General features: G+C 43.7%; 1 protein-coding gene and 2 long non-coding RNA genes across 3 annotated transcripts; all 3 read left to right on the forward strand.

Annotated features, from left to right (window-relative positions):
• The first annotated feature begins 328 nt into the window (after positions 1–328).
• On the forward strand, positions 329–9689 carry LOC119452312 (uncharacterized). The gene is made up of 5 exons (XR_005191857.2): positions 329–624; positions 2514–2550; positions 3442–3476; positions 4339–4372; positions 9306–9689. It is a non-coding gene; the product is annotated as an uncharacterized LOC119452312 (long non-coding RNA).
• A 35463-nt stretch (positions 9690–45152) lies between these two features.
• LOC119452313 (uncharacterized) lies at positions 45153–48722 on the forward strand. Its single transcript, XR_005191858.2, has 4 exons — positions 45153–45192; positions 46445–46469; positions 47505–47554; positions 48569–48722. It is a non-coding gene; the product is annotated as an uncharacterized LOC119452313 (long non-coding RNA).
• Positions 48723–67239: 18517 nt separating this feature from the next.
• On the forward strand, positions 67240–71620 carry LOC119452314 (uncharacterized). The gene is made up of 3 exons (XM_037714540.2): positions 67240–67253; positions 70131–70913; positions 71477–71620. Exons 1-2 carry the CDS (start codon positions 67240–67242, stop codon positions 70861–70863), a joined length of 747 nt encoding a protein of 248 aa, XP_037570468.2. The 3' UTR covers positions 70864–70913; positions 71477–71620.
• The last annotated feature ends 469 nt before the right edge of the window (positions 71621–72089 follow it).

The raw sequence follows: 72089 nt of genomic DNA on the forward strand, positions 1-72089 counted from the left end.
TTGCACAGCATGCCTAAACTTACGCAATGTGCTTTATCTATGAGCGCCTACCTGTCTGGTCATTCAGGGGACCATACCTCACAGCGAAGACAGGTATCGTGTTCAGGGTTGTGCAGTAGCGAGGCCGCTCTTGAGACCTCGAAGTGAAAGGAATCTTGGTAGACAAACATTCCTCGGCCTTCTATGGGAGAGATGCGGACAACCACCGTCCATAAGTCATGCCATGTTCACTGAATACCCCACTGTGGCCCTCTTCAGCTCTTTTCCAAAAAAGAGACACCACCCTTAAGCACACTGACAGCAAAAAGACATCCGTGACTAAGCCGGATGAGATTAATAAGCAAGCGTTTTCTTTGTGAACTGGCGCGGGTGTCTAATTTACTAATGATGTCCCCGCTCATCCATCGTTCGCATTGTCGGGAGCGTCTGCCCCTGCACACATCTACACGGAAGGAGGATTATAGGCTCCGTGCGAGTTTCGGTGAAGTAGATAAAACGGCTGGTGCATAGATTTTGGTGCCAAGAGATCGCAGCGGCAGAGCAACACACGAGAGTGCTGACACAGTACAACGATGATGCTGAAGACGATGACTGTGCTGGTCAGCCTGGTGCTTGTGGTTTCAGGTAAGGCTTTGTTGTTCAATCTCTCGTTGAAGCTACTTCCTGCATTTGGTTCTTTGATCACTCTGGTGTATAAAATTTAGAAGCACAAAGCAGGTGATCGCCAGAGACACCAGATGGCGCGACGAGACGAATTAAATCTTTGATTGTAAAAATACAGTTAAGTTGGTCCAAGACACGCTAAATTAAAATTTTTGTTAGGAGAATTTCTCCGCACTGAAAACTAGCAGGCTATCAATAAGAATAATGATGTTCATGAAAACAAAAAACCGTCACGCTATGCTCTCTAAAAAACGTGATGGTATTCGTGCCGGGGTACGTTGGGAAGTGAAATCACGAAGCATCAAACTGAAAAAGTTTGCGGCTAAGTTGTGTGGCTACATAGACCTTGCCTTAATATTATTTACCTAATTATATAAAGCTATGCGGAATCGGAACTGTGCAATACGCGTTTTAAATTTCGCAAGACTGATATTTTCTTGCTTGTTAATATTGATTGCGAATGTCAGCATTGCATTGGTGCATTCTTATAAACATTTCTTGCCTTTTTAAACGCACAGTATTGCGTAAAGCTCATGCTGCCTTTTCTTTTTTTTTTTTTACTGCTTTGTCTGACGCTTCAAATGCGAGACTTCCTCTGTTTCATGCACTGAATGGCGATTACAAGTTGAACAAAATTGCTGTATGCTCGTGTTCACATTTGCTCCAAGGTCTGAACTGTGTACAAGAGTATCTAGGTCTCAGAAAGTCATCGCGGCTTTCGCGTCATATAAAACAATAGACGGCCAAGCGACCTGCTATCCTGTAATCTTGGCTCACGGGCTATATTGCTGTAGTGAAAATATTATTGAAATAGGGGAAAAAGATACCTAGTGCGAATTTATTTATAAATAACCAGGGATATACGGACACTGCTACCCGCTTTGGTTGTTTAGTGGCTGTGGCGTTCCATTACTAAGCAGGCGGCCGCGGCATCACATTCCGGCCGTGGCGGCCGCATTTAGATGGAGCCGCAATGCAAAAATGCTCGTGTAGTGCGCATTGGAAACATGTTAAAGAATTCCAGGTGGTCAATCTTAATCAGTAGACCCACACTACTGCGTTGCTCACAACCAGGTCTTGATTATGATGCGTAGAACCCCAGCATTTTATTTAAATAATACGGACACTGCTAACAGAAATAAGAATCGGGAGGTTCGACTTTACGGTAATCTCTTCAGAAGTGCTTTAACTTGCTTGCTTTTTGGTCGCCAGTGCATATGAACTGCGTTTTAATTTCTTCAAACGGTGGATTCAAAGCATGAAATTGAGAAATTATGTGTGTATTAGAAACCTCGAGTGCAGGTTGTACTGTGCATGAGCAAGTTTTTGTCTCAGTTTTGGGCGTCTGGATCCAACCTCATATATCTTATATACACAAAGCCCTTGGACAGGGGAATTCATTCTGTTAATATGAACATATCCGTTTTCTTATTGATCAAGGCTAACAATGACATAAAAATTGTGATTTCTCACCCATTTGTTATACCTGCTGCCCACTGGTTATGACGCAAGAAGCGTTGTGTGATGGAAGATTTCGGTTAACTCGAAGTTTGTAAGCACAGGAATTTTCTCCTGATTTGCACGGAAGATGTAGTCATTGTTTTTATATTACCTAGTTGCGTAGGCTGTATGAAGGGAATTTCAGTGGTATAGAAATTGAGCTTTGAAAAAGACCAAGTGAAAAGAATGGAAAACATAGCTTCGGCATACAACCGCAGTATTTTCCTGATTTACGAAGCATTCAAGAAAATATTAATTTTGCTCAACAAATTTACAAACGCGCGGCATCAGTGCCATCACGCAGCCCTTTCTTCTTCGATCGTGATATATGTCTTATGAAATGATTGCAGGAGTCGATGCTATGGATCAGACTGATATCTACAAACGGTAAGCCATGACCGTGTACACACTTTTTCACAGGCTGTAAATGTTTGGCGTCAATAAAAACTCTTGCGTTCGGCTGCACGAGTAAAACTACACTGCACATATTGTGCCCGCGTTCTGCCAATATATAAAACATAGTCAAGGTCACTTTCCACCCAGGCGTAAACTGCGAAGACCTCGCAATTGCCATTTCAGAGGCATTCCACCATTGATGGCATAAAAGATTAATGAATGTTCTATAAATGTAAACTCATGGTCTATTTTTTTTTTTTTCACTTCGAGAACAACGTCTGTCATTTTTGCAGAAGATTGAAAAAGTTGTTGCTTTGCAGAATAGACAGAGAATAATACATTTTAATGGTGGCGAGAGGCCTATGTTGGGTAGTGGGATAAATTGATGGAGACAGGCAGGTTTACACGAGCCTCCACACTCATTGGAAGCGCATTGCATTGAGCTTCATTCAGAGCTGGCGCCATTCTTTATTGCGAGAAACAACGAACTAACCCAAACCTAACTTTATGATGTTCCAAAAAAGCCATCTGACACTGCCGGATAGGTTATATATATATATATATATATATATATATATATATATCAGTATTCCGGACTGCCCAAACAAAATAATGCCTGTGTTTTGTAGGGCGAAGCGTGTGCTTAAATTATTGCACTTTCTCTAAAAATAAACACTTTACTAGGTGGCAGCAGTTTTGTCTTCGCTACTGTCGCCGTTGGCAACTGCTTGGCGAGCTCTACGTTGTGCATTAATTTATAAAAAAGTGAAAATTGCATACTCGAAGCGCTTGCGACTTGTTCATACACTTTTGCCGACCAGAAGCGTTGTTTGTGTTCATAATCTCACAAAGCATTATGGCTGTTTCATCTCTTCCACCCAGTTCTGTTTTTCAAAAGTTTCCGAAGCACCTCTACGGTAAGAATTACCTGTTTTATGCCCCATCCGTATGGTTTTCATAAGCCTAAGAGCAGTTGTTGCAAGCATAAGAATGGTTATTTAGCTTACTTTGTCGCCCAGTGTTGATATGTGCGCTGATGAGAAAGCAGAGTTAGCACATTAACTGGAAAAGGCGATGTTCTAAGGTGGTTTAATAAATCGGCACGGATCTGAAGCGTTTTGGTTAACTGCGAAGCACTATAAAAACATTAGTTCCTCGCTTCACGCTTAGCTACATCTTCACTTGTGTGGCTCTCTGGAAGCAAATTTTGTTGAGGAGGAGTTCGGGCATAATGGCGTGAGTAGTAGAAACAAGTTTTGAAAGAGACCAACCCTGCGTACAGTGAGCCCTTAAAATGTGTGTTTCCTCACTCGGTCTTTAACGAGCGTTATTATAGTGTTCATTGCCGCCAAAAGCAGCAACTTCAAAGTGCTGACGATCTGTTATATGGCTACGTTAGGTTCCAGGCTTGAAGCCTTGCGGGTGTAGGCCCTCTTTCACGTCGACAGTTTGGAAACAACTTAGCCTTAAGAACATTCACTAAGGGGGCTGGGGGCGTAACTAAAACATAGGTACAATAATATTTGAAGGAAATTAATCTTTTCCCGTAAGTCCTAATATCAGCAGAAATAACAACAGTAATCATCCAGGTCATACTCAAACACACTTTCTATTACTTCCAATTTATACCCTGATCTGAAGACAGCCGCCAATTTCCATTTTCAGAGAATATGGGCTTCAGCATGTTGGTATTCGAATAATTAAACTGGCACCTTAATTCTCAATCTTTTTTCAATCGACACTGGTTTTGTAAAACGTTTCGTCGCGTGTATTCTTCAGATATACAGCGCCCAGATTTTCAACAGCAAAGCAGGTACGTCAATTTTTCCAACTTCTTTGTGTACTGACCTGGCCCGAGTGAGCAAAAAAAAAAAAGATGCATGTATGTTCTGCCAAGTAAATCTCCAGATGAATAACCAAATAAAACGGTGCCTTATATGTTGTTAGAAAGTACGTTTGACAATAAATGTTGTAGAACGCTGATGAAGCAGGCAAGTTTGAAGTGATCCACTGTAACGTGAATTGACGACAACTAGGCAACAAAAGAGGAAGAACGCTATTGGCTGCATTTTATGCGAAAGAACGTGTGCAAATAAGGACGGCTTTCTAAAAATAATATAATTCCTTGAAGTCATGTGAACAATAATATTTAAAAATGTGAGATTTTACACACCAAAATTACGATCTCATGATCAGGCACACAATTGTGGGGGCTCCGTATTAATTCTGACCATCTGGAGTATTATATGAATATTTTGCTCACGTGACCTTAAGGAATTTGTTTTATTTGTAGGAAGGACTGTCGTATTTAACAGACTTTTGGGGAAATACTTTGGTTTAATGAACAGCGCTGGTCTTGTGTCCTTTTCTATACTCATTGGCCTTTTGCGCTCTGCTTACCGTGAATAAAATAGTGTGCAGTTCGATGGTAATAATCACGAATATCTTAAAATAAGAGTTATCATGTATAGTACGCGTAGAAATGTGCGTGCGTTTATAATTGTGGCTACCAAATGCAGGGATCATTAACAAAACAAAACGGATCCTGCGGATGCCATTATGTATAAAACGAGCCTAATGTAGTGAGATGGAAAATAAATAAAAAGCACTAAAGCGAGTAAGGAATCGAACGGCATGGGCAACGACTGCCATTAACTGGAAATTAGGGTGTCGGCAAGCTCACAGTAGTGGGCGGTTTTTTTTCGGCACTTCTAAAAAGCTACGACTCCTCATTCCTTCTGATATTCAACCATAACATAACACACCTGTGTGGGCCGCTGTGTCCGTCAACAATATTGGATGAGAGAACCAAAATTAAAACCGCTAACACGCTACATTGGTATCACTGCTCGGAAACTTCGTCGCTCAGAGGTTTCATGTATTCTCCAGCTATTGCGGTCACAGAGAAACATGATAGACCTCTCAAGCAGTGCTCATGTTCAAGTGTGAAATTGGGTACATATCCCATCAACCTACTGTGGCTTTGTGCTCCCCCCTTGTGACCCCCCCTTCCACAGTCTGTGCTACAAATGTACCAGAATGCCGAAACAAAATGAATGTGAAAGTGGGCGCTTTTCGCCTGTTTGCACCGTCGTGGGCACCCTTCTTGACGATGTGGCGATAAGGATGGAAGTTTCTTTTTTTTTTTCAGTCTCAGTTTTTCTTTTCTCACTTCGTAGCAACTTGCGATTTCAGTCAGACGATGCTGAGCAGGCTGCTAACGCCACCTGTTTCTGATGGAGAAAAGCATTCACTGGCGCCTCCGAGAAGTGCGCAAAGGAGGCGCCTTCCCAGGGATGCGTGACACACGCTTCACGCCACGCATTGCGAAGAGCCATATGAGCTTGCGCGACAGCTGAGTGATTTGTGCGTCTAGCTGTCTCAGCTCACTGGGCTCTCTCAGGCGGGGAGCGAGATCTTTTTTTCTATCCCGTCGCTTAGCTCGCCATCGGTTCGGGTGTTCTGAGGGGCCTATTGAATTCCCAGCGGCTGCGCTAAAACTGTGGACGACACTTTCGGTGTTCTAATGACTATTTATAAATTCCGAGTGTGTTTCAGTGGACTGCGAATGTGCACAACCTAAATTGCGTTATATGTGATGAAGAACCATGTCATTTTGAACTTTACTGGACAAAACAGGGAAATAACTGACTCTCCATGCAACGAATCTGTATCAATGTCATCAGTCCATATTAATTAAGCACATAATCAAGAAATGACAAAAAGCTTGTCGTGACATCAAACAATCGTTTGGCTGGTAAAGCATTTTTTTAGAAGTTTCCTGAAATGTAGCTAAGATCTCACCCTTAAGTTCCCTTTGAAGGCTATATTTTCATTGGTTCTTTGGAATATCGGTCTTGGCACCTCATATTAACATATCGTATGTCCTCGTTCCCGAATGACAGAATGCAATTAACGTTTCTGGTAAAAGATATTTAATCACTAAATTAGAGCTGATTCATTCAAACAGCCATTGTGCTTGGAACTTCGGTCTTCAGCCGAACGAACAGATCTTGATGGCTATTTCTTAACAAAAAGAAAACGATCGGTTCACATGCAATGAAAACTTGGAACCAAAATTAGTATCCTCTGGGAATTGATTTCTTTCGCGTCGGGCTCTCTGCTCCCTTAAAATCCTGCACTCAATCCTACACCACATTCCTCCTGCTCCAATTCTACTGCACTGTAATTATTTGTTGCGATGCCTTCGACATTTCAAAAAGCCCATTTTGTATTTCTTTAAGAACAATGTATGTCAAGCGTGAACAACGCTCTCGTGATCTCCCACTGTTCAACCATACTAAGAGGCCTACAATGCAACGCCAAACAATGGAAACAATACATCAGAAAGTCAAACACAAAATGTGCAATCAATGTTTAAAGCAGCCACATGCCGAGAAACACGGTACACGAGGTGCGCGAGACGCCTAGAGCCCTCTCTCGGTGGGCGTCCGCTCGGTGCGGCGTAACTGCATGAAACACGCATATAGAAAATCAAATCTCTCTAAAGAAACAGTTATGAATTAGGAGTTCACTGATATTTGAAAAAAAAAATCCCCGGACACTAAAGCACTTATTATGAGTTGTGAACGGGAATGCATTAATGTCCAATTGAACGCCACCGAGTGGTCCTTCGAACTTTGCGTTGCGACTAATGTACCATAGTGGTACGTGATGCCCGAGCCAGCAAGCAGCAGCAGCCTGCATTGCTAACGCCGTATGCCACCGACGTCCTGCACGACGACGTCCTGCGCTATCGCGGCAGCACGTGTGCCATTTCGCCCACTCTGCTCCGTCGAGGCACGCTTGTGACGTGGCGCCGCAGCCAATAGGACTTTACCTGCCGTTTCGTTGCTCCAGACGACAGACGCCGGCTTTTTCGCTCAATGGGCCATTTGATACTTTCGCATCAAAAGACCGATTTGGGAACATGTTCGGGAAGTTTGGTCACTGTGGTAGTAACGCTCTACCTTCCTCAATGGTTCGATTATTTCAATGAGGTTGCCCTGAAATTAAGCAGCTCAGCAGCCTTAGGCTTATAACCGTAGTGCTCATACTTTTGAATGTGTTCGTAAGTTAGTGTTTTTTTAAACATAACTGAAATCATAATTGATCACTGAGTTTGTTTGTTTGTTTGTTTGTTTGTTTGTTTGTTTGTTTGTTTGTTTGTTTGTTTGTTTGTTTGTTTGTTTGTTTGTTTGTTTGTTTGTTTGTTTGTTTGTTTGTTTGTTTGTTTGTTTGTTTGTTTGTTTGTTTGTTTGTTTGTTTGTTTGTTTGTTTGTTTGTTTGTTTGTTTGTTTGTTTGTTTGTTTGTTTGTTGTGAGGCGGATGTAGCACCAAAATAAATAAAGATGAATAAAGTACACAAAAAGAACGAGGACGAGAGAAAACCAAATACTGGCAGCCAACGTCGGTTCTGTTTTGAATCTGCGAGAGGGATGCTAGTGTCGTGCTTTTCTGAAAAAGCCAGCAATCGCTTTGGCTTGACGGGCACCTTTCATAACTTAGTAACAAGGCACGTGTCACTATTGGAGAAAAGGCCCATCATCAGGACTATTTGCAAATCAATTATGCCATCCTTTGATTCATGCATTCCTTGTGAGACTCCACAGATCTTTGTAAGATGAATGGGTCGCAAGAATACGGAGACGCATTGATAAAGAGCACGAGAACAATGGAAGGGCAGTTTTGATTGAGGGTCTTGTATTCATCGTGGGCGTAAAGGGGGGGGGGGGGGGGGGGGGGCTTTGCGAAGATGATGACACGTCCCCTTCACAAATTTGGCTTCCTGGTTGGGGCTTTGCATGTTCCCCAGCTCTTGATCGCAAGCCTAGGCAATGTATTAATTCTTGTTTTATACGATTCGCACCGTATACACAGTTGGTGTGCATATGGGTATAATTATCGAGGGCCCAAGCAACTGCTCTAATAAATTGAGCTCGCTTTATCTGTAGTTTAGGCACTCCTCCATCTGGTGCGTATAGTCTTACCTGAAGTAAAGTTGCGTTATTCTCACTGCAGTACTTGTACAATGAGAGCAAGATCTGGTATTTCTCTGCACCCCAGTCCGTCACTTACCATAAACCCCCACAAAGCCCAACGTATCACTTCTGATGCCTAAAAACTCTGATTAAAGTGCTGGAAACCCAGTGTGAAGCCTCCACTGGCGTTTTTCATATATTGGAGGAAGTTTTCAGTTGCGGAGAGTTCAGCAAATCAATTACTATAAGTAATTATCGTACTAAACAATCCTTACTCAATTATTAGTTTACAGTTTTTCTCGCAATGATAAACTCCCCATGGCGAGAAATAAATGTGAACAAGTTGTTTTAACTTTATGTGATGTGAAATGGTGTTCGGGCATTGTGGTGTTAGTAATTCTTTTGTCCCATACCTCCGATGAATTTGCAGGACAGTGTACAATATTTTAGCTGCTTTTCATAGTGCTGAAGAAGGCAAAAGGTTAATTTGTATGCACAATAAATGGTAAGACATATTTTAGTGCAAAGAGACTTGGCGTCTGAACTCTCCTCCTCTTACTCACACCCAAGTGGCAGTGCTTGACGCTCTCAGTAAAGCTAGAGTAGTGATTGTATTTTTGATTGTTTCTGACGACCGCTTCCTTGGACTTTGCAAGTTAATACACAGTGAGCAATATTTGTCAGGAGAGTTGTTCTTATGCGGCTATTGTCTTCGAAAAATGTAATTGTGAGAAACTCAATATTTTCTGTTTTGCTTTCTTTTAGTTCATACATGCAAGCGGAGCATGCATTCGTCCAAGAACCTGCCTTCATGCAAGGATGAGGCGGCACGCGCCTGATCATGTGGTGTCGGGCCACTTGAAAACGTTTTTTGGGGGGAAGGACAATAAAATTAATCCTCGCAGACTTGAGAGAGATTTGTGATGCAGCAATGTTGGGGATCTCTCACATTTTCACGTGTGCTTGCTAATTCACTCACGTTTCGTTGACCACCTGGGCTTATCTCTGTATATGGCGCAATTTGCGACTAGCTTTTCTTACTTTATCCGTTTTTGCTGTGCTTGCTCGCTGCGGTTTTCCTTTAAAATGTCATCCCTACCAGGCTCAAGTCTTACTTTGCTGCATTAGGAATAACCAACCCTTTTCTTGACATCACCGCTTTCTCGATAATGTCCTCTTACCCTTTTTTGCGCAACTGCATTAAATATACCTTTTCTGGGTATTGAATAATATGTCCTAGCACCAATAACTAAAACAAACTTTTAGATTAACCCCACCTAAAATGTGGTTTTGAAAGTATCAACGTTACTTTCACATAACACGCACCGTCACTAAGATGCCCGACGCTCCAAATCCATGAACATGCACAATTAAATAAAACGTTCTCGTGTTATCTGCTACAAGCGAACGTTTCTTTATAACAAGCGTAGTTGCTTTCTACTAAGGCACGTGGCAGCAATGGTAACATCAGCAAAATAACAAGCAATACAGTACAACAGGTACTGCTCCAGCACACAATGATCACTTACATTTCAACAATTCTGACGGATTTATTAGTTTCTCATTCGGTAAGCGTCGAACAATATTCGAAAGGTCAAAACGGACTCTATGGGCAATTTTTGATTCCATATGAAGGAAAGACATTTAAAAAAACATGACGCTGTCTGATGGTACCAAAGAAAGGAACACGGCCCAGAATGGCTTGTTGTCTTCAGTCTTGCATGCCATTTCATTTACGTATTCGTTGCACATTCATGAGCTGAGAGACAATGTAACGCGTACATCTTATATGACACTGCAAAGAGGTTAACTCAGACAACACTCCAAATAACGTCTCGAAGGCCCCTCGACAAAAAAAAAAAAAAACACTGTCGACGTTTGGCATCCCCAACAATTAGTCAGGCTCACTAGCGGGCATAACCTGAAGTCTTTGCAGCGTAATTGTTATAAAAAGAGCCACGTTGTGAGGCTCAGTATTCACTATGAGCACTGGTGGGCTGATTCGCGATATGCCAGGGCCTAAAAGTCATGACGGCTTTAATTCCGCTACAGAAGACAGAGCCCGGCGGTCTTGTTTTAAAGGGACGCTAAAGGAGAAAACCAGAGTTAGACCGATACATTATTCGTCTAGATGTCTATGATCATTGTGTATGTTCCAATATATGACTGTGTTGCGTGTAAAATTGCAACCAAACGTCACGGTGCTCCTTTCCGATTTAAATCACCCATGCCACATGGGACGAGTTCACTTAATCCCCAAGCGACGTTCTTCTCAGCTGCTGTCCTTGAATCGGCCAGTGATGATGTCACAGTGATGCAGGTTCTTATTTAGTCTTCGCTGCGGGTCACTGAGGCATGACCGCACAGCACCGAATCAAGGACAAAGTCGTTTGTTTACACTGGCACAGAATAAATTTAATGCACGCAAGCAACTAGAAGTAGTTAGCAGACACTTAATATAGTTAGCCGCACGATCCGTATCAAAAAGATATTAAAACAGAACTAGAATACCAAATGGTACTAAACAAAGCACTTGGAGCTTGCGGTTCAGTCTAATCAAGAGTTGCGTGACCAGCCGGGCGAGGCGATGAGGGAATAAGCGGCGACAAGCTCACCAATGCAGTAGACGTCTTGGGCGACGTATCAGAGATGGCTGGAGCGCAGTAGTTCCGGCTGGCCGAGAAGAAGCAGGTGCCACACCGGGAACCTTGGATGGAAGTGGCAGGAGACCAGAACATCCTGGCCAGGCATTTGTACGTAAACTCTGGCTCATATCCCGACTACTCACGTTCCCCCTACAGGCGCAGGCGTCCATAGGCCTCGGGGTGGGAGTCCGTGGCCAGGTGATGTCGCGAAGCGCCGGAAGGCATACGCCGGCCCGTGACTGCTTGCCCCGGATGGTCGAAGTCGTGGTAGCTCTAGTCCGGAACCCGACTTTCCGCTTTCATCGGCCGATTCGGTAGCCGACCTTCTTTCTGCGTGGCTTCCTCGAACTCCGCCACCATTCTACAACGCGCTTAGACTTTTTCGTTTCTTTGTGCCTCGTATGCCACCACAATGAGTTCTTTCGAGCTTCGTGTGTTTCCACAATTGGTTGGTTGGGGCTTCGTGGGCTCCCGCGATTGGGTCATTTTGATTTATTTTCTGTTCTTGCGGCAGAGGTCCTTGTGCTTGCTTCTTAGTTGTCCTCGTCTATTCCCGAGTACAACGCTTGCACCTGCGCTCGCACCTTTCGTTGTCCACTTCCTTTTCTTCTCTTCAAACACTGCATACATCCTCGCGCGCTTCACTCATCACAGTCCCACGAGAGGTACCATGTCAAAAATAGATGGCGCCACTCCGATTTTAAGTTGCATCATTTTGTCGCTTACAACAGTTTATTTCTCACTACTAATGGCACTTTCTTTATTACAGAAGCGTAATTCTCCAATCTAGATCAACTGAATACTTTCCTTTAGTGTCCCTTTAACATTGGGCGAACAATAAAAGCCCCTATAGTTGGAGGTGATTCGCTTTTAAGGGTTCGCTTTTAAGGGTTCGTTTTAAGTGATTCGTTTTTGCCAGCATCCTGATGGAAATAAGTCCCCTTGTCGACATGTTTGCTCCAGGTCGAAGTTTCGATGCTCAGCCAGCGTTAAACACTTCGAAACTACATCTTTTCGTCAACTATTTGTCGCCCTTGTATTTGTCATCCGGGAGGGGATATTACGGCGAGACCTGAATCTGGACAATGTATATAATAAATAAATAAATAGTTGTATTTAATCATGATCAAATAAAGCCAAGAGGCAATGAAGCCAATGAAAGCATCGAGAAAATTCACGTTGGTTGAACTTGAGATGTAGAAAGTAATGAAGAAAAGGCAAGTGAAGTTGGATGAAAAGATAACTGTCGCCGGTGGGAGTAGAACCCACAACCTCCGCATTAGGCATGCATTGCATTACCAACTGTGCTACGGCAACGGCTATCAATCCGCCCACAAACTTGGGTATTTAGGTTTACTACAGCTAGCCTGAGAGTATTAGCCAGTGCCAGTCAGAGTCATGGCGTGCGAACACTGGCGGCAACCATGCGATAAGAACAGGCAGAGCGTTATTGCTATTGCTCTTGTGTTCTTACTGCCGACTCCTATAGTCCCCGGTAAGCGACGGATGGCCCCTCGAAGCGCTGCAAATTCTGGTTTGTTCAGAAACTAGATTGTGCGCACGCAATGTTGAAACTGGGGACCGCTTTTACATTGTCTTGATAAATACGCTCTTCATCCAAGCAAGTTTGGTTCGAGCACTGTGTGGTGTTTTTCCTGTCCAGTTTCAAGTTGTTATTGGCCTTGTGCAAAACAGCGCATTTATAAAAAAAAGAACTTTGTGTAGAAGCTTGTTGAAGAGAAGGCATAAAAATTACAAAATCACAAGTGGAGAGCATTAGAAACTAGTGCACTGGGACACGCTTGAAATCCCGTGTGTTTGTGTGAATTTGCAGCACATTGCTGACAATATAGGACACAAGCACAAAGCCCTACCGATCCCACCGGCTACAACAATTCTTTGGAAGAAAAACACCCTTCCATTAGGATGGTCGTGTTCATGTTCCAGTATTGAGAGTTGTTTCTCCGAAATAAAAGAAGCCACTGGAGCATATGTGAAGTTTTTTTTTCTTTTTTATCTGTTTGTTTCTCAGAATGCCGTGAAAGCACATACCGCAAGAAAAGATGCAATAAAAAACTGAATCACGCTTCTTTAGGAGTTGACAGCTGAAACACGACGTGTCGAAACAAGAGCAACAAGAGTAGGTGAGTAAGATTAAGATTCACAGCTAGCAGCAGGCGAGCCTCATTGAAGCGTAGCGATAAAGACTTCACACCTGCGGTGTCAAGCATGCCATGACTGTTTTCTAGAACGGCTCCAACTTCCTTTGTGGCATGCGAGGACGTGTGCTGCTTCTGCGAATGGCATATCTCGAAACTTCCCGTGGGCCGTAATACACTAATATTCTTATATATTTTGCTGAAATAGTACAGGTTTCAGTGGCTTAGCACAACGTTTAGTAAATTCCTATCATCTTGCGTTCCTCTAAGGACTAATTTATGTCCACAATCAAAATTTTCACGCGCCTTTTGTTTCTGCAGTAACAGTGAAGCATTATTTTGGTATTTAGCAGAAGTACTACAAGTGAAACGTTGGCTATGTTTTATTGGCAAGTATCGTCAAGACATCGATACTCTACGAGTAGAAATCACACGACTTGCAAGCCACTAAAAAGCTAAAATGTCCCCATACACACACACACACAAACACACACGGACACACCTTTTCGTCTGAAACGAGTTTGAAATCACTTAGTGTAAAGGCGCCCTGAACCACCCCTTGGGCTTTGTGAAATAACACAGTCCGCGGGTAGCATGCGCTGCTGTGAACTATTTCAGCCAAGTTTTGCGGTCGTACGCGGTGCGTAGAGCTCGCAAGCGGACCGCGAAGTCACCTTTCTCTCAAACGACAGAAGTCATGATCCTCACTTTTTTCTGGACGCTTTATTTTGTATTAAAGCGCATTCCCATACCGGCTACTATTGGCGGCTGAGGTCGGACTGTACCGCGTCCGCCGCGGGGTGCCGCCACAAGTCCTCTGGCTAAGCGCACTGCGGCTCGCTGAGGACAACCCCGTTTGGCTTACGTTTAGCGCGTCGTAGGCACCAAAATCGGAAGTCGTGGCGTCTACGTTAACATCCATAATGCAATTTGAACTGCGCGCCACAGGTGACGTTTCGAAGGTGGTGCGTTGTCGCCACTCCCCACTCCGCCGTAGCCTTCGCAGTGCAATGCATTGAAGAAGGAACGGGAGCACAGCGGAGGCCGTGTTTGATTGTCAATAACTCTGCTTCTGCTTAAGGCATCGAATTACCTTTTGCGGCAAAGTATTTCTGAAATAGCCTATTTTAACTTCAAATGCCTTTCTCCACTTCGATAAAAAGTGGTCTGCGACCCCTTAAATGAAAGTTGCTTCCGTCGTACTTAGCTGTTAGTCGTATAGCGTTAGTATAGTGGCCAGTATAGTCGTATAGTATTAGTATAGCGTTAGTCGTATAGTAGCTGTTAGTCGTATAGTGTTAGCTGACTGTATATTGCGGCGTGTTATGCTACTAACTTCAGCACTTTTATATTCTAGTCGCTTGTTCAAGCAATTCACTGGACTGCATGTCTCATATTGAAGTCAATTTCACGGAATTATGTGTCAAGATTTATGGGCATTTTGAAGAATTCCTCCCAAAAACAAAGATATCGACGTTCAAGGCCTAAATTACAGTTCTCCTTGTAGCTCTCGGCCATCGCATAAATCTACGACGTGAATTGCTTCCATTTGCCGTTTAGTACCGATCCTGTTCACTCGACATGTTTTTGAAGAGAGGAGTTGGAGATTACCATTTGACGATGTCAAATAGAAAGTCTCATTTGTGAATTGCTACATACATGCTGAAACATCTGTGCTTCCTGACAACCTGCTCTAGATCGCTTTAGGCCAAATTAGTGTGCTCGTCGCTGTAATTTTAGGCTCTTCACGAAGTTTTAAGAAGCTTCACTTTGCCTGCATCAATATGCGTTATTGCGAAGTCCGAAAGAAACAACGAGGGAACAGTTTTAGAGACTTAAGAAAAAATTGTGGACAATTGTTGTTTGTTACCATAATAAATAAAGAAGTATATGTTAATTCGTTGCGTTTAAAGTGCGATAGGATTAAAGAAAACATTTGCGGATAATTAGCGCCTTCAAAAAATTACTTATATTCGACCCACTGCTCATTGTCGCCGCTAGGATTGCATAAAAACTGTAGTAGACAAAATTGTAGGTACCCTCTAGAAATATGAGAGTCACAGCAAATGCAACATATTACAAATAACAGCACGGACCCTTGAAAGCGCAATAAGAAAAAAAAGGGCCTGTGCTAGCCCTTGCTAATAACTGAAAGAACATTTAAAAAAAAACAATATCAGAGCAATGGCGCACGCCCATATGGACACACAAACTACATAGCTTTCAAAGCTGTTTGTACATTTGCGTGCTAAAAAAGCAATAGTGAAGTCGCAACGGGAAATACAAACTGTCAACTACATATTTCGAGTACCCAAAAATGCTTGTTTTCTTCGATGAGGTGCAAGAGTCACTGGCCAATGCACAAGCAATTTGCTTTTTCTATATTGTAGGTCTATAGGACTTTCCGTGTTGCCTTGACAGAGTGGCGAAGTTCCATATCGGTGCTCTCAAACAAAGGCCCACATCTAAGGCAGTGAGCCAGTAAATCCTCATCATCGCTTCGCTGGAGACAATTAAAAAAATTACCGGGTTTAAATGTCCCTAAACTTCACAGTCCCTTTTGACGGATGCCGTAGTGCAAGGCGTTGTCTCGGTTTTGACCACCTGTGTTTGTTTAACGTGAACCTAAATTTAGGCACACGAGACTATTTTTTTTTTTTTTTTTGCATTTCGCCCCCATCGAAGTGCGGCGAACCGCGGCTGCGTACCGAACCCACGACCTCGCGCTGAGAAACACAATGCAATAGCCACTGAACCTCCCCGGTGGCTCCGGGAATTTCAACGGTCCTTTGTTATGGCTTTGTACACCTGCCAGTTAGGCTAATATAAACACCCTATCAACTGGAGACTTACAACGCGAAAACGGGGCACCAAGCTGCGTCTCTTGAAAAAGGTGCTAAGACAAAAAGAAAACAAAAAAGCAGAACAACAAACGAAAATAAAAAATGGTGCGTCACTGACCACATGCGACGCGGTACAGTGAAGGCAAACTTCGGGTGCATCGCAAGCGGTGTGTCGATGTTGACGCAGGCGCATCGGCTTAAACAGCGGTGGCTATCGCGGCGTGTAGGCGCCGAGAGCTCGACCATGACAACGTTGGTTGCTCGGTGCCACAAAAGCGTGGTCCGGACCGCGGAACTACAGCACGTGCGTGGCTGTGCCTCGGTCAGAGTGCGCTTGCGCAAGTTCGTGTACAAGTGCACATACTCTGCAAAGCCGGCCAGAATACGACAGAGCCACAGCAACCGATGGCTACACTTCGAAGAACCCATGGAGCATAAACAGTCGCGTCGATCCTGAGCTTGTGTCCGCTCCACGTTTGCGTTTGCCGGAGTACACGCCATTGCTCCAAGATTGTCTCACGGTAAACATATCCGACTATACAAAGTCGTTAGTAGTTTACCGTGCTGTTTCATTCGCTCCGTGGTGTGTCGTTTCCCCAAGCTGTCTTTTTTTTTTTCTGAATTGTCATTTTTGTATGACAAGATTGCGCCAGTGCTTTTTTTTTATGTTCCACTGAGCAAATTTCCATCAATATTGCCAGAAATGCCTCCAGCGTTGCTTTATGTGAAATATATATTTTTGCCTAACTCATGACATCTGTGCAAACAATGTTTTCAGCGACCAATGCTGCATGGTGTAGAAATCATTTTATTGATGATCGATAACCGCATTTGATATGCATAAAACATGATTATCTTTTAGAAGTCCCCTGACTCTCAGAACAGCCCTCAGCTGGGGATAGCAATATTGCAACAAGGACATGTGTGCACTTATATGCTTATATGTATGCTTCTTCTTGAAGCACGCTCGTTTTCTAGTCAGCTGCGTATTCATAGGTGGTTTGCGGAGGACACAGATGTTGCCCACGTCTTTAAAAAAGACTGGATTTTTTCCTTCGAGCAGGTTGATTGCTGATATTCCGTCCCGAACGGGTGCCGTGGATGAAGCAGCCCTGGACTAGAGTAAGTCGTCAAATCAATAAGACACCTACCCGCCCTTTTTATCAGTAATTACGCCATTATCACAATCCTATCGTCCGACAAAAAGGAATGGTATCCTCATTGTTCTGCCTGTTATTCGGATAGTGTCCCTGTCACACAAGAGAAGTCATCGAAAATGTTCTGCAATAAAGCTGTGGGTATTATTTGTACACTGGGAAAACGGTTTTAAAGAAACATGAATTTTCTCCGCCCACATAAGGCGCTGATGATTTCAACAAGTGAGCTGCTGTAGAACAAATTTTACGGATGCAGCAAGCGTGCATGACCAGTATTTAAAAAAAACAAATGCGGAATAATGCACCTTGCTCATTTTCCCTCACTTTATTTCACGTGTAAAACGAGACAAAAAGCAAAGTACTTCGACGCATTAAAGCCAAGCAATTTCTCAAAATACATTCACAGATGTAAGGAGTTAACTAAATGCCTGCACAAGCACGCGTGTCCCGTGAATGATATCTCTAAATTAAAAAATTAAATTATGGGGTTTTACGTGCCGAAACCACGCTCTGATTATGAGGCACGCCGTAGTGGGGGACTCCGGAAATTTGGACCACCTGGGGTTCTTTAACGTGCACCCAAATCTAGTGAATGATATCTCTATCCCTGTTTCATAGCATGTGAAATAAATATTGAGCTACTGTGCAAAATCTTGAACACCGTCTTTATTCACTAGCTGCCTGCAATCCTGACTCTTCAGTCCTTCTTCGTTAATTACGAATAAGCCATCTCGATCAATCTGAAAGAAAAGGCGCACAAAATCCAGCTGTATGAAGAGAAAATGATATCATTTGGTAACAGAATATCTGTTAACGAATGGTTATACATTACCTTAGTCGTCATCAGATCTTGGACCCGCTGTTGTGCTCATGCGGCGACGGCGCCTTTAGAAAAAAAAGAAGGCCGTAGACTATAAGTGATACAATACATTGCTTACAATGTCAACATCGCCACTGATTTACTCGTGGACCACTTTCTGTGGCAATCGAGGGAAGGTTGCGGAGGCGCTCTTGGAAATAGTCCCGCACTTTCATCCGCGTTATCTATAGTTTCGGCGGGGAAAGAGAAAACATATACATCGTATTTACAACAGCCATATAAAACAGAATTCACCACTGAGTCTCAAATTCCACTTATTTTGCTGCTTTTCTCCCTCGCGTTTGCGCAAGTGCGAAGCTGTCGCCCGTGGAAGCCACACTGGCTATCTGATCGAAGAAACCAAAAGCGCAGTGAAGCTCTGCCGGACTACTTGGCGCTGTAATACATGAGCAGATGTTAGGCCAATACAGCTACCCTTTCATTGCCTCAGAAAGCTTTCCGCGAGTATGCATAATTAACAATGATAACCTCTCTTACGGGGATGCCTATTTACTACAAGCGCAGGGGGGAGGGGGAGAAAGGAGGTTGGTTGACCACCTCTCATCGCCCTCTGCATCACACCGACTCATCGAATCTTCACGGCAGGATTTGCAGCGCACAATGGGCGATCACTCCTCCTTCCTCGACATTACGCACTCGGCTGTGGTTGGTTATTGGCTTTCGCCAGGCCTAGCCTTCGCATCGCTACACGAAGTTGTTGAGACGAAGAAGAGATGAATTGTCATTGTAATGAACTCGGAGAACGTTCAAATTTCCATTCTTCAAAACGCAGTATGACCAAGAACAATAAAGATTAGACCGTCTTTTGCATGTTATCTTTATCTCCTATGCCGGGGTGCTTAAACTCGTTAGCTTTGTCCACGGAATATGATGACACTAATCTACCTAAAGCAATCTATAATAGCTAAGCCATACATGTTTTCGACGTAGATTGTTTTTTAACAATGTGGGTATTTTACCCTATATTTGTTTATTAGCTTATTGATAATGCAATCCCCATTCCACAATTGTGGGAGACGATGCCTAAAAACACCTCACAAACTTTCAGCAGCAGGAGGGAGAGAAATCGAATGTGTGCGGACGCACGTGACGGGAAATCATTGGTACATGACCGCAACTGGCAAGCGCACTTATTATAACATATTTAACTTCAATATCAATTTAATTCCGCTAATAGTATTCGGGCAGTACCAAACATCCGAACCTGTGCTTTGTCATTTCGACAACACCGCACCCACTCTTCCACATACTGACGCCAGCGGCCATGGTATCGGCGCTGTTCTTCTGCAACGTCAGCAAACTTCCGAAGAACGTGTGGTCGCATACGCAAGTTTCACGCTAACACCTGCAGAGAAAAATTATACGATTACCGAGCAAGAGTGTCTTGCCGTTGTTTGGTCCGTCCAAAAATTCCGGCCTTATCTGCACGGCCGCCACTTTACGGTCGTTACTGATCACCACGCCTTGTGCTGGTTGGCGACGGTAAAAAATTTAACGGGACGTCTCGGCCGTTGGATACTTCGTTTACAAGAATACGACTTCGACGTCACCTACAAGTCTGGACAGAAACACCAGGATGCCGATGCTCTCTCTCGTTGTCCCCTACCACCGCCTTCAAACACTGCCTGCTTACCGCCTTCCATGAGCAACCCGCCGGACGTCTCTCCTGCATTTCCTTCACTCGCAGCTCTCGACCGGCTCCCACCTAGCCATTCTCATACGTTTGCAACTTGCCAACGTAGTGACTCCTACTGCCACTCCGTTATGGAACGTATTCGGGGATCCTCTCGCACACCTAACGCTCGACTCCGTCGGCAGTTGAAGAACCACAAGATTGAAAATTCGGTGCTATACCGGTACGTGTTTCATCCCGAAGGACACCGTTGGGTCCCTGTAGTTCCCCGATCACTTCGGACCCAGATACTGGAGACCTTTCATGACGATCCCACTGCTGGTCACTTTGGTTTTCATAAAACCTATGAGCGAATTCGCAGCCGCTTCTCTTGGCCTGGACTTGCAACAAGCGTAGCAAAATACGTGGCTTCCTGTTCGATCTGCCAACACCGCAAACGACTGACCTCACCTCCGGCTGGACTGCTACAACCTGTCCCGTGTCCTGAAGCTCCTTTCGCAGTAGTTGGTATCGACTTGTATGGACCACTACCCTTATCGGCTGGCGGTAAACGATGGATTGTCACAGCTGTAGACCACTTGACACGGTACGCTGAAACAGCCGCACTACCTTCCGGTTCCGCAGCGGAGGTTGCATCCTTTTTCTTGGAAACCATCTTTTTACGACACGGAGCCCCACGTATTCATTTGAGTGACCGCGGCAGGACCTTTCTGTCTAAACTTCTCGACGATGTTCTCCGTGCGTCCAATACCATCCATAAAACGACTTCCAGCTACCACCCTCAAACTAATGGCCTCACAGAGCGCTTTCATCGTACGCTGTCCGACATGATTTCAATGTACATCAACCCTGATCACACCAATTGGGATGTTATTCTCCCATTCGTCACCTTCGCTTACAACACGGCCGTCCAACGCACAACGGGGTACTCGCCCTTTTTCCTTGTGTATGGTCGTCAACCAATCACTGTCCTCGACGTCTCTTTCTTTGACGTCCCCGTGCCCTCGTCCACATCAACGTGTGAGCAATTTGTTTCGCGAATTACCCAGTGTCGCCAACACGCCCGCCTCAACACCGACGCCAGTCAACAAGACCGCAAAACTCGCTATGATGCATCCCACCGTGTCGTTTCCTTCCAGCCTGGAGACGAAGTGTTGCTGTGGACTCCAGTTCGCGTTCCTGGTTTATGCGAGAAATTTCAGTCCCGTTTTGTCGGACCTTACACAGTTCAGGAGCAGACTTCGCCAGTTAACTATCGTGTCGCGCCCGTTGTTACGCCTTTGGACGGCCGCTGCCGTACCACAGAGATTGTGCATGTTTCACGTTTAAAGTCTTTCATACGGCGTTCGCCGCCATAGCCAGCGTCCAGGTTGGCCGCTTCCATGCGCGGGGGTAATTGTGTGAGCATTATATTACCCCTTCATCTTCTTCATCTGTATATACTCATCATCATGGCCAGCGTCATTCGTTTGAGCGCGCGGCCTGCATAATAAACCGTCGAGGTTGAACAGCTGCCTCGCAATATCAATTACTCGATCTGGTACTTAGAAATAACTGTTTTGTGTATACGGGCTATGATGTTTGAAAGGAGCACAAACACCCATGGCTTTACTACAGGCTGCATCTCAATACTTGTCATCCGTCCTCGCTTCAGTTCCCAGAGGTTGCCTTTGTTTCTGGGCCTAAGGTAAAGTTAGCCTTTGCAGGCAACCGCGTACGGTCAAATGGTTAAGGTACATGCACGATACAATAAACGAAGTTGAGGAGAGCAAGGACATTGAATACAAGACCTCAGTCAATGCTAGCCGCGACGCCTGTTTGCCGAGGTTATTTTCTCCAAGTGGGCCTTGTTATTGTTTTTCAACCAAATTGTGCCTCTATACTATAAAGCCATGTCGGTACGTATTAACCTCGGGTGCTACTTCTCTCTCGTAGCTTTGGTACCTTCTGTAAAAAAGAAATCTGCTTCCATTCCACCCTGTGAAAATGAATGTAAAGCGAAGCTGGTGCCGACGTTAGACAAGCACAACCGACGTTATAGAAGTACCACCACCCCAACTGACGTTAGACGACGCTTCACGAGCACCACCACCACGAGCGACGTACTACGTCAGGCGCGCACGCACGTGTGTGGAAGTGCAGCATACATCCTCATTTTTCTAAGCCCTCCGCCAAGCGCAAGTGCATTATCGAACGAATTGAATTCCTCAAATTAAAATGCGTCAGAACGTTTCTAAAGTACGACATACATACATAACCTACAGACATGATAGCATCAGATGGTAATTTGAATATACGAGAAAACATAGTTCTGTTACGCGGAAACTCAAACACAAACCCCTTTTTGAGCTGCCGTTTGAGCTCTGTCTGAGTGGCCGCGGCCGGTACCGTTTTTTTTTTTTTTTGCGTAAGCACCCCACGAAAAATCCCTACCAACTAGAGGCTAACAGCTTTGCTTTAAAAAAATGACTAAAAAACGAACAGTTGCAAGAAAACGTTCTTTAATGACTACAAAGACTTCGCACTTCTCAGGACTACCGAATGAATATTTTGAGAAATGCCGAACTGGAACCTAGAGCGACTACAGGTGTGCAAAAAAGCGTGAGGAACGTTTTTCGGGACGGCTATATTTGTAAATGAGCATGTAATCATTCGTTGCCTCGCATATTGTGGATATTTGTGTTGTGGCGAACTTGTTCTAGAAGACCGACTACCCTACGTGTTTTGTATTTCCATAGCAGGTTCTTAAAGGGAAGCTGAAGAGGTTTTAGAATTCGAAGATTTATGTGGGTTTGGAAGGCTGTCACAGTATAATTAAACTCCTGCAGCTATCTTTCTTGAATATGCGCGTAGCAGCGCCGCAATCGCGGTTTAAATTTTCGTTGAAGCTCCGCCCCCTACTCGTGCGGAGCGTTGCGGCGAAAGACCGGGCGCGATGATGACGTCAATACAGGGGTCACGTGCGAACATTATTCGAATCACGCTCCTCGCGGATACCTAAGATGACGTCCCGATCGTGTTCGCCATCAGAGCCCGATAAACGACCCGCTGCGACTCCCGCAGACGCTGCGGCTTGTTTTTGTTCAATTAAAGCAACTAGCGCTGACTTCTGGCCGGTTAAACTAACATTTTCGTATTCAGGGGGTGAAAAACTTTAACAATTTATTAAAAGCTCAGTTTTTTTTTTTATATAAGTGCTTCAGCTGCCCTTTAAAGGGCTGCTTTCGTTATTCTAGAGAGTGTTCAATGAAGAAGGGTCGACATATGACTCATCTCAGACAGAATGTTGTAAGGGAAATTTTTTTTTTCGAAGTGATCTACAATACGGAGACACTTGTATTCATATGGTACTTGGGCGCACTCATGACAGTATGCCACCTGATGTTCCTGTACATGTAAAATGATCGCCGCATGCACAGCATCAGGTAAGTATTACCATAGGCACATTACCGCGATGCTGAGTCGTATCATGCGAGGTTTTGGTACAAGAGGAGTAGGTAACTGAGGATCCCACGGGAACTCTCACAGTGTCCTTTAGCAGGCACAGATCTGTGGCTGTGAATATAAGAAGCTCCTGATTTTAAAAGTCTGGGGAGAGAGGCACTTACCACGCAGCGGTTGTCTTCGCTGTGGAATATGCAGAGAAAAGAACACAAAACATTGTACTGTGAAATTTTTTACGAAACCAAAACTACATATGAATTATTCCTTTGGGGATGCTGGATACTTCACTTAAGTACCTCTGCTTACGTGCACGCATGTCATGCTCTCAGATGCTGCCCAGTACACTACGGCAGGTCAAAGTAGTGTCGCACTCCGAACTGTTTATTGGCAAGTGAAATGAAAAATGCCACACGCATGCGTGCATGTGGTATCAAGGTAGTTTGTCGTTTATAGCGTTGCGGCTTTGATTAAGAACCTGCCAACAACTTTCAGGTTTATCCCCTGTTCATGCATCGTCATACTGAATTGGGTGTTTATTTTATGACGTACCATCTTGCTTTGTGGACGTCGGACAAAGTAGTGGCTATTACGCTCAAAATCTCGTTCTAATTATGTTGCACTAAGTAAAACATATTTTCAAAATGGTCGCCTCGCTTAGATGAACTTGTGCGAAAAGAATGTTTTCCCTTCGGGAAAAAAATATCGTTTCGAAGACATAAATGTTGTTCTTTCGGCTTCTTTTCACTGCTACTATATATATATATATTACTGCCCATCTCACTACACGTAAGTTTCATTAGGTGAAACATCCTAATCTCGTTCCGCATGTGTTAAACCGTGTAGGTGGAACATATCTGTATAAAATGTACTCGTTCCTAAGAGGAACCTGTGCGGAATGTGATCAAGAGTGTAATTGAGAACACGGCGGAATAGAATACCTGATTTCTAGCTCTTTGGAGCATAAGAAGCATGCCTGACCTTAGATACATTATTTATCACTGCCACAGGAAATATCTTAGTTCGTATTCACATATTAAATTTCAGTGAGGACCATACTTCACAGGGAAAGACTGTCAGAGAAAAAAAATGTAGCTGCGCACATCTCAGATTTCTACTTCCGTGCTATTTGAAGAAGCAGGTATGCATGAACAACGTACCTATTTGTTTTACGTTCACAGAGCCGTTGCGCCTAATATTATAACAAAATTAGGCCATATTTGCTTATGTGATTACCTACAATACTTGCTATCCGTCAGCACGACTATGTTGACCCGGAAAAAAGAGTCTCTTCCCCATCAAAAGAGCTCTTTTTCTGCGCTGTTTTTAGGATTACCTACGCCATTTGCAGAAACGTTCAGTATACACTGACATCAGTAATGAATGTCATGATGCACTGCATTTGAGCGCGTCCAATTCATGGTGCATAATGTTTTTATTATTAGTTTGTCGGATGCAATCACAAGAACTAGACGGACTTGCCAGCCTAAGTATTTGCCATTGGACTCTTTCATGGTTGTTTTATTTTTAATCTTTATTGTCATTGCGGCTATCGGCGCCAGATTTAGAACATGACATCTCGTATGTACCGCCCAGCGTTTAAAACATGACTGCTGTGAGCACCAATAATGGCGCCAAATTTCCAGCCAATCGCGTGTCGCATTACCTCTTACTCTGCGCTTGTTTCTTGATATTTTATAGTGGAAGATGGCGGTGAATGCAGTCCTTTCAAAAAAGTCAATGACCGGGCAGATAGTGACTCTCTCATGCAATAAAATCTATAGTTGGAGTCCATGTGGGGTCAGGTAGTTCTGGTAGTAAGTAGAACAAATAATTTTGTGTCTGTAACATAACATAATGGGCGTTAAGGAAAAACACCCACAGTCCCTGGTTGCACAGAATGAGATGGTGCAGCGAGACCGAAAATGTTTCTTGCTAGTTTAAGAACACGCACGCACGCACACACGTGAGTGCGCATGTGTAGTTAATTAGGATGCAAGCTCCCGAAGAAGCAGCTATTGCTCACACTTACCTTTACTACGCGTATAACGCTTCCTACGCGTCGTCGCCAATCTGTGCAAACGTAGTAAAGAGAACAAGTTACTCGGTAGATGTTGAAAATACTCGCAGCAGCACTAGTTTCAACAGCTGTATTTGTTACAACCTCCTCACTAGCCTAAATAAAGCCAAACTCTTTGCAGTTGTCTGTCGTAACACGCTGCATAAGGTTTAAACTGAAGCAGCACCGTGCCCGCAAGCAAATTTGTATAGGTTTTCAAAGACGTATAGAAGGGCTTTTTTTTTTCAGGAACATTTTGAAGTTCACCAACGATTTTTTAAGCCGAATCTTTTGTTGTTACTGAAGCTTAGTTAGGTTAGGCAATGTCATCTAATGACAGCTCATCTCAACAGGAGGCTAGCTGATGATATAAGGAGAACTATTCAATCTTGAGGTACCGGCAGCACAGTAATTAAAATGTCTGCCGCAGTGGGGATTTTAGCACTAATCAAGTGCTTCCGAAAAACCTTATTTCCCTAGTTACGACTCAATCACAGAGATAAATGAATTGAATAAAAGTAAGGGTTATAACTTCCCTAAACTTTATGGTGGGTAGTAGGAACACTGTACTGCTCAGCTGCGGATGAATTTTCACCACCCTGAGTTCTTAACCAATACATGAATTTAGCGCCTATCTTTAGGCATACGAAGTTTTCGTTTTGTAGTTTAGTCCAGTTTACCTAGAGCTCGAACGAGACAGACTGCACACGAAGGAAACATGACACCACAGGATCGCTGACTCGCAACTGAAAGTTTGTGGGTGATGTCATCCTTCCTCTTCTATTCAGTCTGATATGTTCGCTTTGTGGCTAAATATGCAATTGTGCCACCCCGCTCGACTTGCTTCGGTACTTCAGTTTGACTGCCATGTAATGTGACAGCCGCGAGTGGTAAGAAAACCCGTGACGTGGTCCTTAGCAGCAGTACGCCATGGACACTGAACCACCACTGCCGGTGCTCGTGCAATAAAATACTAAAATATTGTTTAATTATGTTTAGCTAAATAACGAACATTTAGAGTAAACAATTGTTGATTACAACGGTAGAAACTGGTGGAAACGTCGAAGTACTTTATTTATGGCACTGCTTTGCAATATGCATTGAAACTTAAGCAATAAAGAAAAAGGAGCGCCACTGTCTTTCAGACTCTCCATTGTGTCGTGTAGTTTAGGAAAGACATGGTATGGGCTTGCGCAAGCGCACCACAGCTCACACCCGTAACGCACCCACCACACGCCAATGGGAAGCAGCGCTGTCCAGCTCTCACTCGACAGACCAGCTTAGCCGATACACTTGGCGACTAGTTTCTCTGCGTGTGCAAAGAAGGTTCAGCAAACCCGGCGAAACTTGACGGAACAAACATACGCATTGCGATCATGGCCACCCTACTGTGAAACATGAGATAACCATTATTGCGTGCTGCTGTAAACATCAAGCGTAATACTAATGGGCTATGGCAGCAAAATAGAAACTTCTCCTACGTACCTTAAGCCGCCGCGTCCAAGACCTGTGCATGAAACCAAAGAACAAGTTCTACTTACTTTACGATGGAGTTATAAAGTACAAAGAAAGCTAAAGGCTAAAACATATTGGTGGCAGACGAAAAATATTTTAAACTTAGGGGATTTTACACATGCCAAAAGGGCCATGAGATTATGAAGCGGGCCATAGTGGGAGGCTCCCGAGTAATGTTCACCGCCTGGAGTCCTTTAATATGCACCTAATGCACGGCGGTATACGAGCGTTTGTGCATTCCCCCGCGGCTTTGATGAAACCCCCAACCTCGAACTCTGCAGCGGAACGCCTTGGTAAAGGGGCTACCGTGGCGCTATAAATTCTGCGTGTGACAAAACAGCAGTCAATATGGTGATGATATAAAGATCCCATTGAAGGACTACGATGTAAGGTTGAATTGCCATTGAATGAAGCGATAAAATGGTAGCAATTCGACACAGATTTTACAATCACAGATGTCCTTCATGCTCACAGTGCTATTATACCAACCGCGCCATTGGTACGAAAAAAACAACTATGGGATATCACTTTTGACCACTTGTCAGGGACAAGCACGAAATACTAGTTTTTTTACCGTGCGGTTGACCCCGACGTCTTGCTGCACATGTTCATAGATTGTGGGTTAGCGTGTTCATTATCAACGAGACCTTACATCAGCAATCGGGATTTGATCCCCGCTATTATTTATGCCAAGCAAAGCCTCATTGGACTTGGACGAACGTTGAAATTCGTGATGTTTTATATCTTTACTGAATTTAATTTACTAGCACAGGCTCTCTGCGCTCGTCAAGGTTCGATAACACATAGATTAAGCCGGTCATTTCTAAAGCAATCATTGTTTTAAGAATTTTGAATAAGTTCCGTAATTATTTCCTAGTTTAATAATTATTCCTGAAAAGGCAATGTTTCGCCAAACAGTACGTTTAATATTCCCCCATGTTTGTACAAACGTTACATCAGTGTGACCGATATAGTTCTTTCGGGACACATAAAAACATTGACCATACCAGCCGCATAACGCTTTCGAGCATTTCTTAAAGCAATGTTTTTCAGAAAAGTTGTAATTGAAACACGCACGTTTAACTTAGCATACACGCTGCAATAATGTTCCCTGAAATGTCACTAAATGTTATTTTTTCTTCGGCGGCACTTACATTTCTTCAAAGAGAGCAAGCTAAATTTGGCGCCGGTAATAAATCACCCTCCAGAGTGCTTGCATATGCAATGCGCGGTAAAAAACTGCCAATTAGGCCATCCAAGTTAAACATCACATCCAGATAACCGATAGCCTCTCCTATTTAATTTCACTAAATATAAAAAAGATGCCTTGTTTAAATAACCGAGGACCGCGAGAAAGCACACATAACAAACACAGTATAGCGAGTGAAATCCTTATTTCAGTGCTTATTTCCAAAGTTCATAGTAATACAGAAAGAAGGTGAAGTAAGCAAAGTAATCCAAAAACTTTCTTCACTCATCGCCAATAGCATGACCGTATAATAATCTTCAGCTTGCTTAACACCCTCTCATCCCCCCCCCCCCCCAGCATGATCCCAGAGCAATAAATTAAGCTATGTGTCCCAGGCTGCGCAAGCCATGGGTCATAGTATACGGTAATCAGGAGGAACAGCCGCTCACACGGGTTGAAGTGGAGTTATTTCGCCACTGGTCTACTCGGTACCTAACCCTCTCTCTAGGTAGTTCTCATATGACCAAAGGTTATGTTTGCCTCGGTAAAGAATGTTTTTCCGTATGTGCAGTCTAATTGTGTTCTTCAAACGGCAGTTTCCAGCGCTCACCAAACAAGTCTTGTGTTTGTTCATTCTGCTTAGTATACCTTGTGTCTCAGCTAACGTTAGCCAAGTTGTTAAACTTTAACATGTGTTTGCAACGTTGCACCGTGTTTAAATAACACGGTGCATGACACAATTATAACACCGACGGTGTTCGGTCGTCATAGGTCTGCTGACCGAACACCGTAATTTTTAAAATCGTAACTTGCACCATGTTTATTTATTCTTTATTTTTCATTGACCAGCTTACCTAACGTCACCTGAGACACCCTATATATGAAGTGTATTGCATTGCGCACACGATAAGTTCTAATCATTGTATGGACTTCTATGAATGCATACCACAGTTGTACGCGTTTCTGTGGTTAAATAAATTTTTGTCCTGTATTTAAATATTTCCTGTCAAGATGCAGTGCAACTTTTGTGTTTTGTAATTCTTGTGAGCTGCGCTACACCAGAACGTATCTTCAGGACCACATAAATAGGGCGCTATTGAATGAATCGAACTTCTACTGGTTCTGACTCGTCACTGGAGCAATAATTTTTTTTCGTGATAGCAATTCTGTGGACTCTCGAGGTGCATTCGCGCCTTCGGCGCGGCCGTTGCCGTCATCATGCTGTCCCAGTATCGACAGTGCAAATGCTGTTTGCGGATAGAGTGCTAAAAGATCTGCAGAGACGCGAAAGACGGGGCACTGCGTTTACTTGCAGAAAAGACGAGGCCAAGGGGACTTAACCTAACCCTCTGCTTAATCGACTCTGCAGGCTAGCAAAGGCAGCCTTCTACAGCGGGCATAAGCATTGTGCGCGCAATTACAAGCATTCATGTCGTGCAGCTAAGTCCATGCATTGGTCTTAGCTGAACAGACAATAAACCTCAAGCAACAAACGCCGATGCTCTTCATTCGGTTTTATCTCATGCATCACCAAGGTGCAACGCCTGCAACGCCGCTAGCGGCACATCATCAGGGCAGCGTTTTGAGGCGCCTAGTAGCAGTTGGGGTACTGTTTCTGTCATCCAATAGCAGTTGCCTCGCGTGCTGTTTCGTGCAAACATGACACGCACGCGCATTGTTATAACACCATTTGCAAAGGTTCAGCTCAACGCAGACTCTTGCTGTCACTTTCTATGCCTCGTCTTCTGTGAATAACGCTGCAGACCACTCCAGACGTACCATAAATTGAGCTGCCATGGCTAGCCAGCCGGCTATGCTGACGTGGTTGGAATGCCGCTTCAGTGTAGAGCAATGTAATTTAAAAGAGCTATGAATTAGGCTTGTTCGCGTGTGTTCATTTTTCTTGCGCTAAGTACTCTAGGATGCAACAGGGGCGAAACGAACACTAGATATGAAGCAGACACGAAGTGACACAGGAGAGTGCTCCAGACACGTGACACAGGGTTGCGCTCCCCTTTGTCACTTCGTGTCCGCGTCATATACAGTGCTCGTTACACCCCTATTGCATCCTACAGTACTTAGCACAAGAAAAATTAATGGAGCAATGTATCAGGCCAGCCCCCTTTTTACTTTCATGTTAAAGGGAAAATACACTAAATGTATCTGGCTAGCCAGATCCTTACTTTCACAAGCACGTTAAGGGGAAAATAGACGTAAACAACTGATGGAACGCTCATTTAATATGTACGGTCATTTATGCATGATCTTGCTATACAGGATACGTATGCAGCTCTTGTAAATCTCCCTACAGGCAGTGCTGAAAGAATGACAAACCAAAAGCCAGACAGGCACAGATTGAGTCCTGGGGCGCTATAACGTAAACTGATTCCAAACTGCTTTGATTCCAAACTCTTGGCGTCAAATTTACGTAACCACCGACGCAAGCATCGGGCGGTGACCCACAGCGTTGTCTTAACAACCCAATGAAACACTCTCCTCGTTTATAGGAGGTCACATTTGTTCGCTTTCAAAAGCAATAACATTGTCTAAACTCAGCACTTTTTCTTACCTAATTGGCTGACAAGAGGCGAGGTGCACGCTCTAGTGGAGAGGGTTTCGATGGGACCGAGACAGCACAATGAAAATAGATACCCCCATGCAGAGGGTGGTGCCGGCTTCTCCGATTGGTCCGCTTCGCTTTACTTAGCTTGCGGTGGCTGGTCGAAAATCGCGGCAGCGTGCATAGGAAGGTTAAGAATGCCGCTAAACCGGATCCTCAGCAAGGAAAAGTTGGCAGAGCGATGTCGTATGCATGCCGAAAAGGCTCGATAACGTTTTACTGCCACGCAAAAAAGTTTATCATGCGCAAATAAATGCATGCTCACCGGCCGGTGCGACTAGCGAGGGCCTGAAGCGATCGGCGGGCAGCCATCTTCTATTCCTTTCGGAACGGGGTAGTCTGGCTATTCAGAAAATTTTTCAGTTTTGTTTGGCATATTACTGCATTTTTTTCGCGTACACGTCACTTTGACGCGGTGAGGTTTCACGGTTTTGTGAGGTCGCCTGACAGACAGGCGAAGTGGGCGTAGCCAGAAAACATTGGACCAATAGCAGAGGGCTATTGGTGAAAAGGCGTCGAATCAGGAATAATTATTTTTCTTTTGTGCGGTTTAATCATGCACAATCAGTGTGCACACGTTATATCAGATGGGGAGCTATCGCGGTTTTCGTGACGTCGCGTGACAGACAGGCGAAGTTGGAAGTGGCCCGAAAATGTTTTCACCAATCGTGGAGGCTGATTGCAGAAATTGGAATCAAAACAGTTTGGAATCATTTTACGTTATAGCGTTATAGTTAACTGTGCCCGACTTACCTGCAGTGGTGCTACGCATTGTCGCCGTCGTTCTGCATAATAAAAAATTTATCTATTAGCACTTTCTCAATCCTAAGAGATGTTGGTTCTTTTACGCACAAACGCCAAAGTTTTGACAGCAATTTGTGAACAAATATTTTTCCCGAATGCGACCAGCGCTATAGACCGTCCCCACCCCAGCTTTGGTGAAATAGTCGAGCAGCCGCTGCTACATTGAGAAGTAGTTGAGTGCTGCCTCCGGGTACCTCGCGGTAAATATAGGTACAAGTGCGCTCCGTGCCTGGTGCTCGGCATCTGGGGGAGTTTCACAGGCTTGGAAGGACAGCCATGCACTGTGAAGTTGGCGGCATGAGACCGCCAGACTCCTTTTTGAGAGTTGTTTGGCGTTTTCTTTGTCTTGGTTCTTGCGCAGCAAGCATAGCAGTTTTACGAACCTCTCCTAAGCACCGCACCCCTGAAAAGCCGGACGCCTGGCCGGACGCTACTTGTGGCCGTCTTATCAAACCGATGGGTGTCCGGCGGCGGGCATCGAACCACGCACCTACCGCAGCTGAGTCGGGCGTCCTACCCACTGGAACACGACATATTACTACCACATAAAGCATAGCGAACAACTATAAATAGATGCATGTGCAAATATTAAAGCGCCTCTCACAATGTTTCGGCATTGCGAACACACACGAATGGTGCGTCCATTGCACTCACAAGAAATGTGCAGTCAATGCACACGTGACGAGAAAAGAGGGGGAGGATCGACCTAGATCAAACAGTTTTTGTTTCTTTTCTTGCGCATAAAGCACGAATTCGAAAACGTACAAATTTGAAGGTTGCTACAGGAAACACATTGAATGTCGCCTAACGACACTGCCTTCTGGGTTATTCAAAGTGCAGTATGAATATACTGCTACCTTTAATTGCATGAAAGTGAACTATTGCCCAGTGACATTTCCCTAAGTATATGTCGTTCCCGCTACAATACATTCCAATTTTGCACGGGCGACAAGGTTATGTAATGTCAACTCATATATAGAGACCTCGTGAGAAACGCGACAGTGGTGCGTACGTATCTGATTTGGTTGTGAATTTATTTGTTTTAGTTTTGAACAATTCAAAAATGCGTAAAAAGTAACTGCCCTAAATTACTGAATTTTTCTGTATTTTTATAGGGTGATAAAAGCAAGGCTGCTGCCAAAATTTGAACAGTGCATGGAAAAATCACTTCATTTTGTTCATGATGGCGCAGAAAACTGCCGTGCAGGCTTCACTTCAGAATATCGGTTATCAGACGTATTTAGGAACAAGCAGCATGTTTGGACACATTCGTTAAAGGTGAGGCAAACCACTGCGATAAAAATACAATGCTGGAAATGCACAAAAGAAACTTGAACGGATATTGAAAACGCTTTATTTGGACGCAGTAAAGCGTTTTCTAGAAATGCAACCACAAACTATTACAAATATTCTATTTTTATTGACATCCGCGATCTATAACTGATGTCAGTTAGTCGATAAATGGAATTCAGTATCCCTACACACGACTGAAGTGATGAATAGTGAATAGCAAATAAATATGTGTGATGGAAAGCACGAAATGTTTGTATGCAACGGGCATGTCCTACAGCTGCCTAAATATGTTTTAATTGATGTGCTATTAACGCAAAATGGAAGAAGTCAGGTGAAATATAAGAACACTTAGCTAAGTAAAACACTCTGGCCATATGCTTCCCCTGTTTTCCACCATATTTTGGTTTTATACATCCATGGCCAGTTGCCAAAAAACCGAAGTTCTAACGCTCTCCTCTTTTAAATCTATATGATCAACTTTTGGTCAAATTTGCTTCACGAGTTCTTCAGTTGACAAGGTACTCACTTTTTCTTTTTCTTTGCATCTGCTTCAATGAACGCTGCAAAGTAAGCGATAAAAAAGTGATTTCAAGCTTGTTCTAAGACGTTCATATTATTTAGGTTACGATCGAGTTTCGATGTTATTCTGTGTAAGCTAGAATTATTGTTGTTTTTACTTTGACAAGCTAATGTCAATACCATTTCTTGGTTTTTAGGAATTCTGTCTGGATGCCTTACGCGTGTTCCTGCTCTGAATTATAAAAATAAATGCGCGTAAAACGAAGAAACTGGAAGTAAGCATAATGTACACAGCCGGTCATAACAGAGAATGAATACAACGGCCACTTCTCATCGGAAGACTGATGACATTGTAACTAGGAGAAAAGAACTTGTTGAAGCTGATAATGTTAATCAGGGCTTCACCCAGTGTCAAAAATGAGGGAAAAGCCGAATATAGAGCTTGAGAGCAACGAATTAGTCCACTCATTTTCAGACACAACACTGTAATAAGGCTGTCTATTTTATACAGAAGATGCTTGACTACTATAAGATCTTGTCAGGATGAGAGTTTTATTTGGATTTCATTTTATATATTATTATGCACCACTGGGTACGGCTGATGTTGAAGCATCAATTAAAATGAAACAGAAGAGCCGATGCTGCGCATAACATGTTCGCCACAGTTCCAGCTCTATAGTTTTAATTTCTTAACCGCCGAACCTCCGTGCATGTGTGTAATCTCTTGAAGCGTGACAAAATCCGGAGACATTGTAATTTGGTGCCTGAATTATGCGACATAGTTACCATGAAATAACTGTAAATAAGCCTTTAGCTTTCCAATCTTTATGTTTCGCCAACACAAGTACATCTATTTTATGAATCACATAACACAAACACAACGTCTTTAGCTAGCATGACTACTGTCTTTCGAACGTATGTCTGCAGAACACGCATAGATTCGGCACTCTAATGGAAAAGAGAACTAGGGTAAACAACTTATTGAATTTCAGCAGCTTATCTATAAATGTTGCTTTTGAGATATTTTGCAAAGTATATTTTTTTCTGAAGTACTATTTGTTTAGAACTTTCCCCGCAAAGTAATATAGAAGTAAATATCATTAGTACAACATAATTTAATGCAAAGTTCAATATTTTCGCTTGCATTGTGCTGCTTGACGAATGTCAGCAAAATGTGCCTGCCCTTTTTCAAAGACGAGAAACAATTACGTAGGACACAGCGCCAACTGCCACAACGTGTCAAGCTACATCCAATTTCAACCTGTCGAGATACGGATAGTTTTGATTTATGGATCGCCCTAAATTTACGTGACCGCTTCGCAGCAAAATCCCTGTGATAACCGCATCAATAATCGCTCAACGACTAAAGAGAAAAAGGCTGGAAAAAGACGAAAAAGAAACGGAGTCGTACCCAACGTGACGAGAAAAACGCAAAAGATGAGTATGATGGCCCTCATTCCTGGTATCCTGTAGTTCTCTGGGCAGCAATACGGGTGCGTCTTCCGGGAAACAAAAACGTGCACTGCGCGTGATGGAAGATGATGTTTCTCTTATAAAGGTATGCGATTGCTAACCTCTTCTCGAGGCGTCGACTCTTCCCTGCCGCAGTATCTCGACCGGAATTACAACTCTGCGCTCTGAATTACAACTCCCCTCTTTCGACGCTTGATCCTACCCACAGTACTCTTGTCACTATATAAAAACAATATAAAAGAACGACGAATATTTATGAACACGGGTATCGGCATTCCTGCTACGACAAGCAAGTGCTTATACATCGATGCGGAGGCGTTCCATCGCCACGCTGTCTAAGTTCGTGCTCCACTTTCTGTGTAGCGTGGCGACGTTGGTAGTTTTATATAATGCGCTCGAAACAAGCAATCAATGAGGAAAAGAAATTATCCACATTGATTGTGTTCGACAGCCTCCCTGTCACATTGTCGAGCCCGGTTGCTTTGCCACGTATTTCATCGCTGTTCATTTTAGCTCGGCGACAGATGCGTCACCGATGTGCTTGCTTCTCGGTACACCCGAACGCTTGTCGAGCCAAAACACGCATTGGGAGGCATAGACAGAAGCCATAAACTTTGGATCATGATAGCCAGCCATTTTTAACTAGGTCACATGATGGCAGTAGAGCCCATGAGCAGATGGCGTTGAATTTAAAGTGCATAAAGCGAGTATTTGCACAAAATTTGTGAACGCTGCAGCATTTTTACTATAGTACTTATCATACAGAATACTTATCAAACACAAAGCTGTGGTCCTACTTGGGTTTTAGTTCTTAGCAAATTTCATTTAGCTCTTTCTTCGATGAATGATTCTGTAGGCAAAGAGGAACTGCTGGTCTCATGGGCTCTGGAAATCAGTTTAAGCGAAGAGTTTATTGTTGTTTGCAGCAAACGTTGTTAACATACGGCGACCATTTGCATGTCCAACAGGGACACACTTTTCACCTGAAAACGCTTTACTCAGCGAAAACTTGTGGAGGTGAAACATTCGTCATCACCCGCCGTGGTGTTGGGTTGCTAAGCACGAGGTCGCGGGATCGAATCCCGCCCATGGCGGCCGCATTTCGATGGGGGCGAAATGCGAAAACACCCGGGTACTTCGATTTAGGTGCACGTTAAAGAACCCCATGAGGTCAAAATTGTTCCGGAGTCCCCCACTACGGCGTGCCTCATAATCAGATCGTGGTTTTGGAACCTAAAACCCCATATAATTACATTAACATTCGCATCGCCCTGCATGGCGACGACGGATTGAGGACGATGAAACGACCACGACAGCATGGCGATGACGCAATTACGACAATAAATCAATGATCAAGTAATGACAACAATGCAATGGTGACGATAGAGTTACAAGACTAGAGTGACTATACGAAAGAATTGAAACGGCGGAAAGACCTCGATGGCTCGTCGTCATTCCATCATCCAATCACGGCGATGGAGTGACGACATCTGCATGCTGATAATGAGAGACGACGCTATAATGACGATGACTGTTTGACGATGACGGCATGACAATAGGATAAGGAAGTTAAAATGACGAAGGTGGAATGATGTCACCAGAATTACCTACGACGCATTACAATGACGGTATCACCACGAATGCATGACGACGACTGCATCACAAAAGCGCAATGACGACGTAATCACAAGAACAGCACGAGGTGGGTGGAGTAACGGCGAGATGATTGAAGACGACGGCATGATGACGATCGAATGACGACGATGCAGTTTTAATGGCGGTGTTAATATACGGCGGAACACTTTTAAACAACGAAGAAATGATCACAATGTAATGAAGGCGATGAAATGATGAGAGCGAAATGACGAGAACGACGTGTTTGCGTTGGAGCTCACGTCCGTGCTTACGTACATCAACTGATACCCTTCGCTGCTGTGCTTGGCACTCTATCCCGTGCCGGTATGTGCTACATCGGGTACCAGCCAGTCGAGCCAAACAGCAGGCAGCTTCCAGCACCCGTAAAGTGGAAGGAACAGAAAGCTTTGCTTTAAAACATTCTATTGCAGATATTGCAGGCACGAGCATTTCCTCATTCCGCCCTCTCATGCTCCAGGATGGTCTCGCGTGCTTACAGTGTGCCGCTAGAGCGGGTCGTGAATGTTTCGGTAGAATGACATACTCGGCGCGTCAAAGCAGGCGCTGTACGAAAGAGCGAATGAGCCTGCACAACAGGTAGTCCTTCATTGTCTACCTTTTATTTTGGGGCATTAGACCAAATTTACTCACCACACCAATGCTAAGATGATTACCCACTTTTCTGTGAAAGGAAAAAAGAAGTTATTGCAGGATAGGGTCGCATATTTATCTTGTTGGTAAGCCATACTAGAGGGCGTTGGAGTATAGAACACGTATCTGGACGCAACAGTGACACAAACGCTCTTGTGTCTCATATCGGGTGCGCTACACCAAAGCCCTTTAGCTATACCTGCCACTATATATCGATCGATCTGGCACAAGCTGCTCAACACAACAATTTACTGTATGAAGTCTATCAACTTTCATCTGTCGACAGATCTGTTTCTCTTCTGCATTCCGAAAAGCATGCGTCTATCCATAGAGTTATTTTGCCTTTAGGCTGCACCTCTCTCTTATGGGCAAACTATAGGCGTTGACGATAGCAAATAAAACTGCATATGCTGTCTACTGCCTTTTATGCTTTCGTGGAGGGGAGAGGTTTAAATTATTTATTGTGTACTCTGGCGTGTCAAGTTAAACGAGCGCGCATATATCATTCAATCTCGAATTTTGAGGTTAATTCATACCCACACTGTCCTCAAATTTCTCTTAGTTCCTAAACTCCTCCCTCTTGCATTTACGCAAACTGTATTTCAATGTTTCAGGACTTCGGGACCTCTATACCTTTGCTGCCACTACCTTCTTTGCGTTTTCCAGATTCACCCAGGTCATGTTTTTTCTATTGAAAAGTCAGGAATCCCTTTTCATTCATTCGAAAACTATGCAAACACTTTGGTGTTTAAGAGCTGATTCCACCGATGAGCGCTGTTCACCTTTATACAGCTATGACGCGGGGATTCAAATAAATGTGAGATGATGTCGGGCATGCAGCGACGCCATCTGCCACACGCAGTCGTAGGAAGGCTTTCCGAATCTAAAGTGCGTCACGTTGAGAGGAAGAAACAAAGCAAGCAAAAATGAGACATAAAATAAAGCGTATAATATGTGAGTGCTCCCACCAAAAGAAAGTCCTGAGAGCGTTGCATAGGTTTAAGAGATAGATGTAGGGTATGGGGTGGAAGGGTCGCTGCGTCTGCACTTGGAGCCCGCCGCTTCGGCATCTCTACGCACAAAGGCTCAAAGACGCCTCGCAGTTTGGCGGCTATATTTCAATCACCCCATTCGAGTGTAGCAGAAGAAGACAGTGCTTTCGGTATAAAATATGTAGCATCTAGGGGCCTTTGCCTGCTTCGATAGGACGTGACGGGCTGTTAGGCAGATTTAATGGCTCGTCCATATAAAAGAAACACAACTCTTGCTGGCCACACCAGTACGGAGAAAAAAATGGCAATGCCCAGCTGTGGTAAAACTAGCTACTTAGGTTTCGGATTGTTCGTAGAGGTGCGATGGTGTTGTATATCTCTGGTACGCGGGCTTACTCTGTTTCCACACGTAATTTTGTAGCCACGGCGACGTCACTGTAAAGTCAAAAAGCCCTTGACGCATTGAAAGACGAACAACATTCAAGTCATCGTCGAAGTTTACTCAACGCCAAACGCCGATGCTTCATGATTGAAGGCCATAAAGAAAACAGGTCGCAAAAAAAAAGGGTGAGCCAATATCGAGTGTGACGTTCTCTTGGAAGAGAGTCATTGGTGAAGTGAGCTCTGCACTTGCAAGAGATAATATATGAACAGGTGGAAGTTGACAAGCAACCGAGCCAGCCAACTTGAGAGTAGGAAATTTTCTCGTACATAGACAATAAGATATAGGCGACGTGCGAACACACGATTGGGTTGTGCTAAACAGAAGGCCACGTAGAGACTGCCGGGTGGCTCCTGGCCCAATTCGCTAGATCGTTTGGTGGTCGTATAAAGCACGATCTTCATTTCTGCAGTGCCCTCGTTAATTTGCCCAAGCCATCGTCTGCAGACATCTCTTGTCCGGAAACAGCAACAGCTGCTGTGGAACCATGAGGACCACGGTGCTCTTCTGCTGCGCGATTGTCTTGGTCTTGGGTGAGGCCTTAGATTTGCTTTCTTTAGCGCTGATGTGCACAATAGCATCCCATTTGACGGAACACGAGTCTTCTTGGTCACGTAGGGTTTGTAATTGCGATGGCTTGCTACCAGATAGTTTGGCAAGGCAAGTTAGAGTGTTAAGCAATATACGTTAGTTCCTTTCCGAAAGGTTGTCGAGATTTGGAGAAGACAATGGTGCTACGATCCCAAGCAGTTACTGGAACTCCACGCATATATGTTCTTTGTTTCCGGAGTATTGCTACTTGGATAAACTACATAAAACAAGGAGAGCAATAGCAATCATCACTTAAAACGTAGCCTCCGAGATGCGCGGTGCGCGCTGTATATAGCACGTGCCGCCTGATCCGGAGGTCATAACCGAAGGGTCATGACCCCCGGATCATGACCGAAGCAATCATTTACCCAATGCTGCTGCATTTCACCAGTGTTTCTTCTCTATCCTACGGATGCTGCTTAAAGGGGGTGCCTTCGTCTTGTCCAGGCTTCATAGACTTGCACTGCCGCCACGAAGAGTCAATATTCTCAGTTGTGCCATGCAAGCACAAATATTTATATCACACACGCAACAATACCTGTTGATTGAATACCAGGAACGCTGCCTTCAAGAGCCATGCTTAGTGTACTATGAAAATCGTGCCACCATCTAAGCCTGCAAATTATATTCTAACAAAATATTCTGAGCGTAGAATTGTGTGTATTTAAAGAAAGGTACACATTTGTTGTTTGTGCTCTGTAGCACCAACAATGCACCTGTGGTAGGGGTACCACGATAAACTTTCAATGAGCCTTGAAGGACTAATCATTTTGCTGCTCTTCCTTGTGTTTTCTTTGTATAGAACTGTTGATTTCCACAATATGTCTTTGCCCCATTTGAACCAACTAATTTTCAGAGAGTTCTGAACATTCTTCAAGTTGGCTTCAAATCTTTCTGATCGTTTGTGCAGCGCCGTTGCGGTGTATCACAGATAATACGGTAGAGGACCCATGAACAAACCGCAACCAGAATTATACTGCACAAAAGTGTCTATAGTATGATGCGTAGTTGAGAACAGTAATGACGATATCCGTGTGGCAACCGAGGCGAATAAGAAAGAAAGCCACGTGCTAAAGCTCAACATATTGCAGCCCACACAACACAAGAGTGCCAGCCAGAGCAAATATTTCTTGTGCATATTTGAATGTACAGGACCCCGTATTGCAGTTTTTAGTTTGCTTTATTGCCATTTAGAATCAGACAATATGCGCCGGGCTCATTTATCCGTTGTCGAGGCCAACTAAAGGTTATTCAATTTTTTTTACCAACATAGATGTTCAATATCTAAAAATCTATAATGAAAGATAGCATCCTTTAGGCACCTTGACGGCCACTTATACCTTTATTATTTGAGTGCGTGTTCACAAGTTAGGAACAGTAGCCGAGCGAAGTAAGCCTGACGTGATAGCCAGCACTTTGAGAAGGGGTTTTAATTTGGTAATGACAAAGACAAGTTCCGTGTCACAAACCGTGGCCCGAGCTTTAAGCTTCCAATGCTCACTCACAGGTTATCACTTCTTATCTCGTCGTGAACCCTTTGTCTTGTTGAAGTGTCCACAAGTGAACGGTGTGCCTGATTGGCACGATGGTGCATGGGTTAGTCTGTAAGTGAGGATATGAAAAACAGTATAATATCCAAGGCGACTGTTGCCTTCAGACGGCTGTTGCTCTCGGTGCATTTTTTTTAGGCTGAGGGAGAGGAGAGATAAGTGGGGACAGAATGTATATGATAGATTATCCGTGGAAATTTACCCTCAAGGACGAAGCTCGTGCAAACGACAAAGGTCAAATGACGGACCTCTATCGTGCCATCACTGACATCAGAGCATGCCACTGGAGACAGTCAAAAGGAAAGCAAGCAGCAAAAAAGAAAACAAAAAATAACCGCTTTGGCGCCGTCTTTTACTCTTTGCAATTCCGCAATTACTCCCTGACACCTGCAATGCCATTAACCCTGTCCAACTAGTGCTCTGTAAGAACTTCTTGAAAAACATGCGAGTAAACCACGACGGCAATGACAACGGCACTTTACCCTACAGAGGAGTTGAAACGTAAGAACGAAATGAGAATGCTAGAACCAACCTGTTGTCATGGAATCAATCACCACAGTTTGCTGCCGAAATCAGACACAAATGCGCTCTAGAGGAATGTGGCAATTAAAGAGCGAAGGAAATAGAATCAAAACCTACGGGGATTGGTATAATAGTGTCTTAGCAAATGCAGTGTGATGAACAGGTGGCTGTGAACTTTGAAGGTTAATTACTGATATCCCGCCTACCCCCCTCCCCCTTTTTTTTTCCTTTTATTTGGGCGCTTTAATTAGGCGGTCTTTATACTATAAACCTGCTAACGTGTTTTAAGGTTCCTATTCTGTATATTCAAGACGTTTGCTAATTCTGCTTCTATTAAGAAAATGTATACCAATAAACACGACATCGGAAGTCTGAAAGGTTTATCCCGCCGTTGTACAAAGCCACGCAATTTCTTCGGGCATGTGCATTCTACGACTTTAGAGCAGCAAGTGACACTTCAGTCTTTGACCTTGCAGCAGCCATTGCCGACGCTGGCCCTAGAAGAAGTACGCCTAGGATGAAGCGCTCCACGACGCGAAGACCAATGTAAGTAAAACTGGACGTCACAGTTCACGTTTCCTTTGCGCATGAGCGTAAATATAAATATTTCAGAAGGCTGGTAGCATTATAAACGTTTACTAATCATACACACTGCGCGAGCTACGTGACTCCTATTTTCGGATAATTTTGAATAACTTCGGGGTTTTGACGGGCCGAAACCACAATCTCCTTACCAGACATGCCCTAGTCGGGGACTGTGGATTAACTTCGACCCCCTGAGGTTCTTTATTGGGCACCCAATTCACGGTAAACGAGTGCTTTTGCATTCCGCTCCCTTCGGAACGAGGCCGCTGCAAGAGGGGATCGAGGCCGGGGTCTCACATTCCACAGCGCAATGGCGTAGCCACTGAGCTACCGACACAGTGTGTTTTCAGATGTGTTTTATAGTCTTGTGCGGACATTATTCGCCAAAAAAGGTGCCCTTACGGCAAGTCAGTTTTGCTTAAACCCGCAAGGGGGAGGATAGATACGAAAAGCAAAATTGTCCTTCACGTGGCTGAAGCACGAAGCATTTTTTGTAGGTATTGCCATATTTTCAATTCCTGTGCTTCGAAGTTGTCCATTGATTCGCCCTCGCTCTGTGATAATCTTGCCTCTTGGCTAGCTCACGTGATCCAAAACGCGTTAGGTGCCGTTTCGATCAGCACAGCTAGACGAATTTTTTTTATTAAACTACGAGGCTATCATTCTGAGAAACTCTATGGGTTTCTCTCGCTGCTTCATGCTACAGACGAGTAAATGACAACTTTACCTTTTATAAGTGTCATTACACTGCTGAAAATTCAATAAAGATCACTAATGAACAATACATTCCAGTTAATTGGCGTACTTGTATCTGTATAGTTGATGCCAGTGATTAAGACTCCCGTGCTAATCCAGTAGAAATCTTCAGACAAGCACCAAACGTGTTGCTAAATACATGCCAGAAAACACGAGTATGGACAGTATTTGTATTCTGTACAGTGGTGTCCCCTTGTGTTAATGCCAGATCTTGTTGCAAGACTTGCCCAGATAATGTGGGCAAATATTTATTTGATATAGCTAAAGCAACGAACCATTCGTTTCCTTTAATTCGCCCTTGACGCATAAAATTTTATATAACCCCAAGAAGCTGATGCATAAATAAAGGAGGGCTTCAAATAAGAGAACTGTGCTAGCAATTGCTACAAAGTGCTTTCGCGAATGTCTCAGTCTGTTATCTGTTTTAGTGACAGCGCTAAATGTAGATCATTTAGTGGGCGCACGATCCCGCTAACCGAAGAACACTTGAGTTCACGCTTCGCTGAGGATTGTTTCTTTGTAGACGTTTTCCAGAATTTGCTAAAAACAGTATTTTTTTTTTTTTTGCTCAATGCCCGCACTTCACAGCCTACTTCTCTGCATGGCCTTCGGGCGCTTGCTTAGACAAACTGTGGTGGCCTTTGCACCCAATAAATAAATTAAGAGCATGCGAGGCTCGGACGGAAGGAAATGCTAGTATGATTATTTCAGCCGACCATCTATTAGGTCATTGATATGCTTGTTCGCGTATTACTGAAATTTGTCACTGAAAGTCCGCTGAAAATTTACTGGTGATTTTTTTTTTCTCCATGTGATCCCTCCCTTCCAGCACCCCACGATATGGTGAGCTATTCTCTGCTATGAAGTGTCCACCGTGGACACATTTTATCCAATTTCCACATTATGTTTTAGTGTCTACGATCTATATCTAAGCGGGCAAAATGGTTTTTGATTCTATGGGAGATGAGGAATAGAATTGTCTTTTACAAAATGGCCTACCTTATTGGTTTCGCGGACTTGCTCGCTTACTAGAATGGTATCTAGTTGGGCGTTGACCTCTCTAGTCAATGGTGCTTAGTTCTGACAGCCAGTTAGGCAAAGAATGTAATAAATGTGTCATAACCCTTTGCTGGGATAACATATTGATTGTTTCTACCTCGTTTTCTTGTTGACTCTTCATCGGTGTTCCAAATGGCACGTAAGCCTACTCTATCACCGATGTCCGCTGGTCCTAAGTGGTCTTCAGGCAAGCGAAATCAATGCTTCCGTTTTATCCGGCCATGATTTGCTACCATTCCTCGTGTCCTTGTTTTCTGTCTCATTAAGCGCTTCACTGGTGGATCTATTAAATGTCTAACGCGCTTTCTTCTCGTTCTTTTCGTTGCGGACAACAGACGATGACGACGACAGTGCCGCTGATGAAATGGACGAAAGGCGCGTATGAAATCCTTTATTTGGACTTTATCAAATTGCGAAGGATTCTTCACAGAGTGCGATTCAATGAGTGGCAACATTTTACATCACAGAACTTTATGCTTCGCCCAGTGAGACATAATGTAATATACGAAGCTACTATAGCGTATAAACAGACGAAGGATAAACAACAGTGACAGTAGACACAAGATTAAGGCTTAAGGCTTAGGCTTCAGAATTTTTTTTCGCAGGTACATCCACATAAATTCACGAACACAATACCGCTAATCGCATACGTGACCAACGTTGCCAACTAAGGAACAATGAGGGCGTGAATCGCACTGTTACAAAGAGCAAACAAACCTACTACATATCTACAAAGGAAGGTTGTATGCCGTATTAAACACGGATGAGCGTTCTCTAGTTACAAGTCATCATTAGTGTCTCAGTTATTTGTCATTCATCTGTTTCAGTGCTATGATCGCTTTTAGTGTGGGTCTACAATTATCCCGTTCCTATACCTGGTTGTACACTCTTAATCTCTTGCCATATAGGTTCCACTATGTAGATGAAACGCATTTGTAAAAAAATGTTCCTGTTACTATGTGGAACTATGGCGGAAGAGTTGTTCACGAGCGCCGATCCGATCTGCCTAGAAACTTCCATGGCAATCACAAACATGTGATTCGGCAAAGGAAGAATGACTGCTCTTTAGTTCATGTGTTTGAACGAAAACTGCCTTAGCGCCGGTACATGGTCAGATTTCTAAATGCTAACCTTAGTTAAACCACCGTCGTACATTGCACTAATTATTCGCGTATTGGGACAGTTTCCGTATGTCGGGAATGTTGCAAGAAATGCAACGTTTAGTCATTGCTCCCTTTGTGGTGCATGCACCTTTCTCTATACAAAAAAAAAATCCTGCAGAAAGTACTTTCGCTGCTTACGACGCCACGGATCCTCGCATTCTCGTAAGGTAGAGCAAGCACTCTTTTTCTAATATACTGTCGTTCTCGACTTGTCGCGGCTCTAGTGACCGTGGGGCTTAGCTGTATGTCATTACATAGCTCCAATCTAGCAATCTACGCTAAACAGCAAGTTACGATAATGATAGTAAAAGTACTGACGTGCATGTACTCCTGCACGCGTAGAAAGATCCCCTCATTGTAATGAATACGCTGTGAAGTTAGTGAAATTGTTACAATACTAATGATGCTCGGTTGAGTTTGATTTTTTTTTTCGTGCAGGTCGGATGAAGATGACGATGATTTAGATTCCAGGGACGGTAAGAAACTTCATCTTTTCGCCTACAACCTGTGCGCGGTTTCTTATCAAATTGTAGCTCATTGAAAATTTAAAAGAGCCATTTATACCCACAATAAATAAAATAATTCGCAGTTCCTGCAGGATGAGCCTTGCGAGTTTCTAAGATGGAAGAAGTGCTAGTACGGCTTAATTGGTTCAGTGCTTGAAGAGGTGAAAACAAGCACGCAAGACATTGCGCGTAGTGAGGAAGCGCAGAAGATTTCTCGAAACTATTCACCCTCGAGTTCGTATAAATTATATTTTCACCGAACGTTTTTTACGAGCCAATCTGTGTTGCAATTCTATATCTGAAGTTTCTCGAATGTTACCGATGGTTCTATTCGTTGTTTGTATTCACCGGACTTTGTGCAATCTGGTGGTATGGGCGAAGCGAACGGCGTAGCGATTTCTGGTCGGCACGCGAGCACCAGCGATTACGCTGAGACCTTGGACGAATTATGTACAAAAGCCGACGCGCTTGACCCGCTGTTCATATTTTCAGTGATCGACGAATGTGCTCGCCGCTATCATTTTGCTGAAAGGTACTGGGGTATAGGTGGGCACAAGTTCGCCCAATAAACGGCTAATTTCGTTACTTGCGTTGTACCACTGTGATTCTTCACCGTCACTCCAACGTGACACTACAGCAATTCACTTAAACGCTGCCGAATCCGGTTGACTAAGCACCCACGCTGTTATTCTGCGCCTTTGAGTCTCCCGCACACCCAACTCACCACTGGGGAGCACAGGCTCTTGCGCACAGCAGCTATGCTGTGTTTGTGCGCATCTGCCATAGTCTGCAAGATAGCAGGAGCAGCAGTCACGACCAGAAATGTCTGGCAGGGTTCCCGAAAATAGCTTCACTTTAAAGACGGTCTTTTTTTCCTAGGTGAAGGATATAGCCATTCGAGGAATATTGTGCAGGATCTCGAAGGACAAGAAAAGCTTAGGATGATATGAACATCGGGTGGTCAAGAACCTAGGTGATGAGAAAAAACTGTACAATGCTCACAAAATCCAGCCGTGAGCTAAGGCCGTCAATTTGCTATCTTTCGTATTGCCGACCTACGCGTCAAGATATATATGAACAGCTTTAAAATCCTTAAGATATATCAGTGGACGTAACGCAAAACCATTTTGCTATGAAAGAGACTCTGCGAACTATCAGCTACATCTTTATGTAATGCACATTCAGAACAAGTTACAAAGAAACGATAAATTATTTCTTGCAGATGAAGAAGTGGACACGGATGACATGTAAGTCTTGAAATTTATGAACTGCATTACAAAGCAATCAACTATGATGTGTGTTAACCCTGTAATGGCCAAACACAGTTAAACATCAAGGGAAATTAGAGCAGCTTGATCACCTTTATTTTAAGCCATGGATGGTAGATTTGTACAAAAATAACAATTAAGTGTTATTTCAGTTTTAATCTAATTATTGCAGTAATACGTAATTAGTAATTCGTGGTTGGTTTGCTGAACTATCGATAACCGGGGATAATCTCTGCAGCATATTGCAAACGCTGTTATAGCTTATGTGTTAAGTTTCGCGAGCTTGAATTTGAATTTTTAGGTATCAAAAGAGTATTAATATAATACGTTGGGCATTCAGGGGGTAACTAGTGAACCAGTTGGTAGCGGCCGCCCTAAGGTAACTTTCTATTTCGCTGACACTTAAAGCACTTTTTCCAAAGCGCGGGTGGAGACCGCTGTGCTCAAAATTAGGTTCCCTGTACTTTGTAGAGAGCATTTAATTCAAGCCAATGCCAAGATATATGAAATCACATCGGCAAGGAATACTATGTATTAGATGCGCTTGGCTTATAGATATGCGGCCAGAGTCACAAAGCTTTTCTTTCTCAAGTTCGCTTTGCCATTGGCTGGCCGCGTTCGCTAATGATATATTAAAAGATCAGGTCGTATCAATCTCTTCCCTTTCCTTTTCTTTTTCGGGCGACGTCTCTCATATGTCTGGCATCCGGATTGGCTAAAATTCTTTCTTAAGAAAAATTATAGCGTAAGAAGTTTTTGTGAATTCGGGCTATGAAGTTTTTGAAGAAATGAGGTCACAGTTTATAAAGCAAATACTTGAGAGGTCTTTCTCAGAAGAAAACAAAGTTTCAAAGTTCAAGAGACCTGCTTCACCTTAAAATCGACGGCAAGTTTCCAGGCATACGTAGAGAAATTATCTACACGGAAAGCGTCTTACCCCATTGTTCTTAGGACACCTTTTAGAATTTAATAGTATAAATTATATGCTATAAACTGGACTTTTGTTATTGCTAGGTTGGAGTCAGTCGAGGAGCGATCTGACGAAGCCACATCAGCAGATGAAGGTGCGATCACCTTTCGTTTTCTTTTTATTACCCATTGGGCATTAAGTAAGGGTTTGAGTTTCAAAAATGGAAGTATTTGCTGTTCACTTTGGTACTACGTGTGATGAGAGGCAACTTTTTTCTTGAATAAAAATGAACGGGTGATGGCCGCGGTACAGTTAGCAAGGTTTTTCCTGCCTCCAGCTGTTCGAGGGGAAAAAATCTGAGCTCTGACACAAAAGTTCGACTCGTTCAAAATACTCAAGATGGGCGTTTGTTTTCCTTGGAGTTTTCTTGTACAAATGTGAAGATAATTGTTTCGTACAGCTCACACAATAAATTTTATTGCAGTAAAGGCTTGCTGTGCTAAAATATACATCGAAAGAATCATTTTACATCATAAATAACATCGTAACAGTGTGATAATATGCTAAACTTCAGATTGGGTGTTATTTCCAATTCTTCTACTCGTTTTCGCGTGAAAGTTCTAAAATTTTTCGCCCGCGACTTTGCCAACCGAAGCGTCAGCTTCCAATGAAAAGTCGGCAATGTTGTTTAGTAATGTTTGCAGGTCAGACTACTTTAATACAGATTCTTCATAGCAGTGTTACAGAACACATGAAGCATAGAGAAAACAAAAGAAGACAGGATATAGGGGTGACATTCAACTCAGTTGAAAGCTGTAGCACTTCTACGAAGAATAAGTTATGTGAGACATTTTAGAGCGCTAAAGCACTGTTTTCGTGGAGTTCAAACTATCTAGAACAATGCTCAGATGACACTATATGAAATCGTGAATTTGACGAAATCCCTCAGGTGGGAAGAAACACGACGGCACGGGACAGACCAGGACCACAATTAAGCGTTTAATATAAGTAATATCTGTATAACAATACAACTAAATATATTCATGAAGAGGAGTTGCGACATCAAATTGACAACTTTTTTATCACTCTTGGAGTCTCCAGAATGCTGTAATGCTGTATATGTTTTACATCCATTATTCACATTTCTGTCTTCTGTTCTTTTTTGCAGCAGAGAGGAGGTAGAAAGAGAAGTCCGGATTATTACTGAAAATAAATAATAAACAAAAAATGATGTACTGATTTCTTTCCTATAAAACAAATTTCGTGTGTTGCGTATAATAAAAAGCAATCCCGACGATGAATTGTGTGGGCTGAGGTCGCCATAGTCGAGAGACGGCACCGCTTTCCTACGTGACAGTCAACTTTCTAGCCTATGAAACATGGCGAAACTGGTCTCTTTTATCGTATTTATTGAGGGAGCACAACAGAGCCCATATATTACGAAACTTCAGCCCATTCTTTAGAAAAACATGCGCTGCTTAGAAGCCTCAAAGTTTCCCTACGCATTCTTAAATATGATATTTTAGTTTCTTCATCCTGTAATACTGTGAGCCTTTCGTTTTTAATTGGGATAGCAGCAAGTGCAAGAGGAAGTAAATTTCACAAAGGCGGACGTTGCCAACAAATACAGAAGCACGCGCCATTTAAATACTAAAAGAAGCACGCGCTAGTTAAATACCAACACAGGCTGTGAACATCTCTTCTACAAATTCAAATGAACGATCATCGCTATAGTTTTTCTTTTTCGCTCATCTTTCGGCATGCCCATCCACAATTTTATTGCGGCTGATATTGATTCCTGTCAAGTACTGTTTCAACTAGAGAAGCTAGCGAGAATTCTCAAAATGTCGCAGCCGACATAGAAGTACTATCCTGGTTTCAGAACATCCTGTTTTCGGTTGCTCCGAACGTGGTGTATTGTTCTTTATCATTCACTGCTGGTGGAATGCTAACTACTGAATACGCATCATTATTCTGCATTTCTCCTAAGCCAGAATATTTTATAGACTACTTGAGACTTTCAAATATGTGCTAATCTCAAGCCAAGAAGAGCACAACAAAAAGAAGTAACAACCTTTTTAAGATACATTTGACAAGTTTATGCGCTATCTTGCATACTTACGCCTTGATTTCAGCGAAGAGATCCTAGGAGCACGTGAGTACTTTTGGGCGTATTCAGCTTAGGCCTAAACCCGCAGCATGAATCGGACAGCTTGAGTACAACAGGGAAGTTTGTGGTGCAACGATTTATTCAGTGTGCTTCTGTGATCAGCGAAGAGGCCAAAAGAAAAAAACCACGAGGAAAAAAAGGAAAGCATGAGACCATGTTTGAGTGAGTGAATCAACTATATCGAAGAGACCAGCGGATTGAGGCCTGGGCCTCGGCCGCGGCAGGGGCGGTAGAGAGACCCTGTCTCCCAGCCACCTCTCGAGCTCGCTGGATGGCCCATGGTTGGTCTTGCAGGTCTGAGCTGATCAGTGCTGCTTTCTACCGCGCCCCAAGCTGTTCTGAGGAGACTGCATTTTTATCCTGTACATGTGCGCATTCCTATAGAACGTATTCTAAGGTAGCGTGTTCTGTCCTGCATAATTTACGCATGTCATCTGGGTGCAGTTCGAGGTAGATGCGATGTAAGTGCCTGTGGTAAAAACTTCTGGAGGTGCGTCAAGAAAAGACATCGACACATGATCCTCATCGATGTGTATAATTTCGGTTCAAACTGCATTTTTCGTAGTCACGTGTGACAGGCCAACTGTCGATGCACCACCACATGACAGCAACAATTCTGCGGCTTAATATTGACATAAAAATTATAAAAGTGAAGGTCTTTAAAGGATAGCAAGTACAAGCAACAATAAGTTTACGACTGAGAGGTCATGCCTGCCCTCATTTCACTTCGTTAAGTCGAGTGGTCTGAAGCACCTGTGGGGACGTGATTATTCATATTGCGGAAATTTTTACTGTATAAATATATATGTGTCTTGCTCTACCTTCTTGTCTGGACGTCTCTTGTGTGATAATGCTCAACCCTTTGTTGGCAGGTTGATCTAGCAGATACTGAAGAACTGAGACACCAAGTCGAAGTAATTAATGGCTTCCTCATAAAAATCCAGTCACCCAAAGAAGAAAACAAATGGCATAGTCCGTTTAGGTATACTTCTGCCCAATTTAAGAACGAATGACGAGCGCCAAATAGGTGGGAAGCCTCCGTCCAGGTATATTGTTGCAAGAAAGGGACCGCAATAACTTAAGCGAGAAGCTCCGTGCCTTAGTGGAATGTCGACGCTTCAGTGACACAAAAGCAAGCATACAAAATTCTTAGGTTGGAATTCACGAAACTTTTCCTTTGTAACAAATACCTCTAAATCACTTGCGCTGTTGCTGTCTATAGTTCAACAGCGTTTCTGGTTCAAAGCAGCATTCAGTGAAACACCTCAAAAGAAATTGGAAAATACGTTTTACTGTAAGAAAACTCCATGGTGGTGCGGAGCGTTGTCGACGAGATATGCATCAGCGTCTCGCGCACTTATTCGTGCCTGAAATCAGGTCGGGCACGGCGGCAGCAATATCATGCAGGTATATCTTTACAGCCACAATCAGTCACCGAAATCTTTCACCATGGACGGTGGTTAGGGCAGTGTACTTTCGACTGTGCTATTGAACGTGGGAATGGGTGGTGCGCGGAGCGTTCCAGAAAACATTTGGAAGCTCTCGAAATTATCACACTTGAGAAAGAAGTTCATGTCTGAGTAAGCTACTTTATATTTTTACATTATTTATATTTTGACTGTGTCATTTGGCACAGTCTGATATCTATTATGTAGCATAGGTTCTCGGAGACTGGACTTGCTTCGGTGAAGTAGGCTTTTTTTTTTTTTTTTTTTTTGCTGCTCTATCCTCATAGGCGAAGATCAAATCCAATGTAGTCAATGCCCTGCACACCGACTTCGACATGCAACACCGCTAAGTCTATTGACGTGCTTGGCGTCAGGCGTAAATGTTAACAAACTGAATACAGCGACGTTAGTCGATCGCTTTTATTGGGCAATCAAGCTGCAAGCAGCGCTTCTGGACAGCTGTGCAATATGTTCAGTTAAATAATTTTTAGTGCATCAGGTAACCACAATAGTAGCGGCTGTTAAGCGCTCATTGAAGAGAATTGAAAACGTCATTTGGCGTGCAGAAACTTAAGTCAATGGTAACGATCCTTATAAGAAACGCAGAAGCTCTTACTTTATGCGCAGAAGCTCCTGAAAGGTGGCCGACCCACTGTAGCCGTCAGCAGTACAGTTGCGCTAGCCGAGCCTTGCTCTAAAATGAGCACACGTGAAAAGCTTCGCTTTACACATGCGCTCAGTATCACGCTTTACTTACGTATAGACAAATATAGCACATAACAAAACAACTTATCTATATGCACGATTCGTGTCTAGGTATCACGTACTTACAGAGCTTGATTTTCACGCATGCATTCTCACATCTCAAGTAGCTATTTAATATCATACGCTATAGATGTGTTCTTTACTGTGAATATTCCGTACAGTGAATACGTGCGTTCATGCAAAGCCCTGGTGTGCCAACGGGAAGCTCAGTCAGCCGCTGGCAATCCAGCAAACGCAGGTCCAACCCTCTCTGTCTAGTTTAAAACGTCAAAGGCACTCATCCAGACGAGGAAGACTTTTTACGTGGCACGTTCTACAGTGATAGATTCTAAGCTACACATTCTGTCAATCAATTTTGTGTGTTTTCCACTGTATTTTAGATATATATTGTCATCTTATCATTATCATCATCATTTATTGACCCTTAAAGGCGCCTGTTGCGGTATTACATACTGGGGGAGCATACATAAGAAAAAGGAACGTTCAAACAGTCTTGACTGTAGTAAAAACAATAAAAATAACATTTAGAAGGGTATGTGCTTTGCTTTCTGCGTTTACTCCACCGTTCTTCTAGCCAAAAAATACATAATTCTTATATGTGGTCTCGCTTTATTTTAAGTAAATTTTATATGTCCACTAGATTGCTCATGCATTTACTTGTTCACTAGACCTTGTAGTGAACCTCAGTAGTGTCCTCATTTTGTATTATCTACCTTGCCTTGCTGTTGGTTGCCCTCTACAATACGTTCGATTGAGTTGTTTAAGGATGTCGCCTTTGCCTGCTAGGTATGCATCGCCCATTGATATACTTTTATAGCAAAACTCTTTTATAGCAAAACTGGCTAGGGTTCCGTGCATTTTTCGTGTCCGTCAACATATCTGCGTGTGCAAAAACTCAGCTCCCGAATTCGATGCAAAATCGCTTCATTCTATGCAAACGCTTATACGTTTTATCACTTGGATATGCATTTTCAGTAGATTAGTTATCAATAGGCACCATTTTCAAGATCAGTAGACTCTCAGGTAGAAAATGAGGATTTCTCAAAGATTTGCCGCTCTGCGACCCGCGTAGGCCATGTGTACGCTCGCACCACCCTCTCTTTGTCGTCGTTCAAAGCGCTTGCGTGCCTAGTTTCCTTCCGCTCACCCGGCGTGGCGGTCCCGTCCCGCGTGCCTAGTTTCCTCCGGCTCCCCGAGGTGGCGGTAGTCTTCCACGCGAATTTATGCCGCCGATCAAGACCACCGATCAAAATAAAAGCGTGTGTGCGCGTGTCTTTGTTCGGGATGACCACCGTCACCACTGAAGAGAAATAAATTTGCTCATACCTTTGATCCAAATTCTGTGTCCCCCCTATGTCGTGTGCTAAACTGCTTCGCTGGTAATCCACCTTCGCAGCAGTGGAATGGCACGTGATTTCATGTTCGCTGAGATTTCCGTACGCTTTAGCGCCTCTTAGATGTATTTTGCCATGCTATGCTTTCTCATTGAACAGCTTAAAACTTTACAGCACTAAATTATGCGCTGCAATTATTCGTAGCGATTCCACAGACCACTTTTGGTGCTGCGATTGCCTCATACACCGTCTATCGTGCACAAAACAAACGCAGCGCATACGAGTCCGATGACGGAACGCACGGTGGTTGGCTCAGGGCAACCAAGTGGTTTCGTTTGGCGCGTCGTAGACGCCAAAATCGGAAGTAGTGGTGTCTACTTGAACATCCAAAATCAGATTTGAACTGCGCGCCACGGTGATGTACAGTAGGCAGAGCGTTGTGGGCAAGCCCCGCTCCGCCGTAGCCTTCGCAGCGCAAGGCATTAAACAAGGAACGGGAGCACAGCGAACGGGATCACACGCGACCTTTCATTGCCAATAACTCCGCCTCTTCTGAACGTACTGAAGTACTTTTTGCGGCAAACTATTTCTGAAATAGTCTACTTTCACATTAAATGCATTCCTCGACTTCGATAAAAAAAAGTGTTTCAGGGCCCCTGCAATGCTCAATTCCAATGGCATGAACCTAATAGCATCTCTGTTGGTATACAAAAAAGTCACAGGCCTGCGTGGCACACCCAGCACAGTCACAGCGTAAGCTGAAGGATCGGCTCCATAGGAGCTCCATTTTCGGCAGCACGCACTAGAGGGTCTTCGCGGCAAAGTCTCTGCGTCGTTTTCACGAGAACGGTCTCAACTACCCGCCCGGCGCCGGCGGGTAGTTGAGGACAGAGATCAGCTTATGCTGATCTCTGCGCAGCGGTCTGCTGCACCCGACGTTGCCTGGTCCTAACCGCGCGCGTACCTCTACGATTCGCTTCTTGAGCAGCGGTTCGTACCTTTCGAGGAGGTGCCATAAAGTGTACCGAAGAGTAAACACAGGTATGTAGACTGCGTAGTGCGCATGTCACATACCTTGACCCGTGGCACGATGCGATGCTGTTGATGATGATGATGATGATGATGATGATGATGATGATGATGATGATGATGATGATGATGATGATGATGATACATCCCCTTTGAAACGGGGCGGTGAAAAACAGTCACCTAGTCTAGTTGATTTAATCAGGTATGCCATACATGTTTTTCATTCTAGCATTTTTATACATCTTCTTAAACTTCTTTTTCCTTCCTCAAGACAATCCAACCACTTCTTGACCAATCCCCCATACTTGGTAGGAGCCTGGCGGTAGCTGCGACGGACACCAGCAGCGGTGGCGGCGGACAACATCGCCAACCGAAACGGCTATTGGAATGAGCCAATAACATCTTACGCTGTAAAAGGACCGCGGCCTTACTGGGCGACATACAGTGAAAGACCATGTAAATCAACCTTTCAAGATGGGCTTTATACCTATGAAATTTTGTCAGTGGGGTTGAGCAGAGCTCTAGTGTTTAGGTGTCCAGATGGTTGAGAACTCTAACAGCAATTAAATATGAAATGAAAGCCCCAGACAAACTTGTCAAGTGCTTTAGTAGCCTTCCCAATGAATGTGACCAGGTTGGTGATTTTATACACCACATACCTTCTAATTGCGTAGGCCCTTGCACTCTCAGCATCAGCAGGGATGCCATGCATTTAGGAGCTGCTCCTAAATACAGCTGGCCGCTATTCAAGAAGCTATATAGACACTGCGCTTCCACGAGCAGCCATTCGATCAGATGCAATGATTATTTCCTTTCTCTTCTTAAGCAGGCACGTTTTTGTCGAGAGTTGCCACGAAGCACATCTCTCGATGGGCAATCTTGCCGCTTCAAAATTGACGTCGTTAGCACGATGGAGCACACAAAGAAATGAATCGAATGATTTACGTTTCCAAATGCGCTACACGTGAAGCGCAGGTGCTCAATTTTTCAATGAACTCTGATGGGAAATCAAAGGAGCATCTGTGCTCGTGCCTGTTGCCGTGTTTATATTGGGAAGCCCTGCTGTGATGAAAAGGGCACCCAGTGCCAACAAAAACACAAGCCTTTCATTCGTGTTTGTGGAATGTAGTAGTGACGGCTTCACTGATAGAGAACAAGAAAAGCAATTAGCATATAGAGTTATAGTTTTTATGGCAAAGTTTTTGGAAATATATCACTGCAGGACTTTTGCACCGTACCAACGGAAAGGGCACAAGAACTATAACTCTTGATTTGCGAGAACTAGGGAAAGTATGAATGCGCTTTCACATGTGGGACATGTGCTTCTTGCGTTACGAGACGATTCAATCCGGTTGGGGCGGCAACTATCAAAACAGGCGATTTGTCGCGCACTCTTTAAAATGGGCAGCAGGTTGAATGGGCGATGAGTGTGTCGCAATAAAGGCGTTCAGGACCAGTTAGGTGACGAATGAGCGCCCACCGATCGACCTCATTTGTTGGCGCCGTTAGAAGACACAATTTAGAGGCCTCCTCACAATACGCACTTCGCAACCTATATAATGGTTTGCCTCCAGTGATTTGACTTGTGTGGTCGCCATGAATGGATATGTATTGCTCATATGTGCCCTGACGCTCTCTTTGGGTAAGATTCGGTGACTCATTTACCTTTAAGACGTAAGCTTTGCTTAGGGATGATAAAGTTATAGATTATACCGTATGTATTGTATTAAATCGCACATGTAAGTGTCTTGCGGCTTTATGACCAAAATTTGCTTCCACAAAGTGGGTTACTAAAGTTCTACTTAGGAGTATTTGTAAGCATAAACACATGTCTAGCTCGCACTCGGTCTATAATGCCTGCATTTTTTCTCGTACAATCTCTTTTGAATTTCGAAGCATTCCATCTCGCATCCCATGACATTTAATCAAACAACGGGTGTTGCAGAAAAACTTGTTTTCAGTCAGTTTACCTGAATAGATGAAGTAGGTTTCTTGGAGTATCGAGCCACGTTGGTATCTTTATTTGTAGATCACTGTTTTCAAATCTTAAATGTTGGGAGGCTGCCGGGCTGAGCGTCAACTACGCACAATGTCAGAATCCAGAATTGTCGTGATAAAAAGGAAACTAAAAAAGAATACCAAGTAAAGCTGTTCTTGTTAAAGAAATGTTTCTAATAAATATCAAAGCATCAAGTTTAGGTTGAGCCGATGAATGTTAAGCTATAAAACCTGTAAAATCAAAGGCGCGTGGCGACGCCGCATTGAAGCTCCCGCACCAGCTTGCATTTTGCAGAACCTAAAAGCTTCTCGTTATTATTTCAAAGTAAGTTTTGCCAACTTTAGTCAGCTAGAATCTATCTACTAGGCTCTTCTGCAGTCATGACTGTCGTGGTCATTTATTAACTGGATATATATCAGAATATGCTTGATCTGAATTATATCACATGACATCACATGGATAATCCGTTCTTTAGCGCCGCAATGTAGCCGTTGGGGCCGTTTCTTTACCGGGTTATTCCGTATATCATGATATACATGACATGCATGCTCGACATGTCATGAATGACCTGACATCACAAGAATGATATTCATGACGTGACACGAATGCCATAACATGTCATGACACGAATGGCATGATTGACATATATATGTCACGACACGAATGACGTAGTATTCTGTCATGACATATGACATGCATGATATGAATGACGCAACAAGAATTATCAGCATTTATGACATGACACGTCCAGACAACAATGACATGACGTGCATGCATGATAGGGATGGCATCACATGAATGACAAGACACAACGTTGTCGTCTTCCTTCTGACGTCACATAGATTCTGGCGTATCACACACAATTGCTCAATTTACACAAACACGTTCGCCTTTCTTGAAACCCTGATGAACCCCGAACGATGCTGTATAGCTAGCAACCTGCAAAATGCTTCGCATATCATCGATTCCTACAGTACGTGGGATCTTACAAATGTATTCTTTATCCGGGAGCCGTCCCCTTCCATAAAATCAAGGCTTCATTCATTCATCGCTAAAGAAGAGCTACATACGTACATACTAAATAAACGCTAGACCCAACCTAAAGACGCTCAAGAACCTTTAAATCCCCAAAACGAACAAAAATTCCAAATATAATTTGAAATACAAGGCATTTCACTGTCGAAGAAATATTTATGCATTTATTTAAAGCACACTGCACAAAATTATCTGGTCACCTAAGAAGACCCTCGCACACACCACGCACGCCACAATGTGTGGTTACATCAATCTTAAAATAAAGCAAACTCCACAGTGAATTTTCTTTAGTTATAATCAACGTTTTCTAGCAAACTTGAGAAAATGCTTCATCAGAACATATAGATTTAGTGCCTTTAGCGTCCCTTTTGACCATCATGAGTTCAATCTTGGAAGAGTAAGAAGTAAAAAATAAATTGTATCGCAACCCTAGTCCGACAACAATGTATGTCGATTCAACGAGCTTATAACGGTGGAGCCCTAAGAGCCTAAACTCACTGGAAGACAGTTGGGTGCGCATCCATTAGCACGTTAAATTTGCAGGACTTCGAAAACGTGCAGAAAATTTGGCCGCAGGGTTTATGGCTTGCTTATTTTTGTATTCATTTTTTCACTTTGTGTATTGCTTTTTTAGAATAAGTTTTGCATTCGAGCTAATTGGTAAGGCCAACACCTTTGATCGCAATAGCTGAAACGATGCCACACGGGGTAGGTGAAGTCGACATTCTGTGTATCTGTTTGTCATTCGGCATGTCCCGTCTTTTGCGCTGTTTAGTTCAACTTTTATTTTTTACATTTGCATACATAGACCTGAGGCCGTCAGTTTCAATCACGTGTGCCTTCAGACAAAACTAGACTTAGGGGGTCACGCTTATTTATTTTTTTTTTTTTGCTAAAGTTATCTATGATGAGGGCAATTGTCTATGTAGAAAAAAAATCGTTGTTTTGTGAGACGCACCGCGGACTTCCAGAAATAAAAATGTAATTCCCTAAAGGTGAAGAAGAGCATTTTTGCGACTTGAATATTTTACAAGTTTGCACACCTATCAGTCCAAAACTAAAATATTGTACGCCGCTACATAGCTTTGGTAATTTTACACTCTTGGAAATACTAACCCAAGAAAACGTCCCACTTACGCAGCCCACAGTATTTCATTGAAAAATTCCCAACCTTCGTTTTCTGAGCCAGTGCCTTTCAGTGACGCTTAAATCAGTGGCATTTTAGGTACATTTTAGCTAAGGTTCCGAAGCTGAAAAAGTTTCTTACAAATCTCCAAATACTATTTTCTTTCAAATGAACGCAAAAATGTTGCACCTAGATTACGTATTTATTTCATAATATAACGCGAATACGCCAAAATTGCTAGAGTATGGAAAATTGGTCAATTTTAAGGGCGTATTAAAAATAATTACCATTTTGCAGTAAATTTTTACAGAATGCGCTCACAGAATGGATAAATCTAATACTGCAAGAACTTGTGGCATTATTTTATTTAAGCAATAAGATTGAACTTATTTTTGATAGCTTGTATGGTCATCCTAATGGCCTTGGTAGTTATATTGCTGAAAACAAAATTACATTTTAATGCATTCTGAGTGTGCTGTTATTGTGGTAGTAAAGCAAAAGTGACCCATATTGTGTCTTTCTTACCTATTCTGAGCCACGAAATGAGTTGAGCTTGGGTTTTCAGGGCTCCTGTATCCGTGTTTTTTGTAACGGTACGCTAGGGTAACAAGCATGCGAAAGCACGCAGCCTGCTGTTTAAAACTGGTTGGGGTATACTATTTTGGGCACTACTCACTAATTACACCTACTATCTGAACTGCTCTACGTTTATATGACCTATGCACCAGCCTACTGGGAAAAGGCAAGGATACCACTGCAGCGGAGGTGTAATCCGGGTGTGTTCAGATAAGAACAGTCGCGAAATGGGTCCCATATTTTTTTTTATTCGAGCTAATTTTTTTCTATTAGGCAGAAAAACCCTTCCCCCCAATATAGTCGAGACTACGATTCCCACATGCCGCCTTTGTTTCACACCAAAAAAATAGTAACTGAGACCTAGTGCAAAAAATCTCGCTATGAAGTCGCAAAATGATCCAACTTAAGAAACGCGTGGTATAGGGAATACAGTTTCCTACACATTAAACGTTGGTTGTATATATTTGGAGTAAACTCTTGCGGATGTAAGGTAAATAGAGATAATTTAATGTAGCATGGCATGGTCAACAATAATCATTATCCCCTTTAATAGACGAGAAAAAAGCTGCGGACTTATTTTAACCTTCTTTTAAGGCAATTTGTATTGACTGGTTTAACTGTTGGCGACCTAATGCAAGACTTACAGAAGAATTTATTCACAAACTTTTTGTTCTTTCTTGGAACTGGGTTGTAAATGTGAAGAAAAAGACGTGATAATAAACCAAATATCGGCTTTTTTTTTTCCTTTTAAATAAGGAAAGATCAGTTATAATTTATCTAAAACGATTTGAGGTGTCATCTGTTGTGATAAGGTTCCTGCAAAATTATGTCGCTATAATTTGTTATTAATACAAATACGCGACGTAGACTAAGATATCTGCTTCGCTGTTAAACGGCGGGCATAGTTGTCGAAGTCAACAGCATAATTAGTTTCATTTTATTTCTGAAGCAGCGAATTTCATGGAGGCTGGAGTTGGTGGCAACCATGCACAAGCAGCGCGAATTATTGTGATAAAGGATTCTTCAGAAGCTATGACGAGGCTAATAGAGATTGGCTAATTTATCATTCACATCTTTATAGGCTGAGAGGGAGGGTGGGATGAAATTATATAAAAATGCAAGAACCGCAGCTTCACGTTTGGGACATCGGAATGTAATTGCGTTATTCCCGCCCAGTAAATAATCAATCAGGGAAGAAATATAAGTTGTGCCAACTGCCTTTTCACTGATTTTTTAATAGGTGCTTGCGCACCGCGCAACACTCATGGAATTTCTTTGGTCACATTTTACGTTCTTTCGCATATGAAGTGATTGAATTCCTTGCACCATCCTGACATACTTTACACAACAATTTTTGCCTTGTAATTTCAAAAAAACAAAGTCTCGCTTTTTTGCCCATGACAGGTTACGACTAATTAAACTCAATGCACCTTAATTCTGTGAAAAAGGTTGTACTCGTATACATTCAGAGTAACACATTTATTGTGTAGAAAACTGTATTCCCTATAACCACGCGCTTTTTGCGACTCGATAACGACATTTTTGCACTTATTCTCAGTTAAACTTTTTTCTGTATCGAACAAAGACGTATGTGGGAAAAGTAGTAGTTTTTCTGCCTAATATAGAAATTCTAGTTAAAATCAAAAATATTTGGTGCCCGCTTTTGTGGCTGTTCTTACCTGAACACACCCAGCTGACTCGGCCCCTGCAGTGGCGTCATGGCGCTTTTCCACTAGGCTGGTGCATCGTTCATACAAACGGGGATCGTTTCAGATAGCAGGTGTAATTAGCGAGTAGTGCCAGAAGTGTTTTGCCCCCACCAGCTTTAAACATCTCGCTGTGTGCAATCTCGCGTGTTTGCTACCTTAGTGTACCGAAGGAAAATTACGGATACAGGAGCCCTGAAAACCCAAGGTCAATTCATTTCGTGGCTCGCTCAAAAGAGGCAAGAAAGACACAATCTGAGTCACTTGTCTTTACTGCCACAACGACAACGAGCTCGGAATGCAATGTGAATCTAATTTTGATTTTATTATTCGAAATACACAGACAATATTGATGAACATACAGAGTTCTAAAGATAAGCTTTTTTTTGGTTTCATATAACATAATGAGACATGTTTTTGTAGAATTAGCTTTAACAGTCCTGCGAGGGCATTCTGCAAAAATTATAATGGAAATGGGCAAATATTCCTTCTTAAAACACCCTTAAAATTGACAAATATATGCTACTTTCTCAATTTTTGGCATACTTGGGATTTTATTACGAAATAAATGCGCAATTTAGCTGCACATTTCTTGCCTTAATTTGCAAGTTACTATTCAAAACTTTGTCAGAAAGCCTTTCAGCTTCATCGCCTTAGCTACTATGGCCCCACGAAGCCGGGGTCAGTGAGAGCTGCTTGCTTGAAAGCAAAGTTCGGCAATTTTTCAAAAAAAAAGAAGACGGTGGGCGGCATCAGTCTGACTTTCCTTGGGCCATAAGGTCTGATGACTAAAATTACCAAAATAATGTATGGCGGTGTACAATTGCTTACTTTTCTGGAGGGATATCTTTTAAAACTTGTAAAATCTGCAAGTCGCAAAAATGATCTTCTCCACCTTTAGCTAATCTTTTTCCTGGAAATCCGTGCTCATTATCGAAATACAGAGGTCGATTCATCTCCACTTATACGTTTGCCACCTCATATAAAATTTTCGCTGAGATAAACACATAGTCAGGATCCACCGATGTATATGTCCTTATGTGAACACGCACTTACTCTATTTTCTTGGATTTCGTCACAAATGAGGATTTATAAAGTAACATAATCAGAACAGTTGACTAGTACAAATAGCTCTCTTACTATAAGTATAGCAGCAAAACCAGTGTAGGTGAATCGCGTTAAAAGCTTTGTAAGTGTTCTCTGAAAGAATGCGAAGTCCAAGAAATTGCCATGTGCTCAACATATTGAAGAGCACAAGAAACTTGCTCGAAGCAACACACACAGCTCGGGGAATGATCTTAACTAACTATCGACTTCAGTTGATGGTGCCTGGCTCTTGTCTGTCATTCTCATCCCAATTTTAGCAGTGTTCTCCGTGTTGAGTTTATGAACGTCTAAATATAATAGCAAGTATTCTATTAGACGCATTTTTGTGATAGTTTCACGCACAGTAATATCATAACAAGGTCTTGTGAAGTTTTGCTCAAAATTTTCTTATAGTAAACCATGAAATGTCACTGCATTTTCTCTAAACAAAACTCACTGAGGAAATCTCCCTGTTTTTTTTTTCTTTTCCTCAGCGGCTGCTGAAACTTATAATGGAGATGAAAGGCAAGTAACAACAACTCTTGTTTTTCTAAAAACGCATTTAGAAATATATCTATGAGCCTTCGTTTTGTTGCGAAAGCGTCAAATGGCTGATTGAGCAAAAAAGCCGGCGTCTGGCGTCTGTAGCTGCCTAAATTCCCATTGGCTGCGATGCCACGTCACGAGCTTGCCTCGACAATGGTATAAGAGATATACTATCTTACACAGCGCCCTCAACAGAGTTCCCATTGGCTACGACACCATTAATGTAACTGTATGTGATCCCTACGGCAGCAGAGTTGCGCAGAGGTCCGCCATCTTGCCCGCCGACGCATCAGTGTTCCTCCTCTAGAATGCAGGATGCGGCGCGGCTCAGCTGCCTGGTGTCTGCTTCATTCCGCGAAGGAGGTGGCGTGGCGAGTGGCAGTGCAGGCCATAGAAACTCTATGGTGCAGGTGCAGCCGTGAAGTTGGCTTTCCCTCAAAAGTATGCTTTTTGCGCATGTGACCAGATTTAGCGAATAGGGGCGCAAGCTGCGCGTTCCATCAGACGCGCAACTCTGCTCCCCTAAGGGGAGCATATACAGTAACTCTAGACACCATGGAACGAGCGCCCCTCAACGCGGTAGAGCGGGCGAAACGGAACACCAGGCACCATTGCGCCAGGTGTTGCGTGAGCGGAGAGGGTATCACCGTGACGCTACGCTACCCTCACTCTCTCTCTCGGAAGCCTGTGTTATTGGCGCGTTTCTTGACCGCGCAAGTTCTCGCCTGCGTTCTAATTGTGCCTCTATAAGGCCAAATCAAAACGCGCCAAGCGTCTTACTCGCTTGCCCGCCAGGAGTACATTACTCGAAGGGCCGCTCAGCGATGTTCAATTGGAAATCGGAGAAGCATATTTCTTGAAAAAAAAACAATTTCTTATGCAACTGTGTGTGTCGCCCCCTCTGCCGGTTCGCCGCTTCACTTAGACTACAACATGTGTATATTTTTTTCATGGAATGTTGCCCTTCCGCGATAGCCATGTCACTGATTTATACTTGAAGCGAAGGAACGGATTTTGAACATATATCTTGGGCACCAACCCAGATCTAAAGCTGTGCAGGCAGAATGTAAACAGAAATAGTGTGTAAAATGGCAAGAAAACGTAATATATTTCAATTGATAATGTTTGCTGTAAGCTGAAGTTATCGCCACTCCTATCTGACGCAGGACACGGCAAGGAATTGCCACTTCTCAAGCACTAAATGCACGGTTGATCCACATAGGTCGCGAAGCTTCGGGCGAAAAGTGGTTCGGGACCAATTGTCACCAACATCAGCAAGGGTGGTTATGGGAGCAGCGATTGAAGCGCGACTATGTTTGGAGGGAATAAACACTGGGAAAGAAAAAAAGCGTTTTATAATTAAAGCGAGACGCAGTTCGATTCATTCAACGAAAATAAAATTCCTAATCCATTTTATATACGCATGGTGATAAAAGAAGATAGAAGTCTATTTTACTTGATCATTATCAATAAATACCTTATTTCGGCGCCTGGTGGGCGTTGACGCCGCTATCACTTGCAATGCAATGCAGCTCTTGGAATGCGTGCACGGAAAGGCGCGCTCGTAAAGTTCACCTGTATACAATACGCCCCCCTCACATGTCTTGTTGTTTTGCATGTCGACGTCTGTCTGAATTAGGTGACACGGGTAGTTTTATTGTTTCTTAACCTGTGCAGTCAAAATTAGTGAGTTGCGAGCGGCAGATACTTGTTTACTGTAGTTTTTTTTCGGGCGACAGCGCTGGCCGACGGGCTTGGCGCCCGACGAAAGGACGAGTACTCTACGCAATCTACGCCCAAAGCGTTCGTCGGCCTCCAAAGAAAGTATGTTCTGTGCAGCGATGCAATTTCGACACCGGTACGGCTGACCTTTTCCTACATCTCTTTCCGCGCTGAAAGCTCGGAACACCCATCATGTCGAATGGCGGGGCATTTGACTATACAGCTCTAATGGCAGGCCTCCGAAAACAAATTTCGCGCCTATGAGAACAAAATGACGTCACTTCTGTTTTTAACGGATATGACGTCAAATTATTTTTTCTTCCGCCGGAAGTGTTCCCTCCTCACACAGATGGCGCTAAGCGCCATGAACCGCCAATAAGCCGCCATGTTTTGAACATATGGGCTTCTATGGAAGCTTCGCTACCAGGTGTATTTACCTTGCTAAATGCGCCTTTAGATTATGGAAACCTAAGCAGATGAAACCCTCTTGAAACCAATGGACACATTTGCGTGCACCTAACTGCTTACATTTCCAATTAACTTAACAAAATATCCAGGGATATCTAACCACGTACTTCTTACGGGTTCTCATAAGAAGTGGTTAGGTGTCCTCGGTTTCAAAAGGGTTTCATCAGCTTAGGTTTCCATAATCTAAAGACGCATTTAGGGCTTGAGAAGTGGCAATTCCTTGCCGTGTCCTGTGTCAGATAGGAGTGGCGAGAGCTTCAGCATACAGAAAACATTATCAATTGATATACATATAACATTTCCTTGCCATTTTATACAATTTTTCTGCTTACAATCTACGTGCACAGCTTTAGACTTGGGTTGGTGCAAGAGATATACATGCATGTTCAAAATCCGTTCCTTCGCTTCAAGTATAAATCAGTGACATGACCATCGTGGAAGGGCAACATTCCATGAAAAAAATGTGCAGATACAGGGCACATGTTGCAGGCTATGTGAAGCGGCGGACACCTCGACGAAAAGAGAACAAAGTCCAAAACTATGCAACGGATCAGGCTAAGCAAATTAGTACACCACGCGAAGCAAAGCAGTACTGCCGCAGCACTTATAGAAGGCCTTGCCAAACGGTACTTACCGCTTAAATTGGGGCAATCTCGTAGCTTACAAAGGAAGAACTACGATGGTGTCCCAAACTCGGAGCTAGATGCGGACTTCACAGAAAGCGAAGTACGCTTCGCAATTCACAACCTCAACAGTAACTCTGCAGCAGGCCCCGATGGTATCACAAATCGGACTCTCCGAAATTTAGACGAGACACATCGGTCACTTTCTTAACGCAACAAATCAACGAAGCCTGGAAATCCGGCCATCTACCTGCAGAGTGGAAGCATGCCAACACGGTCCTCATCCCAAAACCGGGCAAGCCGCTGGGGCTACCAAACCTTAGGCCGATCTCACTAACGTCCTGCCTTGGAAAACTAGCCGAACACGTCATCCTGAACCAACTATCGGAATACGTAGAGGAAAAGGAGTACTTCCTCTACAATATGATCGGCTATAGGCCGGGTCTCTCAACGCAAGACGCTATGCTAAGAATCAAGAAAAGTCTGCTGGATCGCCCCACATGATACACCAAGGCGCTACTAGGACTTGACGTGGAGCAAGCTTTTGACAACATCCAACATCAAGCCATTCTCAAAGCCATATCTGAACACAATCTCGGAACACGTTTCTACCACTACGTCAAGGCGTTTCTAGAGGATCGAACGGCCACTCCCCGGGTAGGCGAGCACGTCTCGGAGATCTTTGAACTAAGCGATAAGGATACACTGCAAGGCTCGGTACTTTCGCCATTCTTATTTAACTTGGCGGTGACAAAGCTCTCTCGCGCACTGGGTGAAATCGCCGACGTGGAGCACACCATATACGCAGACGATGTCACCATCTGGAGCACTGGTGGCAGTGATGCGGAATTAGAATCTCGCATGCAAGAAGCCATCTCGGTTACTGAAGCCCATCTCACCCCAATGGGACTTCGCTGCTCTTCCAAAAAATCCGAGCTGCTCATCTACCGTCCCCCAAGACCAGGGCGGCCGTCCAACGACTGGCGCAGACACCACACTCCATGCATTGAGTTGCACGACAGGGACGGAAATCGCAGACATACGGTTGACAAAATACGAATCCTAGGACTAATCATCCAAAGTAACGGCTCCAACTGGGTGATGCTGGACAGCATCAATATCAAGATTGCGAACGCGATCCGAATGTTTCAGCGCATCATGAATAGGCACAGGGGACTGAGCGAGGACAACGCCATTAGAATGGTCCACGCTTTTGTACTCTGTCACATCACATACGTGGCTGCGATGCTCAACTGGAAAAAAGAACACCGGAAAAGGCTCAAAGTACACATACGACGAGCTTTCAAGACAGCGTTGGGGCTCCCCGATAATGCCTCCACTGATCTACTCTTACAGCTAGAAGTGTACAATACCCTTTCCGAAATCATCGAGGCTCAGCACACGGCACAGATCGCACGCCTATCAAGCACCAAAGCGGGCAGAGAGATTCTCGTCAAGCTCAGCCTGAACACCATAGCGGAAAGAGACAACGTCTTGCAGTTAGCTAAAGTCATGCGAGAAGCAATTAAAGTGCTCCCCTTCCCAAGAAACGTACACCCGATCCACAATCAAGGAAGAAGACTCGCCAGCGCCAGAGCCCTCGCGGCAGACGCGACAAGGTTTACCGACCACACAGCTTTCGTGGATGCTGCGTACATACCGGGAAATCACGCCTACTCGGTAGCAGTAATCGACGGACACGGGCGATCGCGCAACTCACTCACGCTTTACACTAAGAAGCCAGATGTAGCTCAACAAGCAGCGATAGCACTAGTTCTCAAAGACTCGAGCTTCACAACTGTATACAGCGACTCTAGAGCAGCCACTCGAGCTTTCGCCAAGGGCGGGATAGACAAGACGACGCTACGAATCTTAGGCGGAAGTAACATCACCGATCACTCGATCGTATGGTTGCCGGCACACATGGGCAGCTTAGGGGGCGGCCTGCGGAATCTCAACGAGATCGCACACGAGGCGGCGCGAGGACTCGTCGACCGCGTCCCTCCGGTTTACCCCGCTACCCCACATATCTAGTACAGAGATCAATTATTCACTTACAATGAGCTCACTAAGCACTTTTGTCTAAGCAGACGAGAGTTCCCCCTCCCGGATAAGAAATTAACGCGCAGCCAATCAGTCACGCTACGCTTGCTCCAAATAAACTCATACCCCAACCCCTGGCGCATGAATCACATCGACTCAGACTATGACGGACAACATGTATGTGAACATTGCAGTGAACGAGTTGACTTGAACCATATGCTGTGTGGTTGTGCATCGAGTGACGATTACGCCAAGAACAAGGAACATTGGGACATATTGCTAAAAATTGCTTCACTACACGACCAACTTCGGGCTGTCCAGAAGGCCCGCGTGGCGGCGGAGAGCTTCGGGCTCTCTGTGCCGACGTGGGAGGTGCCCTCTGCACCTGGCGCCCAGCCGAGTGTCCTTCAGGACCCCTTCTTTGGGAAATAAAGTTTTACCACCTCCACCACCAAGCGGCGGACAGGCAGAGGGGGCGACACACACAGTTGCATAAGAAATTTTGTTTTTCAAGAAATATGCTTCTTAGATTGGTGGACCATGAATGGGAGATCTTAACTGAAAGCCCAAATTAGATGTGTTAATACATCGAACCAGTTTAACAAAGCCTAACATTGCTCTAACAAGTGTGTTGGTTCAATTACCATTCTGCGTAATTTGGTAAAATCACCGAACCACCAGTGTTTCTGCGTCCTCTTTTTTTTTCTGATCATTTAGTTTTGTTCACCGTACGCATTCTCTAGCCCCTATTGTAATGCGAAGCATTCTTGGCCTCATTCTTGACACTTTGCGGCAGGTAGGTAGCTACGTAGGTTCCTGTCTCACCTCACTTTCATAAAACAAAATGGATTTACGATGACGGAATCGAACCCCTGACGTCGAGCGCAAGAGTCCGCTGCTCTAAACATTAGGCCACAATTTTCTTTTCTGTATCTTTTTTTTTTTTACTTTTTCTTTATACTAGGCTGAACAGGCCAGTTCTCGGCCGATTGGGCCGCGATCGCACCCATACTGCTCTCGTTCCAAAGCCAGCCAGCTCTTTGAAATACCCGGAACGTACGCCCCGTGCCGCTTCCTCGTCTTTTTTTTACGTGTGACACTTCACGCTCAGAGGCGCCGCGTTAGGCTGCACGATCTCCGGGACCGGCCCACTTTCTTCAATACTTTCCTCGTACCACGCTACGTAGAATTTGGGCGACCTTGTACCGGCTTCATGATCGCCCAAGTTGAAGTCGGTACAAGGTCGCCCAATTTCTACGTAGCGTGCTACGAGGAAAGTACTGAACCGACTTCATGTCAGTTCAGTACTTAGATTTAGGTGCGCGTTAAAGAACCCATGGTGGTCCAAATTATTCCTGAGTCCCCCACTATGGCGTGCCTCATAATCAGATCGTAGTTCTGGCATGTAAAACCTCATAATTTTTTTAGTGATAGCCCAAGTTAGTTATGCTTTAACTGTGCTAGCATTGTAGCAAACGTTCAATAACCCCAGGTGGTCAAAATTAATCCGGAGCCCTCCATTAAGGCGCGCCTCGTAATCAGAACTGGTTTTGGCACGTAAAACCACAGAAAGAAGAACAAGAATTAGGCTATAGCATTTGTTGGCTGGGGTACAGATTTACACCCCTTACATCACATAGCGTAGCCAGATACGTACGACTGCACAAAACGCAGTCGCTGATGACGTCACAATCTGCGTTTCTCTCGTACACGCTCGTACACTACCTTTGTAGCAACCAATAATTGCCTGGCGTAGAAATCATGCCATGGCCGCCATACGATCCTCTTCAACGTGGTCGTCGTGGTTCTCCTGTCGTCACAGAAACGTACGCTCGAGAACCACACACACAACTCAATTTACACAAACACTTCGGTCCACCTCGTATTGCTTTGTGGAACCCCAAAGAATGCTAGATAGCCAGGTACCTGCAAAATACTTCGCATACCATTGATTCCCACAGTGGGTGGGGTCTGCACCATTTTTTTTTCTTTTCATATCATGCTGAAACGTTTTTTCTATTCCATATAATAATCGACACTTACATTTCGTTGGGCGCCCTGCCGGAGCAGCTCTGGGCCGTCCAGCGAGCCCACGATGCGGCCAGGGATTTAAAACTCCTGGTCCCAACATGGGAGTAGCCCGTTCTATGGGGCCTTGCGCCCCGTAGCCCGTAGGACCTTTCAGTAAAGTTATTCCATCCATCCATCTGTGAATGCCCTGCACTGAATGTTGCCCTGCTAAGAGCGTGTTAAGAAAGCCCCCTTGGTAGATTTGAGCGACATGTGCATACTTAGGGGGCAGCATACATGAGACAGAATGTGCTCGTCTCAATGCGTGCTCTATTGTTAATTAACATCTTAATGTACGTAACATTGTTCATAATGGTCCCTTTGCACAACGAATAATACAAAAAATAAGCGTCTTTACTTAAGACTTAAGCTTAAGACTAAGTAGAATGCAGCGTTCACGCTTCAAAAACATATATTTATTATTTGCTATTTAGTTTGTGTTTATTCCTGCCTCCCAACTGTTGGTCCATTCTCCACTGTGGGTACGTGCTATGTTTAAGTTGCAAAAACAAATGCAAATGCACCATCCATGCACAACTTTCGACGAGAATCGTCCTTCTCTTAGATCTAATAAACAGGACACTGGGTGCACAACTCTGGTCTTCACGTTTTCAAAAAGTTACAGCTTTACAAAGAAAGACGTTGACAAAAAAGAAAGCTCACATACTGCTCTGAAATTTGCGAGAACTTGCCACGCCGAAAAAAAAAACCTTCCGAAAATTTTCATCCAGAGTTTCTACATGAACGCAAGTGGTACATTCTGTTCAAACCCGGCAGATTGCCTATATAATCAAGATAAATTTTCATTTACAAGATTTCCGTAAAAGATAACGCAAAAAATTCATTACCCGTCACAGTCGCGGCGTGAAAAGTTATACATACCAAAATAGGCGAAGTTATTGCAGGGACGAAAAAAAAACTTAGAATAAATTGATGATAGTACTACTGCAATAACACTATATTTCTGCGTTCACTAATCCACAGTGCCAATCTGAATAGCGACCAGGACGATGACATTGCTGAAGAGATCCGCAGGAGTGAAGCAGCAACAGCAGCAGCAGCGCCCAATGCATATCAAAGGCCAGAAACAACAGCAGCACAGCAGCAGCGCCCAATGCATATCAAAGGCCAGAAACAACAGCAGCAACGCCCAATGCATATCAAAGGCCAGAAACAACAGCAGCAACAACAGCAGCAAGAGCGCCCAATAGACATCAAAGGCCAGCAACATCATCCGCGACCACAACGTATACAGGAGCCTCAAGAAGCACACTTTCTCCAGCGTTACGAGCGTCCGCAACGTCAGCAGCGTCCGCATCGCCAGAAGGGCCCAAAGAGGCCAAAACGTCCTGGTTCCCGCTTATCGGCTTACAAGGGACAACATAAAGGACAGCACCAGTATCCCCAGTATCCTCAGCGCCCGCAGTACCCGCAGGTTCCATCCCGCCCAGACTGGAAGGGTGGCCAAAAGGGACATCACAAAGGTTCAGGTCAGAAGGAAACTGACAGCATGTCAGAATCTGACGAATACTTTGGTGGTGTTAAGGATACGAAGGGCCAGAAGTGGCGACCCATCGAGCCAGCTTGGAAGAAAGGCATCAAAGGAGGTCAAAAAGGACAGGCTTACGACGTTGGTGCCTACGAAGACTACGCCGAAGAGGAGAACAGGGATGACGAAGCAAGTTTCGAAGAAGAGGAAGAAGAGCTGGAAGAGTAGAGAAGAACAGGCCTGAGGAAACGACCTCAGTTTCCATGTAAAAACGCCGAGTAAGTATGGCGCGGAGACACCTATACCAGCTTAATTCAGCAGTTTTTCAAAAGGCGTAGCGCTAACAAAATGGTTGTAAGTGATTAAGGATGGCAGGAGCTCTTGTCGCGACCACGCTATCTTTCATGCTCAGTGCGAACACTTGAACAATTTCGCAAACGAAAGGACGTGATTAGCTTTCGGCATTTTCAGGTGGTGTCCCCTTGTCAAGTACTAACCGAACAGTGCTACTTGGTGTCAGTGATCCAAATAGAACGGGTGTATTTAATTGTGGATGAGTCATGGCTGACACAGTGAATGTGGTTCTAACTGGCAACAGGCAGTCCTGCAAATATCACAGAATGGTCTATTCGCGAAGTGAACTTTTAGTGTAAAAATCTTTCTCATGATTACTATAGGTTATTGTGTATAACGTGTGGGCGTTCTATACTTAGAAAAAGTTAGAAATGTGAACTTTCGTAACACTAGTGACAGCTATATGTTCTGCTAAGATGCACACGAAAAACTGCATTTTGCGAAAATAAACTCCTGCTTCCTTTTTCCCGCTTTTGTTTTATTTCAGGACTTGGACCCCTGCTTCCCCCTCCATATCATGTACATGGGTTTACTTTTTTCGGTCAAATAAAGGTCAGCTCAACTGTAAGCAGCCCATTCCACTGAACCATACAAGCTGGCTGAGAATAAACATGTTCTATTTTCATCTCTACCGATAAACGAGTGTGATCAATGACATTGCATGACACAATGACTTTGACATGCATCAGAATTCAACCGCTACAAGTAGCGTAGTGGTGCACTCTTAGTATATAGTTAAGCTCCAAGAAGACTTATGAACTCCTCATTCTTGCTCCTAAATTCCCAGACGTGTTAATATCGAAGCCAAGTTTTATGGGATAACTTCCCATGGACCTTATTACAAAAAAATCCTCTATATAAAAAATCTAACCACGTCTGTTTCATCAGTCTATAGACCTTGTGTTCAAGTTTCCTGCGATCAGCGCACTGAACCACGTCACTTCTAGGCATATCAATTTTCTACATCATTAGTAAGCTTTCCCTCCTTTCAGATGTCTAAGAGAGTCAGGTTCAGAGCTACTGTTTACGCAAGAAAGATTCGAAATCGCAACGCAAGAGAGATCTAATTTTGACTGTGATTTCAATGGCGCTCAGGAGTC

The sequence above is a fragment of the Dermacentor silvarum genome, chromosome 5, assembly GCF_013339745.2.
Source record: "Dermacentor silvarum isolate Dsil-2018 chromosome 5, BIME_Dsil_1.4, whole genome shotgun sequence".
NCBI classification, from domain to species: Eukaryota; Metazoa; Arthropoda; class Arachnida; order Ixodida; family Ixodidae; genus Dermacentor; species Dermacentor silvarum.